The sequence below is a fragment of the Cupressus sempervirens genome, chromosome 2 (genome assembly GCF_028749045.1).
Source record: "Cupressus sempervirens isolate cs-2001-9-10 chromosome 2, ASM2874904v1, whole genome shotgun sequence".
Classification (NCBI taxonomy): domain Eukaryota; kingdom Viridiplantae; phylum Streptophyta; class Pinopsida; order Cupressales; family Cupressaceae; genus Cupressus; species Cupressus sempervirens.
In genome coordinates this window covers 70690543-70762631 of record NC_143119.1, presented here as the reverse complement: position 1 = coordinate 70762631, position 72089 = coordinate 70690543, and the positions used below count along the sequence as shown (strand labels likewise).

Sequence of the window (72089 nt, the reverse complement as noted above, 5' to 3'; positions counted from 1 at the left end):
TCTTCTAATTCCTTTCCTTTGTTCTCCTCTTATTGATTCTAGTATGTATCTCAATTCATAACTCCTTAGTCACCATAAATTCTTTGTTTGCACATGCAAACTTCTCTCCAATTCTTCTTACACACTCATAAAAAGTTTAGGGTTTGTCCTTATTAAGAAGACCTAGGTGACTTAGGGTTAGGTATGAATCAATGATTGTGATTCATCCATATTGCCACTTAATCCTTTCCTTTTTCTAATTGGATGCATGTACTGCATAGGGATTTGCAACAAAGATTCATCCTTATCATCTAAGATTGCAAAACAATCCTTAAGTTAGCTCAAAAATAGTTTACATAGAAGTTTGTGTCATTACAAACAGCTATGTCAAAACTATCTTACTCGGCACTTGAAGTCCTTGATGCTCGAATCAAGTGCAACTTCAATGTTGTAAATTGATCTCTAAATGACTCGACATCCATTGATCACTCAAAATCTAAACTTGACACATACTATCTACTCGGCACTTGAGTGACTCGGCACTTACTAGTTACTCGATACATACTAAATATTTGTCACTTGGCATATACTATCTGACAACTTATGCTTAGCATGTATTACTTGTTTGGCATGAACTAAGTAAATGACTTAAGTATACTTTCACTCGTATGTCAAAACCAATCTAAGATTAACATTAAGTAGTTCACACCAAGACTGTGGTTTGGGCTAAGCATGTAGACTGATCACCAATGGTGAGGCAATTTGCACTAGGGTTTTAGCGGAAGCGAAAAAATGCCTCTACAAAGAGAGCATGGAGGAAGAGTCATAGGTGTTACACCTGAGGGTTTTAGAGCCCTATAGAGGCAAATGCAAGAATTTCAAGAACAGTTTTTTAGAGAAATGAATCTTTCCATAGGTGGTGACAAAAGTGAGGATGGAAGATGAATTTTTGAACTCGGAGGAGGAAAAGTTTTTCAAGGCCATTTCAAAGATTGGAAAAAGACCTAAGTTTTATGTTCCCACATTTTTGGGAAATCTTAACCCAGAAGAATTGATTGATTGGATCAATGAATTGGAAGAGTAATTTGAGTATGAAGATATTGAAGATCTAGATAGGGTCAAGTTTGCAAAGGTCAAATTGAAGAGTCACGCAAAGATCTGGTGGCAAGAGATCTAGTTAGAGTGAAATCGAAGAGGGAGAAACAAAATCACCAAATGGGATCAAATGATAGCTAAAATGAAGTGACAATTCATTCCTGCAGATTATGAGCTTGATATGTTGAAGAAAATGCAAGGGTTGAAGAAAGCGGAAAGACCTATTCAAGGGTATATCGAAGAGTTCTACCAAGTTCTCATTAGAATTGACCATCCAGAAGCTAATAAGGAGAAAGATGCCCATAATCCTAATAGATTAAGGATGAGCATTTAAGAGGATTTGAGTCTGGTTTGAATGACTAGTATTGAGAGGCATATCAGTTTTCCTTGAGTTGAGGAGAAGCTAAGAAAATAATTTGATAACAAGAATAGTGGAAGAGGTCATGGTGGAATATCTGGTAGATGGTCTTACAGGGGCCAAAATTATTATCAAAAGAAAAAGGATGAGGCCGTAAGTAGTAATCAAGACTAGAGGGGAAATAATTCCAATTGTTTCTATGATCAAAATAATAGAGATCAGAGAGGAAGAGGTAGAGGACAAGTATCTGGAAGAGGAGGTTTCCATGGAAAATGTTTTCACTGTCGATTAGAAGGGCATAGAGCATTTGAATATTTCTAGCACCAAGAAAGGATAGATCGGAGAAAAAAAGGTGAGGCCAGAGTTGCACCTGTTCATGAAGATGCCATTTCATCACATTTTGAAGATGTTGAAAGAGAAGTCCTAGTTAACAAAAGAGTCCTGTTGAGTGGCGAAAATGAATCTGACCAAAGAAGGAGCTTGTTTTACACAAGGTGCAAATGTGAAGATAAGTGTTGTGATGTGATCATTGATGCTGGAAGTACTGGAAATTTCGTGTCAAAAAAGATGATCACAAAATTGAAGCTGAAGAGGCAAAAACACCTGCATCCATACCGTATTGCCTAGGTGCACAATGTCATGGTCAGTGAGCAATGCTTAGTGAAGTTCAAGGTTGGAAGCTACCAAAATCAAGTTTTGTGTGATATCATACCTATAGACATTTGTCATATGTTCCTAGGTAGATCATAGTAGTTTTAAAAATATGTTGTACATGATGGGCATGCAAATACCTACACTCTAACAAGGGATGGAGTGAAACATAAGTTGAAGTCATTGAAGGAGAAAGAAGAAAAAGTATGTGGTGTTGCTAGAATATGTTTTTTTGATGGAAAGAAGTTTCTCCAAGGCATGAAGCATGAGCATATTTGTTTTGTTGTAATCCAAAATTATGATAAAGATGAAGTAGAGGTACTAACAAAAGTAGTTGATTTTTTGGGAGAATTTCCTAGTCTTGTGTTAGATAATGTACCTAATGGATTGCCCTTAATGTACCATCATATTTGCATTAGAGAAGGAAACAACCAGAAGAATGCCTTCAAGACAAGGGAAGGATTGTACTAGTGCTTAGTCATGCCTTTTGGGTTAACAAATGCACCAAGCACTTTCACGAGGCTCATGAATGAGGGTACTGAAGGAGTTTCTAAGTAAGTTTTTCATTTTTTACCTAGATGATATATTGATCTTTAGTAAGACATTGGAGGAGCATTTGATGCATATTCAAAAGGTGTTTGATAAGTTGAGGGAAGAAAAATTGTTGATAAACTTGAAGAAGTGTAGTTTTGTGAAGAAGTTGGTGTACCTGGTATTTGTAGTTTTGGCAAAAGGTCTGAAAATTAGCCCAAAAAAAGTGAAGGTTGTCCTTGAATTACCTACTCCAGAGAGTGCTATAGATGTAAGATCTTTTCATGGACCCGCTAGTTTTTACATAAAGTTCATAAGATGTTTTAGCAATATTTGTAGACCCTTGACTGAAACAATGAGAGGGGATAGGAAAGAATTTAAGTGGACTGTAGGAGAAGATCAAAGTTTTAATCTATTGAAATAGAAAGTTACAAAGTGGCCTATTTTAGCACTTCTAGATTTTAACAAGGTGTTTCGAGTAGATTGTGATTCTAGTGTACTGCAATAGGAGTTGTTTTGAGCCAAGAAGGTAGACCTATTGCTTATTTTAATGAGAAGTTGAATGATATCAAAAGAAAATATTTTGTTTATGATCAAGAATTGTATGCTATAGTTCAAGAATTGAAGAAGTGGAGACACTATCTTCTTCCTAAGGAGTATTTTTGTATACTAACCATCAAGCTTTGCAATATTTGAATAGTCAAGGAAAACTTAACCAAAGGCATTTGAAGTGGGTTGAGTTTTTACAGAGTTGTACATTTGTTTTGAAACACGAGAGTGGGAAGTCTAATAGAGTTGCAGATGCTCATAGTAGAAGAAACATTTTGCTGACATAAATGCAAATTGAGGTGGTTGGGTTCAAGGAACTCAGTAATTTGTATCCAGAGGATCTTGATTTCGGTGAAGTGTGGAAGGCTTGTACAAAACCTCTTACTCTTGAGAGGACCAAGTGGTTGGATTTCATAATCCAAGATGGTATGTTGTTAGAAGGAAGTCAGTTGTGCATTCTCAGAAGTTTCTATGAGAGAATCACATCAAGGAGAACCATAGTGGAGGATTGGTTGGACACTTTGGGAGAGATAAGACCATTTTTTTGGTTGTTGAGAATTACTACCAGCCACAGTTACAACAAGATGTGAAGAAGTTTGTGCAAAGTTATGGACTATGTCTGATGGCAAAAGGAGTGAAGCAGAATACAGGGTTGTATCAATCATTACCTATACCAAAGCAGTTGTGGGAGGATGTCAGCATGAATTTTGTTCTTGGATTACCAAGGATTAACAAGGGCATGATTATATTTTTGTTGTGGTTGGTAGATTTTCAAAGATGGCACATTCCATTCACTGCAACAAGAGTAGTGATGTTCATGTGGTGGAGTTATTTTTCACAAATGGTGACACTACATGGTCTACCAAAGAGTATAGTTTCATATCAAGATACCAAATTTGTTGCAAATTTCTAGTGTACATTGTGGAAGAAATTGAAGACAGATTTTAAGTTTAGTTCATCACATCATCCGCAGCCAGATGGACAGACAAAAGTTGTGAATCACAGTTTGAAAAACTTGTTGAGATGTTTGGTTAGAGATAAACTAAAAGGGTGGGATCTTATTTTACCACAGGAAGAATTTACATATAATAACTATGTCAATAGAAGTACTAGTAAATCACCATTCTAAATTGTATATGGAAACAATCCCAAAAATGCTTCTGAATTGAGGCAAGTTACATAAAGGAAAATTAATTAGTGTTGGAGTAGAAGAATTTGTTGAACGTTTGAAGAATGTTCATGAAGAGGTGAGGAAGCACATTATAAAGATGAATACATAGTACAAGGCTAAAGTAGATGTGAAAAGGAGGTATAAGGAATTTTAGATTGGAGATAAAGTCATGGTTTATTTGAGAAATGGGTGTTTTCAAGTGGGTACATATAATAAGCTAAAAACAAAGAAGTTTGGACCATGGAAGATAGTGAAAAGGCATGATTCTAGAAATGGCTATGAAGTGGAGTTTCTTGCTAAAATATTTTGTTTATGATCAAGAAGCTTATGCTATAGTTCAAGCATTGAAGAAGTGGAGACATTATCTTCTTCCTAAGGAGTTTTTTTTGTATACTAATCATCAAGCTTCGTAATATTTGAATAGTCAAGGAAAATTGAACCAAAGGCATTTGAAGTGGGTTAATTTTTTGTAGATCTATACATTTATTTTGAAACATAGTATTGGGAAGTCTAACAGAGTTGCACATGCTCATAGTAGAAGAAAAATTTTGCTAACAGAAATGTAGATTGAAGTGGTTGGGTTCAAAGAACTCAGTAATTTTTATCTAGAGGATCTCGATTTTGATGAAGCGTGCAAGGCTTGTATAGAACCTATTACTCTTGAGAAGACGAAGTGGTTGGATTTCATAATCCAAGATGATATGTTGTTCAAAGGAAGTCAATTGTGCATTCCCCAAAGTTTTATGAAAGAGGATCTCATAAGGAGAACCATAGTGGAGGATTGGTTGGACACTTTGGGAGAGATAAGACCATTGCTTTGGTTGTTGAGAATTACTACTAACCACATTGCAACAAAATGTGAAGAAGTTTGTGCAGTTACAGACTATGTCAGATGGCAAAAGGAGTGAAGCAAAATACGGGGTTGTATCAGCCATTACCTATATCAAAGCAGTCATGGGAGGATGTTAGCATGGATTTCGTACTTGGATTACCAAGGACTCAATGAGGGCATGATTATATTTTTGTGGTTGGTAGGTTTTCAAAGATGGCGCATTCTATTCACTGCAAGAAGAGTAGTGATGTTGTTCATGTGGCAGAGTTGTTTTTCACATAAGTGGTGAGACTACATGGTCTGCCAAAGAGTATAGTTTCATATCAAGATACCAAATTTGTTGAGTATTTCTAGCCTACATTGTGGAAGAAATTGAAGATAGATTTTAAGTTCAGTTTATCACATCATCCACAGAGTAATGGACAGACAGAAGTTGTGGATCGCAGTATAAGAAACTTGTTGAGATGTTTGGTTATAGATAAACCAAAAGGATGGGATTTGATTTTACCACAAGCAAAATTTGCATATAATAATTTTGTCAATAGGAGTACTGGTAAATGACCATTCTAGATTATATATGGGAGCAGTCCCAGAAATACTTCTGAATTGAGGCAAGTTAGATAAAGGAAAAATAGGTAGTGTTGGAGCAGAAGAATTTGTTGAACATTTGAAGAAAGTCCATGAAGAGGTGAGGAAGCACATTATAAAGATGAATACAGAGTACAAGGCTAAGGTAGATGTGAAAAGGAGGTATAAGGAATTTTAGATTGGAGATGAAGTCATGGTTCATTTGAAAAATGGGTGTTTTCAAGTGGGTACATATAATAAGCTAAAAACAAAGAAGTTTGGACCATGGAAGATAGTGAAAAGGCATGATTCTGGAAATGCCTATGAAGTGGAGTTTCCTGCTAAAATATTTTGTTTATGATCAAGAAGCTTATGCTATAGTTCAAGCATTGAAGAAGTGGAGACATTATCTTCTTCCTAAGGAGTTTTTTGTGTATACTAATCATCAAGCTTCGTAATATTTGAATAGTCAAGGAAAATTGAACCAAAGGCATTTGAAGTGGGTTAATTTTTTGTAGATTTATACATTTATTTTGAAACATAGGAGTGGGAAGTCTAACAGAGTTGCACATGCTCATAGTAGAAGAAAAATTTTGCTAACAAAAATGTAGATTGAAGTGGTTGGGTTCAAGGAACTCAGTAATTTGTATCTAGAGGATCTTGATTTCGATGAAGCGTGCAAGGCTTGTACAAAACCTGTTACTCTTGAGAAGAAAAAGTGGTTGGATTTCATAATCCAAGATGGTATGTTGTTCAAAGGAAGTCAATTGTGCATTCCCAGAAGTTCTATGAAAGAGAATCTCATAAGGAGAACCATAGTGGAGGATTGGTTGGACACTTTGGGAGAGATAAGACCATTGTTTTGGTTGTTGGGAATTACTACTAACCACATTGCAAAAAAATGTGAAGAAGTTTGTGCAGTTACAAACCATGTCAGATGGAAAAAGGAGTGAAGCAAAATATGGGGTTGTATCAGCCATTACCTATATCAAAGCAGTCATGGGAGGATGTCAGCATGGATTTCGTACTTGGATTACTAAGGACTCAATGAGGGCATGATTATATTTTTGTGGTTGGTAGGTTTTCAAAGATGGTACATTCCATTCACTACAAGAAGAGTAGTGATGTTGTTCATATGGCAGAGTTATTTTTCACAGAAGTGGTGAGATTACATGGTCTGCCAAAGAGTATAGTTTCATATCAAGATACCAAATTTGTTAGGTATTTCTAGCCTACATTGTGGAAGAAATTGAAGATAGATTTTAAGTTCAATTCATCACATCATCCACAAACTGATGGACAAACAAAAGTTGTGAATCGTAGTTTGAGAAACTTGTTAAGATGTTTAATTAGAGATAAACCAGAAGAATGGGATTTGATTGTACCACAGGAAAAATTTGCATATAATAAGTACTATTAAATGACCATTATAGATTGTATATGGGAGCAATCCCAGAAAGGCTTTTGAATTGAGGCAAGTTAGATAAAGGAAAAATAGGTAGTGTTGGAGCAGAAGAATTTGCTGAACATTTGAAGAATGTCCATGAAGAGGTGAGGAAGCACATTATAAAGATGAATACACCCTACAAAGCTAAGGTAGATGTGAAAAGGAGGTATAAGAAATTTCAGATTGGAGATGAAGTCGTGGTTCATTTGAGATATGAGCATTTTCAAGTGGGTACATATAATAAGCTAAAAATGAACAAGTTTGGACCATGCAAGATAGTGAAAAGGCATAATTCTGGAAATGCCTGTGAAGTGGAGTTGCCTGTTAAATTGAATATTTCACCAGTATTAACACTTTAGATTTGGCAAAATAATATGGAGGTGATGGAGATGAAGTTGCAGAAGCACAGTAGAGTATTCCAACAGCTACAAAGGAGATTGAGGAGATATTGGATAGTCATGTTGGCAAAAGTACATGGGACTCATGAAGAATACTGGTCAAATGGAAAGGGAGGCTAGTAGAAGATTCATCATGGCTAGGAAGGGAGGAGGTTAATCGTCTTGGCTTTTCTTTGAATACCTAAGATGTGACAGAGTCACTTCTCAAATTACCTCTACTGTCTAATGCATGAGCATCATGGGTGTAAGAGCAATCTTGCATCAACCAAAAATATTTCATTTTAGTTGTTTGAATATTGGTTGTCTTAATGTAGAATTGTTGTCTGTTGAGGCTTGCGACTTAGTAAGTCGGTTATACAAGCTCAAAATGTCCTAATTTTAGAAGTTGATGTTCATCTTGGATATATCAACCTGCCAGTTGAGGCTCGGTGTCATATCGTGAGTATTCGTGGATTTATTGAAGCAGGCAAGAGGTCAATAACTAGGGCCAAAGGCTCACCCAGCTATCCAAACCAACCTGCAAGAGTTAACACAACGAAAACACAACACAAATAAATAGCACCAAGGAGAGAGAGAGAACAAGAATATCTTTATTGATTTATCAAATATCTAGCATACATGCCCAACTGTAAGGCCTTCTAGGTTACAGCCAACTACAAATAGATTCAAATCCAAGCAACCAACTTCAAGTTCGCATCCTCTATTTGATCTTCTAAGTTCTGACTAACTCCCCTTTTTTTTTTCTCCTGACTCCTCTAAACTCAAATCTAGACCTCTTTAAATACTTGCCAAAACGGCTTACAAAAGATTCTAGAACATAGAAAGCCACAAGTCGGCCCTTAACAGATATTATCTACCTATACAAAAATTAAATGCAAGTAGAGTCAGCCCAAACTGGAACCAGACACAGATAACTCGGCAATGAAGACTTCACAGAGACTGGCACTTGGCACCCACACAAGCTCGGCATCCAAAGGAATCACTTGTCAGCAACTATGAACTTTGCATCTTCCAATGCTCGGCAACCAAAGGAACTCGGCAGCAACTAAGAATGACTCGACATCCAAAGAGTTCACTTGACAACCAAAGGAACTCAGTAATCAAAGGAATGACTCAGCATCAACTGAATGCTCGGCATCTACTAAGAACTCAGCATCAACAGGCAAAAAGAACGAAAGTGGGGGATTACAAGGAAACCCAAGATGCTCCTGCATCAGACAACCAAAGTTGGAGAAAAAGATTCTCCTGAATCATGCAAGTGTCACAACTCGAGCTGAATCCAACTCAGATTGAGAAACCCAAGTAGCATCTTCAACTAGTTTATTCTTCCACTTCATCAATTACTCATAGTAATATTTTCCTCTTGTACTCTTGCCACCTCTCTGAACCAGAATCTATTCAACTTCTTCAAACTATTTCTTAGGATAATCATTAGGTACATCTATCTCATCATCTGATTCATGATACTTGTATAAATCAGCAACAATGAATATAGGAGATATATCCATGTCCTTAGGTAACTCAACTTCATATGCATTACCACTACCAAACTTCTTCAAGATCTTACAAGGTCCAAATTTCTTCATCTTCAACTAACTATATGTACCAACAGGAAATCTGTCTTTCTTCAAATGAACCATTACCTCATCAACTTGAAAATCATGGTGTCTTCTAGACTAATCAACATTCTCCTTAAACTTATGATTACTTTGTTCCAACCTCAACTTCACTTCCTTATGCAGAGATTTCATAAAATCAGCAAACTCTTCTCCTATAGCACTTCTCTTTTCTTCACCAGCAACATCTCTCAAATCTAATATACCTCTAGAATGCATTCCAGTAACAATCTCAAAAGGTGTTCTCCCTGTACTCCTATTCACAGAATTATTATATGCAAATTCAGCTTGTGCCAATACCATCTCCTAATTACTTGGCTTATTTCCAACCAAACATCTCAGCAAATTACCCAAGCTTATATTCAAAACCTCTGTCTGACCATCTGTTTGTGGATGGAACGTAGAACTAAACTTCAATTCAGAACCCATCTTCTTCCACAAAATCTTCCAAAAATAACCAACTTATTGTCTCTGTCCGAAATAATACTTCTTGGTAATCCATGCAATCTCACAATCTCTTTAAAGAAAAGTTCAACAACATGCTCAGCATATGATGTCTTCTTACATGGTATGAAATGAGCCATCTTAGAAAATCTATCCACTACAACAAATATGGAATCATACATTTTCACTATCTGAGGTAGTCCAAGAACAAAATCCATACTGATGTCAGTCCAAGGTTTCTCAGGAACAGTAATAGGTGTATACAAACCAGTATTTTGACTCACCCGTTTTGCAACTTGACAAACTACACAACTCTTTACAAATTTTTGAACATCCTTATACATTTATGGCCAATAATATTTCTCTTTCACCAAACTCAATGTCTTATCAATTCCAAAATGTTCAGCCAATCTACCACTATGCTTTTCCTTAATCAGATTCAACCTCATAGAACTTCTAGGAATACACAACTGAATACCTTTGAACAACATACCTTCTTGAATGAAATATTCATCATACTTACTTACGTGATATGTCAAATTTGATGCTCTGCACTCTCTGCATGCCTTAGAAAAATCAAGATCGCATCATACAACTCTTTCATTTCATCAAAACCAAGAACTTCAACCTTCATTTCAGTCAACAAGGAATGTCTTCTACTCAATGCATCAGTAACTCTGTTAGTAACTCCACTCTTATGCTTGATCACAAATGTGAAACTCTGCAAGTACTCAACCCACTTCATATGTTTCTAATTTAGTTTATGTTAACTTCCCAAGTATTGTAAAGCTTTATGATCGCTATATAGTACAAACTCCTTAGGAATCAAATAACGTCTCCACTTCTTCAATGTTTGAACAATAGCATAAAACTCTTGATCATACACAAAATATTTCCTTTTAGCATCATTCAACTTTTCACTAAAGAAAGCAACAGGCTTACCTTCTTGACTTAATACAGCTCCTATTGCACTACCACTAACATCACATTCAACTTGAAATACTTTGTTGAAATCAGGCAAAGCCAACACAAGTAATTCAGCAACCTTTTGTTTCAAAGTCTCAAAAATTTTATCAGCTCCATGTGTCCACTTGAATTCTTTTTTATCTCCTCTCATTGTTTCAGTCATAACATTACAAACAGCACTGAAATTCTTTATAAACTTCCTGTAAAAACTAGCCAAACCATGAAATGATCTTACCTCACCCACATTCTCAAGTGTAGGCAATTCCAAAATTGCTTTAACCTTCTTAGGATCCATCTTCAAACCATCAGCTAAAATCACAAATCTCAAATGCACAATCTCCTCTTGCATAAAAGAACACTTTTTCAGATTAATCAACAACTTTTCCTCTTTCAACCTCTGCAATACTTGTCTAATATGCTCAAGATGTTCTTCCTTAGTCTTACTGAATATCTGAATATCATCCAAATAAACAATCACAAACTTACCCAAAAATCTTTTCAGAACTTCATTCATCAACCTCATGAAAGTACTAGGTGCATTAGTCAAATCAAAAGGCATAACCAACAATTCATACAAACCATCTTTTGTCTTGAAAGCAGTCTTTCATTCATCACCTTCTATGATTCTGATCTAATGATAGCCACTCTTCAAATCAATCTTGGTAAAATACTTTGCTCCACTCAAACAATTCATTATGTCATCTATCATCGGCATAGGAAACCTATATTTCACTGTTATCTTGTTAATGGCTCTGGAATCAGTACACATTCTCCATTCTCCATTCTTTTTAGGTGCTAATACAAGAGGTACAGCACATGGACTCAAGCTTTCTCTAATCAAACCTTTCTGCAACAACTCATGCACTTGTTTGTTAAGTTTTGCATTCTTTGCAGGTGTTAATCTATATGGTGCTTTGTTTGGCAAACTAGCTCTAGGAATCTGATCCATACAATGACTTATGCTTCTTACTAGAGGTAAACCATCAGGAATATCATCAGCAGTAATGTCTTTATACTCATTCAGCAATTCTGTAATTTCTTCTGGTACTAGGCTGTCACTATCTGTTGTCACTTGGTCATTAATAGCTTTTGTTGCTCGGCTCTAGGAATTATAGCAAAACAAACTTGGTTCATTTTTATTTCCTTTTCAAATTGTTTCTCATTAACCATGCAAAATTTTATTGCAATACAGCTGACCTCATATGGACTTTCAATCAAAGGCAACAATATTTGTTTCTTTCCATTTACCCAAAGAGTATATTGATTCTATCTTCCATCATGTATAGCATATCTATCATATTGCCAAGGTCTACCCAACAAAATATGACAACAATCCATGGGCATAATATCACACAAAACTTCATCTTTTGAACTTCACAAGGCATTGCTCACTTACCAATATCTTATGCTCATCTTTGATCCATGAAACATGATATGGTTCGGGATGTTTCAGCCCCTACAACTGCAACTTGGTAACCAGCTCTTTTGATGCCAGATTTGTAGAACTTCCACTGTCAATGATCACTTTGCAGCATTTTCCATCCATCTTACATCTTGTCTTGAAAAGACTTCTTAAAACAGGTTCCTCTCACTTTCCTTATTACATAAGGTTCTTCTACCATCATATTTTCTCCAGCCTCAAGTCCACTTGGTGAACCCTCATCATCTCCTTGAGTTGTAGCATTTATGTTACCTTGCCTACTTTCAGAGGATCTACATTCAAAAGCTCTATGTCCCTCTTTACCACATTTGAAACAATTACCATGAAATCCACCTCTAGAATAAGAATTACCTCTTCCTCGATAAGAATTAGTGCCTTCTCGATAAAAATTACCACTTTTTCATTCGGTCTTGCCTTTGTCATCATTCTTCCATTCAGATTTGTCTTTATCCTGTATAGAACTGTTAGATCTGCCACTTTCTCCATAGGATCTACCTCTGCCTCTCTGGAATCTACCACCTCTACCTCTTTGTCTTTGTTCATGTTTCTTTGTCAAGATATCCTCAGCTTTCAAGGCATATTGATATGCTTCTTCTACACTTTCCAACTTCACAAAACTTATTTCATCTTGTATTCCAGATCTCAATCCATTTATGTATCTTGCAATTTTCTCAACATCATCATCCACATGTCCAGATCTGATGTCCAATCTATAGAATTCCTCGGTATATTCTTTCACAGTCATGTCCTTTTGTTTCAAATTTTGCATCTTTCTAAACAAGCTAACTTGCTAATCAACAGGGAGGAATTTGTTCTTTACCTTGTTCACCATCTTTGGCCAAGTTCTGATCTTCTCATTTCCTCTCCTTTGTCTATCAATTTGCGAGTGCTCCCACCATAGTGATGCATGACCTTTCAACCTAGTGACTGCAATCTTCACCTTTTTATTATGAGGAGTGTTTTCATACTCAAAGAACTTCTCCATATTAGAGATCCAATCTAACACAGCATTGGTATCCAATTTTCCATCATAAGGAACAACTTCCATAGTAGGCTTTGAATTTGCTCTAGACAATACTCGCAACAATCTTTCCTCATCTTGATCTTCTTCAGGTTCTGGATTATGGTTTGGTGTTGCTGCTTCATAATTATTTACATCATCAAGATGTGCTCCTCTCCTCTGGGTTGTCTCCACAGCATCTAATTTGGCTGCAATTTGTCTCAATTGATCCAATATAGCATTATCAACATTATTTCCTCTACCATGAACCATCTTTACAAATTGGGTTCCTACAAGATCGTAACCCGCTGCAAATTATAGGTCAAATCCGCAAATCTGCCACCCTGCAACCAAATCCAAATCAAGGTTCTACACGATCCAATCTTCACAAGGACGAACCTCAAGCTCTGATACCAACTAATGCAAGCAAGAGGTGAATAACTAGGGCCAAAGGCTCACCCAGCTATCCAAACCAACCTACAAGAGTTAACACAGCGAAAACACAACACGAAGAAATAGCACCAAGGAGAGAGAGAACGAGAATATCGTTATTGATTTATCAAATATCCAACATACATGCCTAGCTGTAAGGCCTTCTAGGTTACAGCCAACTACAAATAGATTCAAATCCAGGTAACCAACTTCAAGTTCGCATCCTCTATTCGATCTTCTAAGTTTTGACTAATTCACCTCTTTAAATACTTGCCAAAACGGCTTACGAAAGATTCTAGAACATAGAAAGCCACAAGTCAGCCCTTAACAGATATTAAATACCTATACCAAAATTAAATGCAAGCAGAGTCAGCCCAAACTGGAACCAGACGCAGATAACTCGGCAAATGAAGACTTCACAGAAATTGGCACTCGGCACCCACACGAGCTCAGCATCCAAAGAAATCACTCGGCAGCAACTACGAACTTGGCATCTTCCAATGCTCGGCAACCAAAGAAAATCACTTGGTAACAAAAGCACTCGACAACCAAAGGATTCACTCAGCATCCAAAGGAATTCACTCGGCAACCAAAGGAACTCGGCAGCAACTAAGAATGACTCGGTATCCAAAGACTTCACTTGGCAACCAAAGGAACTCGGCAATCAAAGGAATAACTCGGCATCAACTGAACGCTCTGCATCTACTACAAACTCGGCATCAACAGGCAGAAAGAACAAAAGTACAGGATTACAAGGAAACCTAGGATGTTCCTACATCATTTATTGCAGATTTTTGGTGTGCAATTTTGATACAAAACTTCAAGCTCACTGTTGAAGGCCTAAACTTGCCAGAATGAGGCCCAAAAACTCAAAGGATGGGCACTTGCACATATCTGAGCATGTAGATCAAGAGCTGAGGATTCAAAGAAGTGATTATAATAGCCAATTGGAGCAACAGTTTGAAAGTTATGGCCTTCTAAAGTTGGACAAATCAAAACTTCTAAAATAAATGTCAAAAGTATATTTGGTTGATTGTATATGTATTGTTGGGGTCCATCAGCCCTAGGTATTAAGTTTGAGTGTCTAGAACCTTCCCGAGTTGCATAAAATTACCTATTTATGAAATACCCGAACATTGTGTAGGTCAGCTCTAGGTGATAGTTTGCAATTTTGTCTTGCAAATTACTGTAATGAAAGCGCTCATGTGGGTTAGCATATTGTAACTCTAAATTTTGTAATTCTGCATTTGCAACAATAATAAGAAGCTCATATTTTGTTCTCGCAAATTATTATCAGTTCTTTGTTTCGGTTACACGTTTATGGTATTAACGGGAGCACCCTTCATCACTTCCTTTCTTCCTTAGTTTTCTTCTCTTCCTCCGTTTTTCTTTCTATCCTCTTCTTCATGTCTTTTCTTTTCATCTTCTTCTTTCTTTTTCTTCAACTCATCCTCGTCAAATTTCTTTTTATTTTCTGCTTCTAACCTTTCTTCCTCTTCCGTTCTTTTCTTATCTTCTACTTCTTTTCTCCTTTCCTCTTCTTCTTTCTTTTGCTTATTGTCTTCTTCCTTTTTCTTTTTCTTTCCTTCGTCTTCTTCATTCTCAAAGCCAGTGTAGCTCACCAAATTGCCAACATTAGTGACATAGTCTTTGAATGGATCCTATGTAGTGTCTAAAGTGATCCTTGTATTGTCCACTTGCATGGTATCAGTACCAATGGAGACTTGCGAAGTTGACTCTATCATCAATGTATATTTTTCTTTCTCTACCTCTGATGTAGTTGTTGTTGTGGACTCTGATGGTGCTTCATTTTCTCTTGTCATAGGGATTGCTCCCCCTGAAGCTTTGGTTGACTTTGAGATGCTAAATGTAGAGGTCATGAATTTCACAATTGCTAGTTCAATCTCCTTATTTACGTCTTCATAATTGTCACCCATCAACAAAATTTCTCTCTTATTTCTCAAAAAGGGTTCAATCCCCTTCATTATTTTCTCTATGTCATCTTCATTGTTGACTTCGTAGAATTTTTTGATCACATTTTCTCTGATTCTTTTATCGTCATCTACTACTCTCCTTTTGTTAATTAGTCTATTATACAAATCTTGTGGAATATCCTTTTGTGTGTCATCAAACCTTTTGTTTGTTAGAATCATATGTCTAATTGTAGCATTCTCTAATTGTAATCCATCAATATTACTATACAATTTGTAATACTTCTTCAACTGTATAAAATTATTGTTATTAATGAGTTGCACATTCATATTTTCTACTTTGGGTTCTTACCTGAAGTTTTCTTTGCTTTTGTTTCAACTTTCTCAACAGGCTTGTCCTTTGTTTCCTCTAACTATTCTTCATCAAATTCATCTGACTCAATTACTTGTAAAGTTTTTCTTCTCTTACCAGGACCAATAAACCATGCAAAGGAACTTGATTCACAAGATCACTAAGCTAGGTGAAGATAAGTTAGATGAGGTAGATGTTCTCGAGAATGAGAATTTTGATTACTCACAACTCATTTACCAATAACTAGGCCTTTGGGTGGACATTTAAACATACTTGCACCCATCTAGTGACTTGCCATCGAGTATGAGACATTTGTGAGAATAGTTAAATCATGAACCCCAACAATATGGATGGGTTTACACCCATAGATTCTTTACTCAACAGATTCAATCACTACATGGAGAGAAATTTTGGCCTAGACTAGGACTTTAATGGAGTGCTTATGAAAGAGTGGACCAAGGATGTCGATGTCCATGTTCAATGCATGGAGGAGATCGATGAAGAAACATTACAAGAATGCATTGAATAGTATAAGCATAAGGAGGACCAATCTTTGGGGTAACGATTTTTTTGTTCCTCTCCTTCATTCACTACTCGAGTTCAAGTATCACAAATTCCAAAGTCTGAAATCCTAGTGAGTGTATAGTTACAAGTATTTGTTATTCTTTAATTCTTCGATTCATTCTAGTGGTATGAATTGATGCACCCTTCTAGAGTCAATCAATCACCACCCGAATGTGGTGTTGACTATGCCATGTCAGATGCCTACCAAGTACAATTTGACATCAAAGTGAAAAATGAATTGAGCTATTTGCAAATGCCTTCCTGCATTTCTTGAGGTATCAATCTAGCATTAAGGTTGAACTACATGAGGTAGTCTTCTAGATGCAATACCAACTTGCCATTTACAAGATAAGTTGATACAAGAAGCCTTGTAAATTTGATAAATGAAAGCTTATGTGCTCAGACAGGCTCGTCCTTGAGAATTACATCAGTTGTCTACTTCCCTCTTTCCCGCTTCTTTTTGTCCCTTTCAAATTTGTATTTGTACATTATCTACACTCGTGATATGTACAAGCAATTAAATATTGTAAAATCATGTAAATGAGTTGGAAGTTTGTAAAGGCAAGTGTTGTACACTTATGTAAATCCTCTATAAGTATGCAAATTCATACCATTCTAAGGATCCACAAAATTGATGATTTTGAAGGCGATAGAGATATAGATAGATATCGTTTGTCTAGAATAGAACTCACCTTGTAGTTTAGAAGTCCATGCTTTCTTGGATACTTGTATGAAATGACCAATAAAGCTAGATTTTATATCAATGGCAATATCAAAAAATCATGATTTGTGCACTCTTTTGGTTGTTCTTCAATTATTATTAAAATAATATCATTTTTCGCATTCATGTACTCTATTCAAGAGTTATTGTTAGCTTGTGGATGGTGATCTTGCCTATGGAATGGATCTTTATTGCTCCAACATACTTGTGATTGGTGCTCATGTCTGTTTTAAGTATTGGCTAATCTCGAGTATTGTTAATGTAATGTACGCAAAGTGATTATGGTAGACCTCTCTCTCTTCATCTTATTCTATCTTCTATCTTTTATTTCAAAATGTTTCTAACCCTTGCTAACAAAGATATCTTAAGTGTCTAATCTTTCCCACAAGTAGGAAACCCCTTAGAACAAACAATCATGTGCCCAACTCAGCTCGTCCAACACTATCGTGACCCAATAGTGAGATTCTAGAGAGGGGGGAATTTGTTCCCTAATTCCCTCTTTCAAGCGGAATTGGTTGACGCTTTAGCATCCAATGACATTGTCTTTGTTTCATCCCCTTGCATAAAATACGCATCAAAAGACGCATGCACTAGGAGGTCTGAAGGCTCAACCTTACACCCACTAATTCCTCCCGAGCAATCCTCATAACCAAGAATTCGTGTTTAGGGTCCTCCTCCCCAGTGAATTTTAAATGAGTCATTAGATCAACCCCATACCCGTAAGAACTAGCACATGTTATCTAGTAGGTAAAGTTGTTTGATGAATAGATATTAATTGTACTCTTTTGAATGCATATGTGGATGTCATCTATGATTACATGATTAGAGACATGATGAGTGCATTTGAAAAGCTTGATGTTTCAAATGCATTCATAGAAACGATATAAATCCGTTGTGCTATTTTGCTGTTGTATAATTTAGTGTGCAGTACAAGAGTTCTCAAGAACTTTACCTCGTTTGTCTATTTTTTGTCTATTTGATAATTTCTTGTATGCTTGTATGCATACTTTTCTCCACGAGATTATGTGAGAAATTGATTGATCATTTTCTTCGTATTAAGAACTATTCACATAAAACAAAACAAAAATGTACAAATGTTGGAGTGAGTAAACCGCATACCAACACTTTCAGACCTTACATTATATTAATCAAAAGCATAAATACAAGGATAACATTATTATATAAAAAAAGACAACCTTGAAAGCAACACGTACTCCACAATATCACAAGAATGTAATTAATAATATGCGCTTTGACTGCAACGACTGGGTAAAGCAATTATTTACTTTTGTCCCATGTAAGTGCTCATTTCGCAGGTTGTCAAATTATGAGATTATTTCAGAATTTAACTCCATAGTTTCTGAATCAGGCTTCTACTCAATACTACATATGAATAGTACACTAAGCAGTCCCTGCATCTAGTTGATGCTGACAGATTCAAACCATTGTAATTTTCAGTAGGTCACCATTCGGAGTACTACACACGCTGATGAAAGCACACTTGGGCATAAAAGAACTTTTCTACAGCACAAGAAATTCAATGAAAAGTTCCATACAGATTACAGAAGAGCTTCTGAAAAAAGAATGAAAATTAATACATGATTATAATCAAAACCTCATACAACTTAATGTTTAGCAAAAATGAAATTGAATTTTTAACAATGTGCTTACACCTTCAAAGCAGAAAAAAAGGGCAGATCATAACCTGAATCGAGTTAATGTCCGTGATTAATTATTGTGGATAGAGAACATCTAATCAAAATAACCAACTGAACTTTGTCTGCATTAATGGCTACACAGTATAGCATTAAGTTCGACAGAAATCAGAGTGGTTTTCCTCTGCAGTTTAGTCTTCTACTTACTCTTGAATGGCAGTACTTTACCAAGCATTGTCTACAGAAATACCAGCAAGATCCCCTAATAAAGAACTAGACCATGGCTAATAGAACTTAGAACACACGCAAATAAGACCATTCTCTTTACAGTGAGTGAGGCGGCACCTATTCACCGAACAGTTGAAGTTCTGTCCAGCTTACAGCTTAGTTAATGACTCCTGACAACATTAAGAAACTTTATCCAAATAAAATGCAAAAGAAAATAAGAATTATCTCTAACTTGTTACAGACTTCGTTGAAAAAAAGATGCATGATAAGGACATGCTAAACGAGCATCGGCATCTGGTATGTGCTTCAAACCCACTGCTGCATTTCATGCTGTGAGGACGGTTCAACTTTTCACAGTTGCATTGAAATAATAAATGTAGCTCCCAGAAACTATAAGTCCTCATTTGCATAAACAATAAATCAAAATGACAAGCTCCGAATTTCTCTGAGCGATTCATTTCGAATAGCCACTTTGATTAATCCGATAACTACGATTCTGATCTTCAGGTTCACACATCTAATGTTATATAGCAAACAACATCGCAGTAGAAGATGTACCTAATTTCCCCAGTTTACTTGTCAACATGCCTGCGCTTATGTTTCTTGTTTGCATTGCTAGTGTGACTGCTTCGACCAGATTTACGAACCTTCTTACTGCTACTGCATCAACCCAAACAAGTAATATTGATCAAGTAACTTCCTTATCACCACTACTTCAACCACTATAAACTGCATTAATAAATAGGTCCCATCATTTTTTTAACTCAAAAATGATCACTTCATATATAACAAAAGAATAACTTTTGTCGTTTACCTGAAAAGGGAGGAGTAGACCATGAACAGGCCCAACACAGGAACAGCCAACAGTGCAGATGCCTGTGCAAGCCAGAACTATAAGGAATAGGAATACAGATCTCACAAAGAAACAAATCATGATGAAGCATACACATAACCACTTAATAAATGTAGACCAAATTGTAAACAAGCTTCTTGCTTGGTACCACAAAACAAAAAATCCTCACAACATTCAGCACAAAATATAGTACGCACCAAAAACCAAACTAGCTCTTTGGTGGCGAAAGCAGCTGTAATTTCATGCTTCTTTAACGATTTTCTCACATGGCCCTGTAACTGAGATGGATCATAAAAATATTGTTCAGGATGATACATGATACTGTACGAAGAATTACTTCTGTATATTTATCCATCAAGAATTTACACAAACAAAATAATTATGAAGAGTCGTTTCTAATAAAGTCATGCACAGATATGATTTTCATGGCATGGGCCAGCCGAGAAATCCTCTGGTTAGGACTAATTAAAAAGACAAAAGTTTAAATCAAAGAAGCATTGCTGCATAAGAACAGAAGACAATTCATACTTGTTATGGTTACAGCTCAAGTAGTCAGACATCCTCTGATGCTGTTACCAAAATAGGAACTTATGCAAACAAGATACCTGGTAATTATAACTTATACAAACACAATACCTGATGGTGGTAGTCTGTTGCAGTTGTGAGAAATCTCCGGTAGGCATGAATAGCCTGGTTTTGGTAAGGTTGTAAAGTGACTTTAGCTTTATCAATGTGTGGTTTTGCAAAAGAAGCAACTTGATCAACATATGGGCCACTAAGATCCTTAACAGTCTGCTTCACATAGAGGAAAAACATTATATTAACTGAAGATATGAGACATCATAGTTAAGAAAACTAATAACTAGAACACCTTTGAAGGAGAAAAACTTCAAACCACATTGACAACCAATAGCCAATACATATACTTCATTTTCTTGTACGAACAAACGCTGTGCATACCTGCACATGAGGTCTTAGAAATTCCTGAGCCTTCATGAGATGTGGATTGATCATATCCCTTGAAACCTCGTATCTGCTGATTACCTTGGCTTTAAAGACCTCTACGTGTGGTGCAACTGTAACAATAGCTTGTTGCCATTGCTCCTTCACAATCGGACTCCATTTATGTACATACTGCTTTCAAAAATGTGGATATTTAACATGAAGATGTAAATGGTGGCATAGTTACTTTGCATCATAGAAAAACACCATTACCTAAACTAACATGCATGCATGCAGAAGATGTATTCAGAAAAACATTTTAACCATTTCCTGTCTTAGGTTTAAGCATATAAGAACATCATAAAGTTCATCAATAATCGGTAACTCAAATCTAGGAGCATTAAATCAGTAATGTGTATACATAATATAAGAAAGCTTTCAATGGATCACTATTGATTTTATTGTCTCGAGTGTATGACCACACTCAATAAAACCAGGCAAGATTCAGTCTCCCTTTATTCAAGTTACATTGTTCATGATAGAAGTTGGCAGATCGATTAAGCTGCGTGCATCATTTAGATTCTATATAAAATAATCTAAATAGGAGCACCAAGCACATAGTGACAAAGCAAACAATAGCTTAATTCAGCACAAAATTCAATTTGACAAGGTTTATCATATGTTTCTCCTACATCTCACTGTTAATTTGAAGGTGAATAATTGACAATAGTTTGACTCTACGAGCAAATAGTACAGAAAAAAACTATTAAGATTTAATCCATAGACCTTCATAACATTATAGTAATGCCTAAATTCAAATATAGATCAATAGATTAATTTAGCTTCTATATAAAATATTCTAAATAGGAGCACCAAGCACATAGTGACGAAGCAAACAATATCTTAATTCAGCACAAAAATCAATTTGATAAGGTTTATCATATGCTTCTCCTATATCTCACTCTTGATTTGAAGGTGAATAATTGACTATGGTCTGAGTCTACGAGCAAAGAGTACAGAAAAAAGCAATTAAGATTTAATCCATAGACCTTATAAGATCATAGTAATGCCTAAATTCAAATATAGATCAATGGGTTAATCATAGGGTTCAACAAACCCCTAAAATATCTATTATTTGCAAAAAAAAAAGGTGCAACCCTCTAATCTATCAATATATATTATACAATGATAGATACCAATATCACATATCTTGTCCACCACTAATGATGCAATTAAATACACTCTACAAGATTTATTCATAGGAAGGTAGTCTGTTGTTGTGTAGAATCAGAAGCCATAGTATACAAGGCTCAAAGAGCCTGATTACGTGCTCTTCAAGTGTGCGACTGGTTTCCATTTCATCTAGCTGAAGTGCATGGAGAACCAGATGCCTGTAAAAACAGAGTAGATTGGAAATGGTGCCGATATTAGGTTTACAGTTTACATGGCCAAAACTCCAAATGCAACACTTGTATGTTTTGAATTTTGTTGTTTGAGTGATCAATTCAAACACAAACTGTAATGGCATATTCAATTAAATTAAGCTCCGTAGAATGAATTCATTGCAACTTCATAACTAAAGAAGAAAGTAGGTTCAATTTATACCCTAAGAATATGTTTGCATCAATTTCATAACTTTTAACCCCTGATGCTGTCCAGGGACACTCCTCTTTCCTTGGCATGACTCATAAGGATCTTCCTGCAACCTTGAAGTCGTCCACAACATCCACTCAATCAAAGCCCTGTAGCACACCGAAACCATGGTCAAGTTTCTGGTGGTAATCCTTATGACCTTCACTACAGCTTAATCAATTCCTCCATAAACTTCACATTATTGGAAATATTGTTACCAATATCTCTTAAATCAGATACGAATATCATCAAGGCCGTGTTCTTCACCAAGCACTATTCATCTACACTCATTCTTGAGTGCTTTGATATCAAAGTTCAAACAATTTTCGACCGGTTTCAAAAATGTGTTCCTCTCAAGCTACTTCAAAGACCACCTCATCCCTCAACTTGCGGAAGCTACTAACTTGCCTGAGCCACACACATACTTCATTTGGAGCACCTTAGCCTTGTAGTCCTAACAACTCTCCCTGGTCCTCTCACCTTGACAGAATTGTTTCCACAACCAAGCTAATAAGTGTAGTGTCCTTTTTTGGGATATTCCTTGTTTCTGCCTTCATTTTCAACAATAATTTTCACTCAAAATGATCATAGCATTGTAAAAGATTAAGAATTTCTTTATTTGTTACAATACTCAGATCAATGTATCATAGCTCGATCCTCAAAATCAATCATCTCATGAATTCTTTGGAAATACTTATACATCTGTTATATTAAAGGTTTTCATCCCGAACTCAACGGTAGCAATATCAAGGGCTTTCGTCCTTATCTTGCCAAGAGAATTTAAAGGATTTGTCCTTCAAAATCCTAGTCCCCCTTGGAGAATTTTCATCCTCCTCTGCCAAGATTTGGGTTTTCATCCAAACTTGCTAAGAGAAGAGTTTTTGTCCTTAATCTCTAGTGACGTGGAAGGGCTTTTGTCCTCCCCACTTGCAAGACAATTCCTCAAATGCAAAACTGATTGCTTGATGTATTTACTAAATTTATTGCTGATCACTTGATTTCTCTTTGCTGATTGATGTTTCTTGATGGATTGGTTCAAATATCTTCCAATACTGTACATGGAGTAGAAGGGCATCTGCCATCAACAGATCACAGTATTTGAAGCAGTTTGCAAAGGAAGTTTGTAATCGGATTATCAAACTCGATAGAATTTACATCAAACCCAATAACCAAGATATCTCAGCAATGAGTGAGCAACAGCCAATGTGTTGTGATATTGCTATCAGGATTTATGTAATGTCCCCTTTTTAGCATTCATAGCATGATGTTGTTGTTAGCCTATTTCCCCACGGTCCCGTAAGCTAACCAGGACATTAAAGGGATTTAGAGGCCATTTGGCCTAGATAGTTTCAATTGCAGGTCTTTCTAAGGGGTTTTGAGGCAACTTTGGGCATACTTACTATTTATAGTAAGTCATCTTGGATATGGTCGGACATCCAATGGCAGCGATATGTCAATGGTAATTGTTTAAAATCGGCAAGAAGACTTGTTTATCATTGATAAGATTTGTTATGCATTGATAAAGCTATTTTATAAAGTTAAATTTAAGTATTTAACTTTATTAATGCATAGACTATAGTTTGTGGGAAATATTTAAATTAAAAGAGTCTCCTTTATTTTATACGTAAAAGGGAGTGATGTTTTATTCCACATTGAGAAAACGAAGGATTGAGCCCTTGTGAGAACACTATAAAAGAAATGGAAGAGCTTCTTTTAGGCATGCTTGGAAATATCAAAGAAATTGGGAAATTTTTTTGGACATTATGTCTCAATAGTTTGGAGGACGAAATCCCTTCAAGCTAAAAATCTTGACGCCATTCAAAGATATGGTCTTGAAATTCAACATAGTAGCAGTCCGAAAAAGCGGAACCGAAAAAATAAGCTGAAAAAGCGGATACGAAAAAGCAGAACCGAAAAAGCAGTCCGCAAAAGCAGTCGAAAAAGCAATCCGAAAAAGCTGTCCGAAAAAAGCGGAACCGAAAAAACAGGCTGAAAAAGCGGGTACGAAAAAGCAGGCCGAAAAAGCAGTTCGTAAAAAGCAAAGCAGAAGGGGCAGCATTGAAAGAAATTATTACAGCCATCTACAACCAGGTTCTTTTGTTAGTATTGTTTTTTAGGGTGTTATAAACTTTCAGCTGTAAGTGTGCATTATACCAGCATTATCATTTTGTAATCCATGTAAATGCCAAAGTCTTGGCCATATTTCATGAGCATTGTATTTTTTCATTGCAATTATGAAGATAATAGTTGCTGGTGTCATTTAAGAAATTTAATATCATTATTTATCAGCTAGTTAGTTTGCATACCAACTGTTTGTAAAAATACCAGTTGGCTGTAGGTGTTCATTTCTCATGCTCAGATCATATATATGCACTGAATATTGTCAAAATTAGTAGCACACTCATGTTAGGTCATTGTGTAGTCCAATGTAGTCTTCTAGCACAAGATTCCCATTGATGCGAATTGAAGAAAAAGTCATTTGAAGCTAGCTGAAATACTATATCAGTCCTACGTCCCTTGCATGTGAATTGTTTGATGAAATTCCTTGAGCTTTCATCAGCATTTTTGAGGGCAGATTTGAGGAGGGTCATTACAGTGGTATCAAAGCTTGCTTGCAAAGTGTTTGACGAAATGTCAAACCACTGAAGTATAAAGTTTTTTTGGTGTTTGAAGCAGTTATAACCTGTTGGGGTTATTACAGTGGTATCAGAGCTTGCTTGCAAAGTGTTTGACGAAATGTCAAACAACTGAAGTATAAAGATTTTTGGTGTTTTAAGAAGTTATAATCTATTGGGCTTATTACAATTTAACTGTGATTTTTGAGCCAAACTCATCGACCCATGTTTCATGAGTAGTGATTCAACATGAATCCATCTCTCATGAGAATAAATGGAACACTTAGCACTCATTGGATCTAGGTGATGCTCACAGGGGTGAAGCACCGGGACTTCCCAGGAGGTCACCCATCCCAGTACTACTCCAGCCTAAGCGCGCTTAATTACGAAGTTTCCTCCATGGTTAAACCCAAAGCTTGCAACCCCATTTGCAAAACCTTCACCAAGTGTTGTGCCTTATGAACCATTCATTAGAAAGCCCCTTAAGCTCATCAATTGATAAGTAGGAGATAATTTCCACAGCAAGTCAAATTGTGATATTGCTATCAAAGATTTAACTGTGTGATTTTTGAGGCACAACACTTGGTGAAGGTTTTGCAAATGGGGTTGCAAGCTTTGGGTTTAACCATGGAGGAAACTGTAGTTAAGCGCGCTCGGGCTGGAGTAGTACTGGGATGGGTGAGCTCCCGGGAAGTCCGGGTGCTTCACCCCTGTGAGCATCACCTAGATCCAATGAGTGCTAAGTGTTCCATTTATTCTCATAAGAGATGGATTCATGTTGAATCACCACTCATGAAACATGGGTCGATGAGTTTGACTCAAAAATCACATAGTTAAATCCTAATAGCAATATCACAATTTGACTTGCTGTGGAAATTATCTCCTACTTATCAGCCAATGTGTTGTCAATATTTATGTAACAATAGAAGAAATGATCAAGATAATGAAGAATGCTCATATGCAATTGGATGATATTGTCAAGAAAATAGAATAAGGGCCATAACTGTAAATATGATGAAAGCAATGGTATATAGAATGAAAGAACTATGGTATTGAACTAATTGTAGACAAATATGATAAAGATATGAATCAGGTAAAGATATTGATAACCATTTCAAAATTTGGTAAAAGACCTCAAGTTGATATTTCTTTTGAAACTGGAAGACTTAGCAGATTGGATAAATGATCTAGAGGACCATTCGAAGTATGAGGAAATTACAGATCTTGAAGGGGCTTAAAGATAAATTCAAAGGGAAATGCTGAAATATGATCAAGAGAAGTACAACTGAAAAGAAACAAGAGAAAGGGAATCGAAAGCGAAATGGGACAGAATGATTTCAGAAAAGATAAATAAGCTCATATTGCAGATTATCAATTAAAATCTGTTGAAAAGATCGCAAAATTTAATGCAGAAGCAGAAAAATGGGATAAATTAGGCTCAAGTATTTTATAGAATGATACTAAGAGCTGGACAAGTTGAAGTTAAATCAAGAGAAGGGGCCAAAAAATACATACTGGATTGATAGGATCCATCCAAGAAGAATAGGGCATAGTAAGGTTGCAGACTAACAAAGCATATCAATTTGCACTAGAAGCAGAAGGGAAAAAATAAACAAAAAACTTAGAGATAAGATAAAATTAGACAAACAAAGAGAGAAGATGGATTTTAAAGATGTCAGCACCAAGGTGCTGATAAATACATAGGCACTAAAGCAAAAGGAGATAACAGTTTACCACAGTGAAAGATTTGATGGATGGAACGATACTGAGAGATGGTTGAAAGCAGTTTAGAGGTACTTGTTTTAACTCTGAAAGTGAAGGACTTTTAACACATTTAAGTGTCAGACAAGAATAGATTTCCACAATCAGATAAAGTATGAAGATGCGCATTCTGGATTCGATTGTGTGCCCTTTTTTTGCATCAACGTTTCGAATCACACTCTGTGATTCATCATCAGGATATGAATAGCTGGAGGAGAAAAAATGATGAATTGCAGACCACAGTAGAATATAAGAGGGAGAGCCTAGGTGGGAGGAGGAGATGGACACGGAGAACAAAGAGACAAGGTCATAACAATTTTTAATGTAAAAATTTGCTATATTAAATGTATAAGTAATGTGTTTAAAATAAATAATCTGAAGAGGAAATGAAAAAAGAAGGAGAAAAAATAATAAAAGGGAAGGCAATATCAAAAAGACTTAAATTTAAAATAAATAAATAAATAAATAAATACAAAATTTAAATTAATAAAAAAAAAAAAAAAAAAATTGTTATTAATATTATATATATATCAAGAGGAACAGAAAAGACAAAGGCCAAAAAAAAGGGAGGAATAACAAAAGAACGAAAGAATAAAAGAGGGAAGTGAAACAGAAGATAAGTGCAAGTGTGTGGGAGGGGAATGAAGAAATGGCAGTAAATGAGACGTAGGTTGCAGATAAGAAAATAAAACAAAGAGGGAAAGAAGGGGGGGGAGGGTTCACCACTAAACCCAAACAAAAGCGAAAAAGGAAACAAGCGAAAGAGCAAAAACCCCAAAGCCAAAGAGGAAAATGGAAAACACAAAAAGGAAGAGGCACCACGGTCGGGAGAAGGGGGGGAAGGCTATTGAAGTTTAGCAAGAAGAGGATGCCAAGAAGCACTGATGCGCCAACCGTCATCACGATTAAGGTTGGAAGGGTGATTGTGTATTTCTATTGCCTCCCTGAGCTTTCTTTTGAAAAAATCATCTTCTCTAGAGAGCACCTGAGTGTTCTCAAGACAAATATGATGTTTAGTTGTGAGGGAGTGCTCCGCGAGGGCAGATTTAAGGGTTCGCTCATGGTTAATGTCAGCGCTGTGCTCTTTGATTCTAGTAATAAATGAGCGACCAGTTTCCCCTATGTAGGGGGCACCGCAAGAGCAAGCGATCTTATAGACCCCCGAGTCTAGAAAGATGTCTCTCCGGTCCTTGAGAGGGGGGTAATGATTTCTCGAAATTTGACAAGGCTTGAAAGAGCAACGAATGCCTCTTTTTAGAAGAATCTTAGAGATTTTGTGGGAAATGCCCCCAATGAAAGGAAGGGACGCACTAGGGACAAAAGGACTGAGGGGAGGTTTAGATAAGGAGAGAAAGCGAGACTTGGCTAGGTTGAAAGATTTGGAGATTTGCTTGTTACTGTACCCATTCCAAATGAAGACTTGGCAAAGGTGTGCCAACTCATCATTAAGGTGATCCTCATCACATATGCGATAAGCTCGCATGGCCAGAGTTTTGAGGATACCCACTTTTTGGCTGGGGTGGTGATGGGAGAAAGCATGAAGATAACGATCTGTATGAGTCGATTTGCAATAAACCTTACGAGCTAGTGACCCATCCGACCGCTTGATGAGAAGAATGTCGAGGAAAGGAAGTTGATTGTCAACTTCAATCTCTTTAGTAAAAGAGATGCAATGGACCAGGTTATTAATATGGGCGTGGAATTCTTCTAGCTTGTCAAGGCCATGGGGCCAACAAACATTAGTGTCATCAACATAGCGCTTCCACCACTTAGGTTTAAGAGGGAAGGAGGAAAGGGCAACCTCTTCAAAGTATTCCATATAGAGGTTGGCAATGACGGGGGAAAGAGGTGAGCCCATTGCCACACCATCCACTTGTTCGTAGATAACATCTGAAAAAAGAAATAGCAGAAGACTTGAACAAATAATCAGAGTTGAACGTGTAAATAAAGAATGAAATGGTTCACACAAACAAGTTAATCTTTGAATGTTTCTGGATTCAATTGTCACTTATTTTGTTCTCTATCATTCATCTTGATGATGGATCAGAAAGTGATCCGAAACGTTAATATAAAAAACAGTAACAAATGAATCCAGAAACATTCAAAGATTGTCTATGGATTGTGGAAATTTGCTTTTCTCATTAAACCGCTTTGTAAGAATTTGTCTTAGGGCAAAATTCACCCTAGAAATAAGAACTCAAACACAAGCACAACTGTAGACCAGAAAGAGTATGATCAAAATATCAATATGTATTCGATTCAATATGCATAAAAGTACATTAGGAGAGCTTGTATATAAAGGCCTCTGAGATGCATCTAGAATGCCTAAGAATCAACATCATGATAAGTCATAAAACCAGGTACATGTCCACCAGTTAAGAGTTATCCTCCATTAAGCACGGAAGTAAGTGTGATGATGAGAGGATAAGCCTACAATGGTGTATCACGCAAATTAATGTTGTAGACAACATGTGCTAAAAAGGGAGTGCGAATAACTGTGTTGTCAACATGACAACTCAGTGAATGATGCAAACTCCAATGTTGTAGACACCATGTGCTGAAATAGAATTGTGTACTTTTGTGGTGTCAACATGACAACTCATAAAGGTGTGCAAACTCTTAAGTGTCTCACAAAATAAATAATAAAATAATGCATTAACCTAAGTAAACTTAAGTGGAAATAGTAAATACGTATTTACACCAACACCCCCCCTTAAGTGCAACTTAAGGGAATGCCCTTAAGCTTACGAAAACTAGGATGAAATGCAAGATGGGTCCGGGTTACTAAGACATGTTAGGTGCCCATGTACATAATGAAATGTAATCTCTCATAAAGCGGAGAAAAAGGGAAAACCTCATGGAAAAAACCCTTCCCCAAAAAGAGAGATGAAAAGACAAGATGCATGGATGGATGGAGTAATCAAGACCCCCCCATTACGACATACATCAAGTATATATAATAGTGAAGAATGAAAAGAACAAGACTTCATAAAAGGAAAAAGTCCCCCCCATAAGAAAGATGAGGAAGAGAGACAAGGTAGTCCCCTCCCCCTAATGAAGAATGCCGACCAGTGATTGTTGCTCCAAGGAAGAAGCTGGTCCATGAGTGCAGATGATGTTCCTCCCCTTTGGAAGAAACAAAGGCAAAGGTAAAGGTACAATCTTGAAGATGTAGAGTGGCCCTGAAACTTGCTCAAGTGTCCCTGTGTTGATGCTGATGGTCGCCCCTTCTAACAGTGCTGAAAAGAACGAATGCAGATCTGGCAAGGATGTCTGATGAACCTATTCCAATGAAGCATCTGTCTCCTCAACTGATAAAGAGACCTCCGACAACTGCTGTTCATAAGGATCCACAATCATGCCAACCTGTGAAGATTGATCATGTAGAGAGTGGACATGAGGGTCAAAGTGAGCCCTTGCAACAACTATAGAAGGATCATCTTCATCAAAGAAAAGATGTAAATCATCAAGGCTGTCTCCCAAATCTGCAGTGTGTGACTCCACGAACAAACCTGTAATGTCTGCCATGTAGTCATCTTCTGTTGCTAAAGCTGGAAGACAATGTGTACCCTATTGTGTTGGATCTTTTGCTATGGCAATGTATGCATGTGGACTATACTGATGATGTGACCTCTCGTTGCAACTATCGATGGAACCCCAGTGTCTGAATCTGTTGAAGCACTATCGCCGGTGTCACTATCAATTTCCATAATATATGAAGTGCGGAGAGGAGTAGAGGATACGCTTGGTGAACTTTCTTCAAAGTGTACATCCTTCTCCACAAAGATCTCATGTGTCTCTGGATCCATAAGTCTATAAGCCTTCACATTGTCTTCATATCCGATGAAAGTACAAGGCCTAGGTGCTGGTGCCTTGCATCCCCTGGAAGATAGGTTTGCCCATGCTGGACAACCGAAGACTTTGAAACGACTCAACTAGTTTTTTGCCGCACCATACCTCAAAAGGAGTCTTCCCATCTAAGGCATTATGAGGAGACCTGTTAAGTATGTGAGTGGCACTGCTAATCGCTTCAACTTCTAGTGTAGGATCAAGAGACTTGGCTTTAATCATGCAACTTGCCATGGTCTTAAGTGTTCTAATCCTCAGTGTTGCAACATCTGTCTTGTGCAGACTGAATGCTGGTGGATTCTGAAGATCAATTCCCTTCTATTGTCCATCCATAGAACCTTGATGGGTTTCCTTGATTTCTATTCAACATGAACCTTGAAGCCTTGAAGCTTGTCCAACACTTCATTCTTGTGATGAAGGAAGTAGACCCATGTGAATCGTGAAAAATCATCAACAAAAGTAAGGATGTAGCGACCTTGGCTAACTGATGTCATTGCAAAAGGACTTGCTAAAACAATGTGAACCAACTAGAGAACAACTGGTGCTCTTGAAGACTTCCCTTTATCATACTAGTGCTCTTGAAGACTTCCCTTTATCATACTTCTCGAGATGCATATCCACTAAACATGATGAACACTCTCCCTTAGAAAAGTTGATGTTAGGTAGACCTTTGACCATGTGTTTTGAGCAAAGTCGCTGAAGATAGCGGAAGGCAAGATGACCAAACCGCTCATGCCATAGTTTGACTCGTGAATTAGATTGAGTTAACAAGGCTTGAGAAGGAGACTTAGGCACAAAGTGGGAGAAGGAGTAAAGCCTCTTGTCATGATTGACTTTCCCCACTGCAACCAATGAACCATCTCTAAGACTGTGCACCATCACTAAATCTGGAAGAACTCAACTTTGTGACCATCTCGAAGGTGAGTGATTTGGTAAACTGAGAGGAGATTGGAGCTAAGGTTTGGAATGTAGAGAACATCTTTGAATTCCCCATTTTCCATTTCCACATGTCCTTTCCCTTCAACTTCCATTTTAGTATCATCTCCCACGAAGATGTGTGGAACTTGTGACTGCTTCAATGAAGAAAAGTCTCCCTTTGAAGAACCCATATGATAGGAGGCACCTAAGTCAAGTATCCATTCCGAAGAACTTGTATTGGCCATAAGTGCTTGCCCTTTTCCCTTTGAAGAGGTTGAAGTTGAATCCTTCGAAGTACCTGGCACTTGAATTTTGTTCTTTTTGAGTAGGTTTTCCAACTCATCAATTCTTTTAGTCTTGCAATGATTCTCATCATGATTTGACTTTTTGCAATATGCACAAAAAAGTTTGTCTTTCTTTTCATTACTTCCCTTCTTGTTGGAAGAAGAATTGCCTTGCTGTGAGGAGAATTGTTGCATCTCAAATTGTGGTTTTTGCTTCCATGGCTTCTTCTTGTTGCTACAATTTCTTCCTCCTTGACTTGATTGGTTCTCATCACTAGCCACCAATGCTTTGGTCTTTGATGTCGTGAGAAGTCCCAAATCTATCAAGTGAGTTGTGCAAATGCATCAAATGTAAGCTTATGGTAAGCACTTCCCATGGTCAACCTGTGAGTATTATAACTCGAAACAAAGGAAGCATACTCTGAAGGTAGCCTCTTCAGGATGTGATGAATCAACTTGTCATCCTTCATGAGATTTCCACAATCTTTAAGTAGTGCTCTATACTCATTGGCTTTGTTGACGTAATCCTAAATTGTGTCAAAGTTCTTTGGATCCAAGAGAAGTGGATTGTCCTCAATCTGAAATCTCTTTTCCTCATCCACCTTACCATACAATGATTCAAGTTTGTCCCATGCAAGTTTGGATTCCGTGAAACTGGCAATGTGGAAGAAGAGATCTCTATGTACACAACTCCTGATAATTCCTAAAGCCCGATTGTCTATAATTTTCCAATCAATGAGTTCTTTAGCATCAGTGGGTTTGGGTATTGTACCATCAACATAAAGATTTAGACCTTTCGCCATTAATCTACTCCATACAATATCTTTCCATGTAGAATAATTGCGTAAGTTAGAAGTGAACATTTAGGTGAACTCGTGATGCAGAAAAGAAAGGAGCACACAAAGAGACATGAAGATAGTACACACCCCCCCTTTTCACTCAATTAAAAGACCCCCCCAAAAAAGATGCTTTTGGCACTTTATATGTAGTGCATGTACAATGGGCCACTTCTCAAAATGAACAAAGTGGACTTCTAATTTTGCTTTTAACAACTGCCTTTTGAGGCCCAAATCTGTCACTAAGCACTGTAGCTCAAATGTACAACAATTATGAAAAAAAATGAAAGTAGTACAATGTAGAAAAAGCCCTAATCTGAAAGTGAGATTTTTGTCCATACAACCGTAGAATTTGAATGCAGATCTAGAAAGTAGACGAAAAATAACACACTTTCAAAAAAACAGAACCTGTTTTAGTGTCTAGATGAGCCCATACGAAGCGTTTGAAGTTGCAAAATGCAAGATTGAACAGGTACAGTCGCCAAAAAATGCAATTTCTGAAAAATCCTTGCACCAAAACTAGAAAAGAACACTACCACTGAAAAGTTCAGGAAATTCTGCCCAAATCACAAAAATCGCACCTAATTTGGAGTTCAGATGACCGAGTTATGGGCTCCCAAAGTCAGGCTGCCAAATCAAAAATCAATCTAGAGAAGGGTTGCATCGGCAAAAGACGGGGATAAATTTGACAGTCATACGGTTGTCGCAGCAATTCAAATTTTCCCTGGGATGACAGTCAAACAGCCATCAAATTTAGGGTCGTAAAATTGATGACGTCAGCATGGTACGACATCATATATCGGGATGACGTGTCCAAGTACGATGTACAGATTCGCTGACTCGGATGTTGACGTGTCAATGATTGTATGTGCAAACATGTCTTGCTAGTGACTGTGCAGTTAATGATGTGGGAAGATGTCCATGTAGGCACGTTGGGGTGTGCAAATCGTGGACATGTGGGTGGCTGTGATACGTCCATAAAATTTTATTCGCCGCGTGGTGGCTTGCAAATTGTGCCGCATGGTCAAATATGAGTGGTCCACTTGTCACTGACTTGTGCAGGGAGCCAGGAGAAAGCCGCGAGCCAAAAAGCGAAAGATGGCGCCGAATGTAGATTCTGCGATGGCCGAATTCTATACCCCTACGGGGAAATAGCAAGGTCGGGGTTTTTTTTTCGATCATCAGTTTTGAAGTTCTAATCCCACATTCGTGGGTTTTTATGACTTCGATGACTTTACAAGTACTATGCCACAAAAGCCAAGGTAAATGGCTTGGTCATGCGTTGGTGAGCTCAATCGTGAGAGAGGGGCACTCGCCGGTGAATTTGGTGACCGTCGAGTATATCTGATGCAGCCCAAAAATTTGTGTGCCCACTTTCAATTGCCTCCAGTGGTATAGATGCCGGATTTGATTGCAGATGCCCACCGATTAGAATATTCTCCAAAATTGCAGGCCAAGGTGTGACTGCCCAATTCTACAAAAAAAAATTTGAAAATACCCAAATCGAAAAATAATGCAAAGAAATCATTAATTTCAGATCTGAACATAGATTTAACAGATCGAATAGATCATACCTAGAATTGCAAATAGGTGCCTTCAATTGCTGATTTGTAAAAAAAAATTTGCCTCACGATCGACTTTGGCCTAGGGTAACCGAATTTATAGCTGATCTTCACTGAATCGACGTTCCAGACGCACTGGCAAGGTCCATTTAGGCTCTAGACACTCCCAATTTCTACGGTACTCCAGATCTGGGCCGAGGTGCTGAAGCAACAATTGTCTCGAACAACTATGTGAACAGAAATTTTCCAAGCTCTGATACCATGTAAGAATTTTCCTTAGAGCAAAATTCACCCAAAAACTAAGAACTCAAACACAAGCACAGCTGTAGACCAGAAAGAGTATGATCAGAATATCGATATCTATTCGATTCAATATGCATGAAAGTACACTAGAAGTGCCTATTTATAAAGGCCTCTGAGATACATCTAGAATGCCTAAGAATCAGCATCATGATAAGCCATACAACCAGGCACATGTCCACCAGATATAGGTCATCCTCCATTAAGCACGGAAGTAAATGCGATAATGAGAGGATAAGCCTACAATGGTGTATCACGCAAATTAATGTTGTAGACAACATGTGCTAAAAAAAGAGTGCGAATAACTATATTGTCAACATGACAACTCAATGAATAATGCAAATTCCAGTGTTCTAGACACCATGTGCTAAAATAGAGTTGCGTACTTCTATGTTGTCAACATGACAACTCATAAAGGTGCGCAAACTTCTAAGTGTCTCTCAAAATAAATAATAAAATAATGCATTAACCTAAGCAAACTTAAGTAAAGTGTAAATAGTGAATACGTATTTATACCAACAATCCTGATGATGGATCAAAGAGTGATCCGAAACGTTAATATAAAAAACAGTGACACAAATGACTCCAGAAACATTCAAAGATTGTCTATGGATTGTGGAAATTTGCTTTTCTTATTAAAATCAAGTTAATCAGAGGCAAGTCATTGATAATGAAAGAGTTTTGCTAAAGTTTGAATATATGGACAGAGCTAAACCAGCACAAGAAGAGATCTGTCCCAAACAGTGCAGATATTTTAATGTCAAATGAAATATTTTAGAAGTAAACTGAGAAGATCCTTATAGCATAAGTGATCAATGTCAATTTAAGTTCAAAATAGGATCACATCACAATGACGTATTATGTGATGTTATGCCAATGAACGTATGCCATTGCCATTAGGAAGACTTGGGTGGTATAATAGGAAAGTTATACAAAATGTTAGAGAAAAATGCTTACAATGTGATAAAGGATGATGAAGTACATATTTTTATTTCATTGGGAAGAGAATGAAAGACGGGAAAAAATTCTTTAATGGTCTAAAGCATGAGAAATTGTATTTTGCATTGGTGCAACAGCATATGAGGGTAAGGAGCCACACACACAAATTTCAAAATGGTTGACAAGATACAGAAACAATATGCCAAAGGGATTAACACTGATAAAGAGAGTATCAATCATCATATATAGATTTGATTCCATAAGACAATTTGTCAAAAACCCAACAGAAAATGAGAAGTCAAACAAAAAAAGTGTAGGACATGCTGAAAAGAGTTTAAACAAAGTTATTGTCCCTGTGCAGCACCAACAGTACAAGTGCCAAAGAAAGGAGGTGAGTGGAGAATGTGCATAGATTCAATAATTATAAATGAAATAATAATTAAGTATATCAGTTATCACAGATTTGAAGGGCAGTTATCACCAGATAGAAATGATAGGAAATGAAACTAAGACAACATTCAAGTCAAAAGGACTATAAGTGGTTGGTTGTGTCTTTTGAATTGACTGACACAACAAATTTTGAGATTGATGAATGAGGTATTGAAGCCATATTTGGGTATGTTTGTGTGTTAATTTGAATGGCATTCTAATTTTGAATGAAGCTAAAGAGGAACACCTAGTACAAACTAGACTAAAATTGCAAGGATTGAGAGAGGGAAGTTGTTAATCGAAGTGAAATATTGTAGTTTCAATGAGATAGGCCTAGCGTACGTAGGATTTGTGCTCTAAAAAGATGGTTTGCAAATGGAATCATAAAAGGTAAAGCTCTCGTCGGTTGGCCTGCACTAGAGACTATTGCAAAGATAGAAGTTTTCATGGGTTGGCTAGCTTCTATAGAAATTCCGTTACAAATTTCAACAGAATGTGTGCCAATAATTGAGACCATGAAATGAGACAAAAGGTAATTAAATGACAATAGGAGCAAAGTTGTGAACCAAAGCTTTGAATTTTTGAGAAGGTTGTTGAGCAACGAGTGTTAGCGTTGTCAATCTTCAATAAGCTACTCCAAGTTGATGATGATACTGCAACTTCACAAAGTGTTCAAAAAATGTTTATAATGTAGACTTAGCACATGCATCAATAATACAATAGAATTCTCGGCAAGGTTAGGAAGTACTTACATGAAAATTTTAAGACACTGCCACTTTTACGTACCATTTTATCCAAAGCAACAATTGGAATGGTACTGCTCTCCTAAAATTCCACTTACATCAAACTACAAGGATTAGAAGTTGCCACATTTGCACTACCATTGCACATCTCTTTAAATTTTTTGTGCAAGTTCACCCAACTTGAGCTCAACAGATGGGGACTTTGCTGGTGCAAGCAAACAAGCATTGATACACTTTACAATAAGAATGGAGGCTTTTACATTGGAGCATAGTTGTGCTCTTGAAGTGATGACCTAAGTGATGACCTAAATTTTGCAATTTTGTTTGGGGACCTAGCCATGCAAGAGGCATAACCCAACAAAATTCTAAAATAAAAGAATTAAACATGTCAAGGGATTGTATTTGCCCATGATTTTGAAGAGATAAGAGGACAACATCAAACAACCAATAGTCTATTTTGACTAATCTAATAATGCAAAAGAAAACATATTAAGAAAGATTTACAAAAATTAGGAATACCAAAAAAAAAAAGCCCAACAAAAATAAGGAATACCACTCCTACCTTGGTACATTCTTATTAAATGAACACTATTCCCACTACGGAGACCATTATCAATGACACCTATAAACATATAAATCATGCCCAAAGCAAGAGCTGAGAATACTTAGAAGAAGGAAAGACTTTGACAATTACAAAGAGAAGCCCATGCAAATAGCAAGAGCCTCGTATAAGAGACCCAAAAATAAGGGCCACCTTGTTGTTGTATTATTGACAAAGTAAATTTATCCTTGCCACTCACAAGGAAATTATTCGAGTGACAAAAACTTATAAGCTACAACCAAGGGCTAGTGGAACATCAAACACTAGTTAGCCATGATGAATTTGTCAAAATTAACGAGCTTAGGAATATCATTCAGGTCTATGTACTGATAACTTGCACAAGAATAAAATGATAATATAAATATGCTACAAATAGTTGATAAAAATATGCCATTTCGAGGGGCCCAGCCTCCTAATCCCTTCAAGGGGGATAACTCAACATGACAATAATAGTTAACCTACACCTCCTGTTGGTTCCCAAAACCGCAAATTGGAATCATACGAGCCTTGCCTGCTCGATGCTGGGATATCCAACCGGTTAAGGGCAACTTGATGCCGCAAGGTATTTTTTAGTGGCTAATATTCGCAAATTGGTTAATTTTAAAATTTTTGGCTAGTAATTTGGCTAATAATTTAAGATTTGATACAACCTAAATCACCATAGTTTTATAAAAACTTAGCTATAGAATATTTAAAATCGCTCAATAATTTATTTTATTAAAAAAATTTAAACTCAACTATTCGCCACAATATTTGATACATGATTAGACTTGAGTCACCTAAATATTATATATTATTGGAGAAATTAAATTGAACTGGCCAATAATTATCATAATTAATAGTTACTTAAGGATATATCACCAATATTTAGTTTTCACTATTGGTTTAAAGTATACGTAACGATCCTCATAATATTCCACAAGGTTTAAAAAAAAAAGTTTGATTTTGATTTGTAATATTCCATGGTGATTAATGAACTTCTTATTATTATTGAGATTTATCAATATTTTATATAGAAAAATTATGATTCGAAAATAATCGCTAGTATTTATCATATTTAGAATGAAAATTTGAGAGATTCGCCAATAGAGATTTTTTTTTTTTTTAAATAATGAAAGATTTGCCAATATTTTATATCTTTTTTTGGAGGTGGCTTTCTTAAAGTTTACCCTGCTTGACAAGATTGATCGATACAATCCAAATCCCCTGCACTTTTGGCTCTGCAGGGCCAAGGCGGGTGCACCTAATCTTGGACAAAACACTTAAATCCAAGATCCTTATAGCAAATCAATTAGAATGCAAATGTAGTGAAAGTTTTCCTAACGGCAAGAATTATAGAAAAACTTTAAACTTGAAAATTATGAATTAATAAATAAATGTGATAATGTTTTAAATAAATATGAACACAACAAATGAATATATTAATTAGTTGTCAGCATATGGATTATGAATCAAGAGCAATATAAAGACTAGTGCTTAATTAAATGGGCAATCAGAGTCAATATTATAAGTTGACACGTACAACTTTATAAAGCTCAATGTATTTAAACTATAAACAAATCAATAATCCAGACTAGACAAATCAATTATATAAATGGAATTTTAAACTAGTCTAGGATGCACTTTAACTCCTGAAATATGAAGACAAACTAGACATAAATACAAAAACAATTAAATATTTCACAATATCTATGTTTATCAAATTTAAAATGCAATAATGACCCAATCCACTTATCCAAATTTTAAAATGTTTATAGAAAATAAATAAAAATATTTATAAAGGACACAACTTAATAATAATTTAAAACTCCGAAATTTAAAATAAATAATTATGCCAGAAATAAAATCACAATAAAGACACTCCTTACAAATGATCAATCTATTGCAAATTTATCTGAATCGCACACAATTCATCCAATGATTCAATCCACGAGCTTTGATCAAGAATTCATTTCTTCACCAATTGGAGAATATAATACATCATAAGTGCATCAGAATATATAAAATTTTAAAATATGAATATGAATTATCTTTTCGTTTTTCCAATGGCCTATATTTATACACTTTGAAGGGTGTCCATAAAACATTGCACCCCTTTATAACAAATAACCACCAATATGAAACTTTAATATAATCGTGATTAAAACAATTGGTGGTTTAATAATTTTTAGGCCTTGTATATCTTAGCGATGACAAAGTTGATTTGAAAAGTTCAAATATTGGAAATTCTTCAACTTTGGACAATACTCCTCTTCCCACACGCTTTACACCAACACATGACTCCATCAGATTCATCATTGGTGCTATATTTTGTATTGTCCTACTCAAGCTGAGATTGCGGGAGTGAATCAAACGCGATCATCCACTCACTTCTCTTGCTAGAACATCCAAGATGGGATTTGCCTTCCACAAAATCTTGAATGTAAGAAGGAAATTTGTCCTGTTGCAAATCCACCAATCCTTAGTTCGAATCCTCCACTTCCATGATGATTTATCTTCCTACAAATAAACACGGAACAACATTAGAGGCCAATTACTGATGACAAATAATGTTTCTCATGCTCGGAAGGCCTTGGGAGGTATCGAGACTTTTGACGGCATTCATATCTATGACTTTGTGATTTTATCAGGCTCTTCAACTATACTTGTCTCCTGGTATGTTTGATGCTATGTATGATATCCCTTTGCATATAAGACGATATTTATAAAACAATTTGTGGAAATGTTTTCTGAGTTCGACCAAACTCCAGAACACGCCGCTTGTGCAAACACCATAGTCTCTTTGTATCCATCATGAACCTCAAAGTCTTCAACTGCATCCCGGTAAATATCATGGAATAACTTTGCATCACCTTCAAATTTCTCATTTTCTTACATGCGTGTCAAGCTTATCCCAGTTCGTCTGAGAATTTAAGTTTGAAGATGGGTACAAGGGTCTCTGGTTTTCAAGATTATCAGGCGCTTCTCAAATTTCATCGCCTTCAAATTTCTCATTTTCTTACTTGCATGTCAAGCTTATCCCATTCCGTGTGAGAATTCAAGTTTAAGATGGGTAAAAGGTTCTCTAGTTTTCAAGATTATCAGGCACATCTCAAATTTCATCGCCCATGGATATCACAAGTGCATCGTAAATTTACTTTGATTTTGGATGCCATGGGATTCTTATTTGATCTTCATCGTTGTGATTTTAATCTTTATGTATTGACATTTGGAGCTTGGTATTTTTCAGCTTCAAAATCTGATTATTGTTTTGAAGCATATGATGAGTTCTGTAAATATTGTAAGCCATTGAACAGCCACAACCTGACCAAAACAATCCTCACTTAAGCATTCTGAAGTTACCACAGCCCACTCACGAAGTGAAAATGTATGAGCTGTAATATATCTCTTTACATCATGATACCACATTCCAATATGTTTTCTCACCTTTGTAATCTCAGATAAAAAAATGTTCCCATCCTTTGGTCACTATTCAAGACATGATGTATTCATATATATAGTATTATTGTTTGTATTATTTCCCTACTAACTGAAAACATTTCTTCACATCTGATTAAATGGATTGCTGTTGGCTTTGAGGCTTGGGTACTTAGTAAAATCAAATAAATATGCTTCTGCTATAATCCTCTTCTCAAATGAATCTCTATACTTCTTGCTAGTTTTTCAACAAGAACCTAATTTATTTATATACAACAGTGTTGATCTGAAAATGCCGTTGCCATAGTATGCTGATAGGTATGTTTAAATAGACCACCCTTTGGAAAACTTGAAAAACATGAATCCTCCGTTGTAATACAAGAACTGCATCTTTTCTAGTCCTCCTTTTGACATTAATGCTGACACTTGTGTGATCTGGCTCATTAATTGCAATATGTAATCATGAGTTTCCAACAATTGTTTGAACACAATAGTGCGTAAAATCAGAAAATTCTCTCTTTGGTATGATATTTGGGACTCTAAAATTTGCCAAATTTTAGAGTTCCATCAATGGCTCTTTTTGGGGACGTATGATCCTTGTGAGCATAGCGAGATCTCAGCTATCTCTCGAAGAGAAGACAGAGCATCCATGCTTAACACAATGCATGATAAAACTCGGTGACCCCAGACCCCAAAAAGTGAACATTGCTTATTTCCTCTATCGAACACCCGATTTTGATTGTGTAACACTTTGAACCTGCCGAATATGGTATTATATTGTTCCTTAATAAAATCTGATCCGTTAGAAAATAAAAAACAATCATCACATGACATGTACATCGCTTGTTCAAGATTAGAATTTACATTTGCCTTACCAATAGGATCGTTTGAGAAAAAATAAATTTCATCATCATTTAATCCATATATCTGATCTCTTACTTCATTGATTTGATTAGTATACATAAAAGAAAAATCCTCAAAAGAAGGATGATGAAAACTTGAAAGTAATTCCTTAAGCATATTATTAACAAATGTTATCGTAGAGTCTTCAGGGATACTTATCTCAATATGCTGCATATATTTCATACCATATAAAAAATCCCTTCAGTCACGCCCTTGATCAGTCATACGAGCATCCAGATTACTTTTTTTCTGCACAACTTGCTTGATCTCCATAAGCTAGATGTTGTTCCTCAAAATAAAGAGGCTTTGAAGACTGCACACATTCAAAAACTATTACTCCTCTTTGATCAAAAATCTGATCATACATGACGGAGAATTTTCAGAATCACTCTCATGTGTTTGTACTTGCTGATCATAAGATAATCCTATACATATTTCATCTTCTACTTGCATATCATGAGTTTTATCCACTTCAAAACTGTCATCAGGCATGCTATCTTCATTATAATGCTGATAAACTTGATTGCGTGAAAGATCTTCTTCAAACAATAGACTCGAGAATATAAAGTGCTCAGGAATATTTCCATGAGATCCTTCATCCAACATTTTCTCATGCTGTTCTACTTTACTTTCACAAAATATTATGTCTAGATTCTCTATTGTTTCATTGCATAAAAGATCTGAAATGATTTGGAAGTCCTCCTTAGATGCATTTTCTTCTTCTTCATGTACGTTCATATTGTCTTCAAAATCTAGAAATGTATAAGGGCTATATTATTCATTTTCTTCTACTAGTCCATCGTATATGGGATCTGAAGACTCTTTGAAATTGTATCCAAATAGATCTCTTTTTATACTTAGACCCATAGTTTGCAAACTCTCAGAGTTGTCGAGTACTCTCAAGTTTTTTTGTTGGGCGAGTACTCTCAAGTTTAACTCTCGCATATTTATAGATGTTAAAAAATGTAGGAAAACATGTTGATGCAAGGAAAACATTGGATTAGATGCATTTTTCACATCATTTTAGTGCTATAAAACTATTAATTTTCTCTATTGAAATGTCAATTACTCATTTAATACATTTTATAATTGTATTCTACAAAAAAAAAATTGTTTCTTTAAGAGATTTTAAATTTTAGTACTTTTTGAGTTGCTGAGTTTTCCCTGAGTTTTCATTAAGAATATGCCGAGTTCTCTCCGAGTTGAAAATTTTGGGCTTGCCGAGTACTCTTTGACTCCAAATCTGCAAACTATGCTTAGACCACAATGCATTCCTTCAACAAATATATCCTCCTTTTGAGAAGTGTATGATCCTTCTGGTTCATTGTTTTCCTCCTCATAAAAGTAAAATGGATTTGATAGGATGAATGAATTTTCTTTTCACTGAATCTTTCATAGGACACATCAATTTGTTTCTCCTTGATCTAAGTTTTTTTGTGTACGGGAAGAAAAATTTGACCACCCTTTTCAACATACTTTCGATATTCCATGTCTAAAAAGGTCGAAATCTCATCCACACTAAGAGAATCCTCTTCATCATTTCCATTTTCTTCACAATCTAATTCCTTGCCAGTCTCATCATGATCGGACTCTTCTTCGATTTCGTCCACATTTGGATCTGAAACATCATTATGTTTTTGTATTACTTTAGTATCCTTTTCTTCATCTTTAATAGCTTCATCCCATATCTGAAGAACAAGCTTTACATCAGGATCGTTTGGCGAGATTCTCAACTTAACAATTTTGTTTAGAAATTCCATGTAAGGAGATTTGAAATGCGACGGAATCTCATGATAAGTGTTCATCACCCTCAAAAATAAATGTGCCAAAGTCTCGCCTTCATATCTTTCTATATTGAAAAAGGCATCAAGTGGGGACATGTTGAGATCTTCATCTATGTTGCAGCTTTGATTTTCATCCTACTCATAGCACATATCTTCTTCATGGCCCGCATCATCAAATTCAAATAGGAACCATCCTTCAAATGTTTTCCAAGATGAGATACACTGTGTGGGTAATGATTTGTATGCTTGTCTCGCATCGTTCTTTAATGATCTGGCAAACAACTTCATCTCTTAACCTTCCGCACAAATCTCATAATCTTCTATGAACGTATAAAATGTATCTAAATGTCAAATTGCCGATTCATCCCATTCTCCATGGAACCTTGGTACCAGTTGTGAAAGCATTGGAGATAACTTGCTAGGTTCATAATCAAACTTGCTGAAATCCAATGGCCTGACGCCCTCTGGAACAAAAGGCTTTCTTTCATATGATCGGTGCATTTGAAAGACCATCTACCATTTCCTTCTAAGTATACTCCGTCAACAGAGTCAATGATGATCCGAGCACTACTTTTGTTAAAGTACCAATCAAAATACAATAGAATCACCACCTCCAAATAGAGGAAATGAATAATCTTTAAGAATCTTAGTTCTTCCTTCTAGCAGAGTATACCTCACCAAAGATCGAATCTGTAGAAAAAGCTCTTACTGATCTTGAAATCAAAAATTCTTTAGGGTTTGTGTTGCATCTTTCCCCAGTAGAGTTGCCAATTTATTGGTTCCCGAAACCGCATATTGGAATCCTACAAGCTAGAAGCACAGGGGATTGGATCGTATCGATCAATCCCGTCAAGTTGGCCTTAACCAGTTGGATATCCCAACATCGAGCAGGCAAGGCTCGTAAGATTCCAATCTGCGGTTTTGGGAACCAACACCTCCTACATATACCATATCGTGCCTTGGACACCACCTAGGTTGACTTAGATACTTAAACATGACTCGATATATATATATATATATATATGTCAAGGGGGCCAGCCTCCTAATCCCTTCAAGGGGGGATACCTCAACATGACAATAATAGTTAACCTACACCTCCTACATATACCATATCATGCCTTGGACACCACCTAGGTTGACTTAGATACTTAAACATGACTCATGTATATATATATATATATATAAAGTGTTAAGGTAGCCACAAGTCAACTGCCCTCCTCTCTACGAAGCATGGTCCTCAATGGTAACTTTTTAATTTTCTTCTTCATCTTACTTTCTTGTTTTTTCTTCTTCTACTCATTTTGGTTACTTCTTCTTCTTCTTCTTTTTGTTTCTCTTTCTCTTGCTATAGCTTCTTCTCGTGTTCTTGATCTTGATATTTTTCTTCTATTTTTTCCTTTTTTCTTGCCCTTCCTCTCTTACTTGTTCTTCTTCCTTTTTATTGTTATTTTGCTACAAAGACCAGATATCACTTTCCCAAAAAAAACTCCAAGGCATTAGCTAATTTGCAGCCTTGAAAGTGAAATTCTTGGGAAGACTAACTTTTAACAAGTCACTTATTCTTGCACCAATGTATCTAAAAATTTTACTTTGGACTCCTCAATAACCTCATAAAAACCCTTTGAAAATAGAAATAAACTATCTCAGATCTGAGAATTATGTGCTTTACAAAAATTTAGGGCACAAATCCTAATTATACAAAACTAGCTCGATTCTGTTTCAGTTTCTCTAAAAATTGGACTGAATGTGCTTCGATGTGTCATTCAAAAAAAAAATTAAGATCAGAAAAAAATATTGCTTAAATTTAAAGGATATGCAATTTCCAAATGACCTCCAAATCTGAAGGAAAATGTCTTGCCTTCATGGTGCCAAGATCATGCTCTGATACCACTTATAATGAAATAACTTGCAAAAGAATAATATAGCAAGATGTAGCTGCAAATACTTGATAAGTATGTGCCACTTTGAGGGGGCAACCTCCTAGTCCATTTGAGGGGGATACCACCAATTGTCCTCAATAACAACTCAACATGAAAATAATTAGCCTCTAACTCCTATATGTATATACACACACACACACACACACTATCAGATATATGTGTTTTACAAAAATTTAGGGCAGAAATCCTAATTATACAAAACTCGCTCAATTCTGTTTCAGTTTCTCTAAAAATTGGACTGAATGTGCTTTGATGTGTCATTCAAAAAAAAATTAAAAATCAGAAAAAATATTGCTAATGTTTGATGGATATGCAATTTCCAAATGACCTCCAAATCTGAAGGAAAATGTCTTGCCTTCACGGTGCCAAGATCAAGCTCTGATACCACTTACAATGAAATAACTTGCAAAAGAATAATATCGCAAGATATAGCTGCATATACTTGATTAGTATGTGCCACTTTGAGGGGGCAACCTCCTAGTCCGTTTGAGGGGGATACCCACCAAATGTCCTCAATAACAACTCAATATGAAGATAATTAGCCTATAACTCCTATATGTGTGTGTGTGTGTGTGTGTGTGTGTGTGTACACCAACCTCCTAGTCCATTTGAGGGGGATACCACCAATTGTCCTCAATAACAACTCAACACGAAAATAATTACCCTATAACTCCTATATGTGTGTGTGTACACACGCACACACACCATATTATGTCTTGGACACAACCTAGGCCAACTTAAGTACTTGAATATATATATAAAATAGTTACTATGTATTCTATTTAAGAGTTAAGGTAGCCACAAGACAACTGCTCGTAACACTATAAACACCATAAGGTTAGGGGCATAACAGTCAAATTATTAAAAGGTTAGGGTGAAAGTGACCAATGAGGCAAGTGAAAAGGGAATCTCTTGAAGCCCATTCTAAAAAACATCAGATCTGCCCATTCTAAAAAGAAAATCTTAGATTTCCTTGAGCCAAGGGTGGCATAACTTGAAAAACGTGTAAATTCTTTCTACATTTTGCCGGAAGCCAAAATGATCTCCAAGTAGGAAAAGAATGCCAAATTGGCCAATATTGAGGGCATATGGTCTCCCAATTTTGAGTTATTCAAAAACATAGAAAATGAAGAAGTAAAGAAATGGATGAAAATATAAAAGAAATGTGACTCTTCAAGGCAGCACCTAACAGTGTCCTTGCAAGCTGTTGAGAACAGTAGTAGAGAACTAAACAAGGGAGAGGCACATATTTCAAACACATAAAACAAAACGGAGTTCTTGAATGGTCTGCTCGGCACAAAAATGTAACCCCCCTTTGGAAAGAATGGAGTGTTAAGAAGCAAGGCTGAATGGCTAAAGACATCAAATAAATGATCCATGTTTTTTACCCAGAGAACAAATGAAAGTAAGCTCGTAGCATCTCTCTAAAACTCCATGTCAAGATGGCCGTGTCTCAATTACAAATGCTCCATGGAAGGTACCACTGAGTGAATTCATTAAGGCATTGTTGAGTACTTTCCGATAGTGTCAAACTTTTCCCAAGTGGACCTACATCAGATATTTTGCTAACATTCATCTGTGTTACATGGGGACACATCCCCACCCCTCAAACCCTTGATCCCATCCCCTGAAGCGTTTTGGAGATGAGGAGAGGTTAGGCAATGTCCCCTAGCTGTCCACTCATCACCACCCTACTATAAGGAAACCTGGAAATGACCCAGAACGCATTTCCAAAATCAGGGTCAGTACAAAACATTGATTATGCTGATTGGTTTTAGCAAAAGAATATTGTTTTGTCAGGTGCTGACTTGCATAATGGAGTCTTCAAATGATTATGGCATGTGTAAGGTCTTTTCCTAGCAGCACTTTTTAGCAGAATGTGAAAACATTAGTTCTATTTGTCAGTTTTAGCAAATAAACTTCATCTATTCATTGGCCACATGCTGGCATGCATATTGTTTTGTCTATATTTCAAAACCATATCAAAGATGTAGGTAAAAAATGGAAAATTAGTTATGGTGGTCAGCTTTAGCCACCAACCAATCATGATCTTGACATGCAGACACAAGACTTGATTTTTTAAGTTACATACACCATTTACCAATAAAACATTAGTAACCACCGTGATTATGCGCAACTGGAATAAACATAAAACTGAATCTACATACATTCTGTGTCGTCTCAAGATGTGGCTTCACCCAGTCATGAGCAACAGCAGCCTTTTCTGATACCTGATATTCAACAGATAGTCAATTGAATATAAACATGAAACAAGAACAAATCAAAAGCAAGTATTTCCAAAGTTGTCAACTACCTTATCCAGCACAATCTCCATTCCAGGCTTCACATGGCTTGTCCAATATGATGTAAGGAATGCCTACACAAAGATAGATGTAATTAAAAATTGAGAACAAGCACCAGATGCAAATTCAATTTTACATAGCTATAACAGTCTATAATATGAATTCATTTAGATACACTTACCTGAAATTTACCAAAATGAACTGCAAGCCAAGGCGGTAACCATGCTCCATGTACCTGATAATCAGCAGTGGTATGTATCAGGTCCACGTGTCAAGTACATTGACCTATCAGAGCAGTTTTTCTTCAGCGGGGATATTATTCAGCCAAGAAATATATTACTGTTCTGATGGTGATGAGAAGAGACTCAAATTATGTGTCATTTGATAACCACATAAATCCCCTAAAGGATTAAAGAGTATTTTATATCCAGACATGAGTGGTCTCATTGTGGTGTGTTTAACTGTTGTACCTAATAGGTCATTCTGAACATGCATATTACTTTACTAAGTTAACTTAGGGACCAGACAGGAATAACCCCACTTTAGGTGGCATACATTATCATTTTTCCACCTTAAGTGAGACTTCTACCTTTGGTGAGCTTATCATTTTATCGCTTTTGCACATTTGGAGGCTGATCTACCTCTGGTGGATGTGTTACACAAACTTCTGACCCCATTGGAGGGTAATCCACCTTTGGTGGACATGTGACACTTCCACTTTTTCACCATATGTGGGTAATAAATTGTCTTTTTATGAATCATGTCATAAGACTACAAGTCTTATGACACTTGCCATATTGTATGCACTCCTATGTTCTTACCTTGGTCCATTTAACCAAGAGTTGTCCTTTGTAATCTCATTATAGTTAATTCAATGAAGTGAATTCCATCAATTCAATCAGATCCAATCGATTCTATTGCATTATTGGTAAAAAGACAGTTTATTCTTGTCGTATTGATTCTCTCTTGTTATTGTGTTTTCCATTAGGTCTTAAGATCTTGGGTAGCTATATCCATAGCAAAATCTTAGACTTGTAATAGCTAAGAACAACATTTCATGTGAATTTGGAACGAAGAAGCAAATAATTCACTTAAATGATATTTGTCCCAAACAAGCTAACATGATAAGGTGGCAACCACGGTACAATCAATGATCTCCCTATTGACTTGAGAGGAGCAGCTCCTTTATGTGATCGGGGTTTTTAGGGTTTTTATCTGCTTTCAACCTAAAGCACAAAGGACAAAATAGAAAGGAGAATAAAAGGAAACGGAAACCATGCAGACTTATGCAATCCAATTCTCAGGATGTATCAAAGACTAGATTACATGTACAGAAAGAACTGAGCACATAGTAAAGGGCGAAAAAATAGTCTTCTCTGATTTAGGCTGCATATTCAACAACCTGAGATTTTACATACAACTAATTTTTTGGAAATATAGACAACAATATAAGTAAAACCAACCTTCCAACTTCCAAGTATTTAATGAATTGTTCTTGTCCACACTTTGCTTTAGAATTGTGGGCAGATTATTGGGATATTCTTTGAGTAAATAGTGATTATTGGGATATTCTTTGAGTAAAGAAGTGATAGTGATTATTGAGATATTCTTTGAGTAAAGAAGTGATAGTGTTTAGCTTCTACATTACTTCAAGCTTAAAAATCTGTGTTAAACAATCCTTCTGAAATGATTTTATGAAACCTCTTCTTAGCTTCAATACATCTAATTGTTTGGTTTCACCTTCTTTCAGGAATTTTGAGCTAATAACCTAATAGTCTGCTCAAACTTTTGACTTTATTTCTCCGGAGAGCTTGTCAAATTTCTTGTATTCTTCAAAAGCTCCTTGGGAGGATAATTTTATGAAACATCTTCTTAGCTTCAATACATCTAATGTTTAGTGTCACCTTCTTTCAGGAGTTTTGAGCTAATAGCCAAAAAGTCTGCTCCAACTTCTGATTTTATTTCTCCATAGAGCCTGTCAAACTTCTTGCATTCTTCAAAAGCTCCTTGGAGGATTGACTACTTCTATTTGAAACATTTAAACCAGACGTTAAATAGTTTCTTCTATATTATAAAAACTTGCTCAACTACAACTTCCCATCTGTGGCCATCATCTCCTTCATACTTGTTATCATGCCCTGCAATAATGATTCTTCTCTTTTGATTGCATAGTGATTATTGAGATATTCTTTTGAGTAAAGAAGTGATAGTGTTTAGCTTCTACATACTTCAAGGTTAAAAACCTGTGTTAAACAATCCTTCTGAAATGATTTTATGAAACCTCTTCTTAGCTTCAATGCATCTAATTGTTTGGTTTCACCTTCTTTCAGGAATTTTGAGCTAATAACCTAAAAGTCTGCTCAAAATTTTGACTCTATTTCTCCAGAGAACTTGTCAAATTTCTTGTATTCTTCAAAAGCTCCTTGGAGGATAATTTTATGGAACTTCTTCTTAGCTTCAATACACCTAATAGTTTGGTGTCACCTTTCAGGAGTTTTGAGCTAATAGCCAAAAAGTCTGCTCCAACTTCTGATTTTTTTTTCTCCATAGAGCCGGACAAACTTCTTGCATTCTTCAAAAGCTCCTTGGAGGAATGACTATTTCTATTTGAAACATTTAAACCAGACGTTAAATATTTTCTTCTATATTATTAAAACTTGCTCAACTACAACTTCCCATCTGTGGCCATCATCTCCTTCAAATTTCTTACCATGCCCTGCAATAATGATTCTTCTCTTTTCATTGCATGTGTTTCTTTATTGATTTTCTTTTCCTCGGCCTCAATTGTGATATAAACCTTCCTTGCTTCTTCGAGGAATTTAAGGCCATCTAAACTGAACTCTTCTGCCCAGCTTTCAATTACCTTGCCACAAATTTTATATCTATTTATTAAGGCAATAGTATCTTCAATTATTTTTGCTGGGTGAAGTTAGTACAATACAGACTATGGGAGTTACATTTGCAGGTTGCTCTTTGTATCCACAATGGATCTGATATGCAGTATTAAAGTTCTTACCTATTATTTCAAATGCCTTTCTAGATTGCCTCTCCTCATCAGTCCTCAAGGGATGGAATATCAACAAAATGAAACAAATTCAAGAAGATGAAATAGATTGATTCATAGACAACTTGTTTCAAAGAAGATGCAAAAGGTTAATACCTTAATCATCTCTTCTGCCTTCAGCTTAGCTTCTGCTTGAGCTTTAAGCATTTTTGTCTGGTAAACACAACATATTCAGAAAGGGAAAAAAATAAGAAATAAAAACTTCACGTTCATTATTTTATGTAAAAGTCGTGCAAGGAAAGGACCTCAGCAAGCTTGAATGCCTTCTCAGCCTTTTGCACCCGGGTCTTTTGCTCAGCAACATCCTTTTGCAGCTGCACATTTATGAATTGGTAATCAAGTTACACCCAATGTTGAAAGTTCAAAACATTCATAAAAGGTGGGAGGTTTGGTTGTTTCTCCTGTACTGTGATTCTATTTAAAATTATAACCAATTTTTATTTTTAAAAAATGAAAAAATCTAGCCATTATTCAATATCAAGCAGTACCATTGGCATTAGTTCCAGTTGTTACAGGAAAAAGGAAATTATGCTAAAATAACCCAGACAAAAAACCCAAAGATAATAAAGTTATACTCAATCTTGAAAGTTCAAAAATATTCATAAAAGGTGAAGCTATTGGCTGTTTCTGCTGTACTATGATTCCATTTACAATTAATAACTCAATTTTTAAAATATTATCTAGCCACTATTCAATATCAAGCACTACCACTGGCATTGGTTCCAGCTGTTACAGGAAAAAGGAACCTATGCCAAAACAGCTCTTACACAAAAACCAAAAATACTAAACCAATAAATGGAAGCTATTCCGATGTATGTCCAAAATTGAAGTGAACTACACCAAAAATTGTAATGAGTTTACTTCCATGCTAGCAAGTAGACTATCTTAGCCTACCACGGTGAATGGCACATGATTCATATGTAAAAAATTGAAGTGAACCACACCAAAAATTGTAGTGAGTTTGTTTCCATGCTAGCAAGCAGACTATCTTAGCCTACAATGGTGAATGGCACATGACTTATACTTCCATATATAGAAAAATTATAAACTAAATCCCAGACAGACCTGCATTAGGATGATGGAATCAGCTGGGACAAGTTATGACAGCGAGCATTTTTTACTTTGCACAAAATAATGGAGAATTTAATTACTTTGGTTTTGGCACCAGTCTTGATTTTTTTCGCTTTCCACTCAAAAGGGATGAGAACAAATAAATAGAAGGCATCTGAGCCAAACAATAATATGTTATATTAATGTACCACTTATGTCCTTGAAACAAAAGAATATTACAGATACGTAAAACACCAGTGCAATCATATTTTATAGAAGAGATTTAATTCATATTGAAATAACCATAGAATTTCTTCAAAAAAACGTATAACAATATGAGGGTGTCGAATCAGTATCCAATGACTCCATCAAATATTCTTACTGAATTAAAAAGACATATATAATGATAACTTTAAAAAATCCAAAAACAAAAGAAAATACCATCAAAAATATTGAAAATTTATTTCAGTGGGTCATATTTGTATTTGCTAACACTACAAATGAGCCAGCATTTTTAAGACAATAGTCCATATCTTGAAACAAGAAGAAGCAAATAAATCAGTAAGAAATGGGGGGGAGAGAGAGAGAGAGAGAGAGAGCAAGCATTAACAGTTTATCTCCTAATGCAAAGAAACAAAACAAAGGCTTCTTATTCTCCCCAATTTTGTTGTGTAAAAAAAAGTTTATGCATGCACTTAGTAATTTCAACAGTATAAAACAGTGTATGACACTACTTATCATAAAGTAGCCCAATCACCTGGTGATGTATGTCCTCACCTTTTCATATTTTACAGAAAGTTCTCTTGCTCTGCTCTCAGCTTCTCTCAACTTCAACTCTAAGGATTCTCGCTTCTGCTTTTGCTGACTTAACGATTGTTTGAGTTCATCAACCTGAAATTTTTCAAAGAAAAAAACTTGCAAAATTGCAATCAACATAGAATCTATTGTTTTTGCCATAAAAACAAGCTACAAAACTTGCACATATAACTTATAGAATTCAACAGGGAGGTCATAATAATCTCTCTATATCTTCTATTATCTCACCTGTCTCTCCAGTTCACCGATCCTTGCATTGGCCTTTGTTGCCTCTGCTTCATAATCACCTGCTCCTTTTTTCTACAGTCCAGTAAGACAGCTAGCTGTTAAATCCTTTATTTGCATCGACACAAAATTTAGCTGAACGATACTAAAAAAGAAAACAAAATTTTATGCCAGAGCAAAAATTTCCATCAATAAATCAAGTAAGAAACCAAAAAGTTTATATATATATAATAGAAGATTTGCTAAAGATTAAAGAATGTGAAGTATATGAATAATAAATATTAACTAGATCAAACAATGGTGAGCACAAGTTCAAGAGAGAAAATTTATCAAATACGAGTGTTAGAGCACCCAATTCAAATTGTCCCTGATCTCGCAAGCCTATTAGGATGAGGTTCCCCAAATTCGGACGGGTATGTGAGCCCTTTGGATTCTACGAAGCAAAACATAATTTTCCTTGGAAGTAACCTGTGCAAGCATCCACTATTGCAAGGATTAGAGGAAATAATAATAGAAAGCAAAAATCTCGCAGATCCTCACGAGAAGTGGAATCCTCCCCTAAGGATCTAGTCTAACTAAAATGGAAGTGCAAAGGAAAATAAACCTATTGCATGTGGTGGGTTTATGAAATGAGAGTGCATTTCAAAATAACAGTCAAGACATTGCCAACCAAGATGTACCAAGTTGTATATATGCAAATGGGTTAGCTTTCAATGTTGACCGCCTCCCATATTAGAAAAAGATGTTGAGAAGTGTTAATAAAGCTCGAGGAGGATATATGAGAACGTGCATGGCACATTCTTGGAAAGACTGGTCAAGGGCATTGAAGATGCATTGATAATTTAGAAAAATCATTTGATGATTTAGAATTAAAACTAAAGTTCCAAATGTTGAAACAATGATACTTGAGCCTGATTATTTTATTATTTTGATATTGAACTTGAAGTAAATGATGGTATGGGCATGATGCTATGATTACAATTTTTATGGTGTTTTTGTTGTTTATATGATACTATGTAACATTCTAATCTTCATTCATTCTTCTAGGCTCCATATATATATATATATATGGACACATTGTTTTTGTTATGAAACTTCACTATTTGATAATTAAGTGATTACAAATGGAGATGTAGTCCCCTTATAAAGAGAAACAATTAAGAGCGAAATAGAAACTTTTTAAAAAACTAACAAGAAAGAATTACAATAGAATTACAATAACCTAAATGACTATTAATATAACATTAAATACTCCTTTACCCTCCCTTAATGGTCATTTACTATACCTAGACATAAAACAAAAACATTCAAGTCATTTGACCATGGACCCATAGAAGGTTGACTCCTCCTCAAACTGCTCTACTACATGAGCTTGCTAATGAGACACTACCTTGTTGAACTTCTGATCAGCCAATTATTATCTGCAGAACCTCTAGATATGACCAAGCTTCCCACAATAGTGACAAGTGATCTTCTTCCTGGAACCCTCATTAGATGCACACTGTCCTTTCTACTGAGTGGGTATATGGCTTCCCTTTATCAAGGGCAATAAATGCTTGTTCTGCATTGACCATGTCACTCGAGCTACCAAATTGCTGCCTCCACCTAGCACGATGCAATAGCTTATTGCACAATTCATCAGGAGATAATGTTGAGCATCTCAATAAAATGTGTGTAGGACCACGGTATACTCTTCAGCATAATCATTACCATGTCATACTTTTCCACCTTGCGACCAAAGACTGCCAGTTGATCATGTATTTCCTTGCTCTTCATAAAATGCTCCAGCAAAGACAATTTCTCATCCATCATAAGGGGGAAAAACTTATTAAGATAACATCTTATACTTTCTATAATAGTCAACTACTTGTCTGTAGTCCGTCTTTCAGTCTAGATAGGGATGTTTCCTATCTTGTCTCTTTTGTCTTCAGTCTAGATAGGAATGTTTCCTATCCTATCTCTAGTTTTGTTTCTAATTCCGTCTTCAGTCTACGTTGTTTCTTTTAGAAACAACGTCCTTGTAATTCTTTATAAGGAACACATATGTTCCTCTGTTAATCAATCATCCGAAAAGCCGTTAATCTGCCAACTCTTCTTGAATCTTTTAACATGGTATCAGAGCTAGTACATTATTTCGAAAACTTATAATTTCTTTTGAAATTATCAGTGCATAATTTTTCGAAATTTTTTTTTGTGCATTTCCTGGTGCTCGTTCTTAGAAACCCGCCTAGGGTTTTCGGTCTACAAAAAAAAATCCCGAATTCGGGTTTGTCTACAAATCTGCTCTCAAAATCGCGTCCGTTTGGGGGCCCTTGTGAGGTAAGAAAACCAATTTCAGAGCACCTGTTCTGCGTCACTGGAACGGTAGCCCTAGCTGCGACCTCCATTTCCAATTTTGTTCCTCTGCGAATCTGGCCAAAGATCTTTTTTTTCTAACTCGAGACTAATAAAAAAAAAAGAAATCGCGTCTTTAACCCTGCACCTGCGCGGTTTGCGTCTAACAAAATCTGCCAATCGTTTGGCGGTCAAACATGACTTTTTTAGTCCCATCTCAGTCTGTCATCGTGCTCTGGGAAGCAGATTTGACCATTTTTTATCAAGAAATCTGAAGTTTTTTCAAGCTTTTTTCAGCTAGGGCCGTTTTTTTTCGAAACCCTAATTTTTGGGGTCGAAAAAATATTTTGTTTGCAAATTCTTGGTGGGTTTTTCAAGAGCTCATTTGGGTTGTCGTCCGTTTTTTCTGGGTGCCTCGATTTTTGAGCCAGCGGATCCAAAAAATGACAAAAGATTCCTTCTGAGTTTTTTGAGCTCTCTTCTGGGTCATTCTCTGATTCTTCTAGGTCTTTCGTATTTTTGCCTCGAAGAACGTGCCTTCATAGATTTTCACAATTTTTCATTGAAAAATGTGCCATGGCATCTCTAACAAATATTTTGCTCGAACATAATTCCAAATTCAATGGTTGCAATTATGGAACTTGGAAGCAGCACATCATCGCAATCTTCGAATATTGAAACACCGATCAACTTGTTCTGGGTGTTACGCAGCGTCCGACTTCTCCAGGTCCTGATCAAGATACATGGGATCTGAATAATCGAGAGGCAGTAATGCTTCTCAAACTATCCGTAGCTGATGACCAGCTTTCTCAGATTCCATCCGGCAAGACAGCTGCCGAAATCTGGACACATCTAAAAGGTCTTCATGAGACTTTCGACAAGAGCCGAGCCTTCTGAATTTGTTTCTGTTTTCCTGGGTTTGTTGATTTTCTCCTCAAAAATCATTTTCAAGTTGTCTGTAATACGCAAGGTTGCGTGAGATTCTGGGTTTTACCGTTTTTTCCACAAAAACGAAGTTTTGTAATTGCAACTTATTTTGAGTCATAGCACTCTTCTGGCAAAGCTTCTTGGTTTCAGCATTCTGTAGATCTAGGGAGGGTCTCAGTTATCACAGAATGTTTCGACATTCGTACGTTGACCATTAAGGGAGGGTATTAAGATAACATCTTATACTTTCTATAATAGTCAACTACTTGTCTGTAGTCCGTCTTTTAGTCTAGATAGGAATGTTTCCTATCCTATCTCTAGTTTTGTTTCTAATTCCGTCTTCAGTCTACGTTGTTTCTTTTAGAAACAACGTCCTTGTAATTCTTTATAAGGAACACATATGTTCCTCTGTTAATCAATCATCCGAAAAGCTGTTAATTTGCCAACTCTTCTTGAATCTTTTAACAAAACTTATTCTTCAAAAAGAAAGCTGAAATCTAATCCACCATTTCATGGAGGCTTTTCAGGGGCGCCCATATCTCTACTACAGACTTGTCAAATGGCACTTCTGTAAGCATCTCATTGTTGATGGATAATTTCAATAAACATAACCGCTTCTCAGTTACATTCATCAAACTTGTGTGCTAATCTTTGCATTTGTTGTAGGACGAATATAGTTGCTCAAAACAAGCTGGTCCAAGCACCAATACTCAAAAATCGAGAGTATTCCCTACTTCCAGGTCTTTTGGTTCTTGCCGTTGAACCGTTGATTGCCCTCCAACATGATGTTGGTCAACAAATCATCTCTCTCATTTTCCCATGCACAAAGAACTAGGCAAGATCAAGATTCAAAAAAAATCGATTATCATGTCAAAAACCTTCAATGTAGTACTAGCACGAACTTCAAAAAAATGGTTTCAGGTCAAAATCAGTAAAACCATGGCACAAATCCCAAGAAAAGGTTGGGCAAAATACAAAATGTCATTTTTGAGAAAAATCGATTGGCGAATTACACACAAATCCTAGATAAACCCTTAGTTTTGATGAATAGCCCTATCCACGAGTTTCACGAACACACATATAAAACTAGTTGTTCTGCTCAAAGCACAAAAAACAGCCCAAGAAAATGTCATTTTGGGTAAGACGTATGCCCACAAAAACCACAAATGCAATAGCAATAAATTGAAGGCTACCGAAGATTCGCAAAAATTGCGAAAAATATCAAGTCAAAACACACAGGCTGCAGACGGAAATATAACAGTCAAGCTTCCAACAGAAGAAAATGCAAGGAACCGGAAACAAAAAACACAAAGTTCACACTTGTGCCAAAACTAGACAAGACATAAAAAAGAACTCCACAATTATTTTTCATAAAAACTCAATAAAAAATAGAATGTTTCAAAGAAGCTACCAATTTTATAAAAGAAATCACCAAAAACAACCTAAGCTCTAACACTAAGTTATTAAATTTCATGATTTGATAACTAGGCAATTGAAAATGGAGATATAGTCTCCTTATAAAGAGGAACAATTAAACGCAAAATAGAAAATTTCTAAAAGACTAACAAGATATGATTCTCTATGTCATGAACCCAAAATGATGTGTGAACAATATAAAAGCGTATAATTTGTTTAGATATCACTCCCTTAATAAATACCAAAATCCCTTATATCAATTATATCATACTAATCAATGAATCCTAATGAGTGCTAAGAGTTCTACTCATTGTCATGAGAGATGGGTTTGTGTAAAACAGTACTCATGAAACATGGGTCAATGAGTTTGAATCAAAAACAACACATTTGAATCCTGATAGCAATATCACAGTTTGACTTGTTGTGGAAGTATCTCCTACTTATCAATATTGATATTAATATTAATCTATATTAATCTATAATAGCAATCAATATTGATAATATGATAACCAAAGTAATACTCATATCAAGTTATTAATATTATCATATAATGGCGTAGGCCAAAAGAAACTGATATGTCCAAGAATGTTATTGGTAAGTATAACACCCTTAGTCTACGAAATACGTCACCTTAGAAATGGAGGATAGTCAATGGTTAATACAAGCAACATGTCATGCGTGGGCTTTGAGATGATGACCAAGGAGATTACAAAGACATTAAGTATTGACAAGAAGTATCAATGAGAGGAGATATGATCAAAATGCAGAATTACTGCAGACCGTAAGAGGAAGAGAATATGACAACTATCGTCATGGTTAAAGTTAAGAACGTAAAAGGCTTAATATTGTTAATATTGATGAAACGAGAAAAGTATCACACGTATCTTGGGGTAAGGTAATCACTGACATGTACAAAATGCCAATTGGGGCTCTTAAGAAAGCCTAACCTTATCTAAGGGAGACCGTCCAGAACAACATCTATGGTATAATACAGACCGATGTTACTAAGATATTCCACTACAGGCGGATACAAACTGATGCCAAAACCAAACATATTATCAATGCACAATAACGATAATTAATAATGACAAAATGAGATGTAAATATGTACTATCGATCTCTTAAGGAATAACTGCAACTATCAACGTCAGTTTATGAGCAGGATTGACTAAGCGATGGATAGTCATTATTCTCGCTAGTGATAGTAAATTATTAAAAGGTCAATAATAATTAATATAAATAATAAACTGTATCTCCTATAAATGTATCAAGATAATCGATACTATGAAGACAATTATTAGGAGAGGGAACAATATCAAGGAATTGTTACAAACACAGTATGGACACATCTTTCAAATACAACTATTCGGTTAGATATAAAATCAAAGTTAACCTCATTCGACCAAAGTAACGAGAATCGGAATCGGATCGGAATCAGCAAGGCCGAATCAAATCGCAAATCGGCCACGAATTGGCAAATTTTAAAAACCTGTGAAATTTAGTAACTTATTTCATAAACCCTTTATTGCTGATTCAATTCACTGATTCACATAAAATAGTTTGGCTTGAATGGAATCGCAGAATCACATGAATCGCCGCAATTCTCATTACTACGCATTCGACAGAGGGGCAGGGAGTTATATCATGGAATAGAAAGAATAAGAAATAAATATAATTTAAAAGGAAGATAATCAGATATCTTCAGACCGTCAAATGGAGAGTTTATAATATATTGGAGGAAGAGCTCAGAAAGTAATATACAGATATATGTACTGAATTATATTTATCGTTAGCAAATATCTGGTGACAGCAAATTAGCATGTAAATTATTTATGAGTTAATACTGATCTATAGCTACAGCCCATATTATATCCGAATTCTATTGAGAATGCATGGCCAGTATATATATGGATAAAGAGCCATCATAGGCCTCATAAGTATGTATATAGAGATAATAGATATTAATAGTTATAAATATAAAATACTAATCCTTCATACATATAATATAGTAAGAGATTATATATGTTAATACAGTAATATATATATATATATATATATATATGGATGTATGTATGTATGTATGTATGTATATGTTTGTTATGTTTTACATATGAATATACATATGTTTAGAAATAATTACTATCTTGTTTCCAAGGAGGAGCTTGTATAAGTCCAAGCAATGGATCTTTGTCCCAAGATAGGGTGGGGGTCAGCATTCCGTAAGCCTTTACGATACAGACTTGGACCTGTAAACTTTGAGGGAATCGATTGATAGTGCTGTCTAGGCAACTTGGATAACGTCAACTCCTTCCGTCTTTAAGCTAGATTTGTAATAAGGTTGGACATGAGTGTTAAAGATAACTTAAATCTAATAAGGTGAATGGCTAATTGTATTAGGGAACATTAATATCCCAACCCCAATCAAGAAATATAAGATAAATTAAGATCCCAATAGGGGACATTAGTCTATGTTATCTAACTAATAAAATAGAAATTATCTAATAACCTAAATGACTAATCATTACATACTTTAATAGTTTTTGTACTAACCAACCCACACAAACCCAAAACCGCATTTTAAAATGTTGTCATACAGGTGAGCCGGGATCTTGAACCCCAAGCGAAACCTAAACACAAACCGGCAACTTAGCATGATATCCCTACAAGCATTTCCCGATCCCTAATCCTAGATGCCTCAAGGCTCTTTTAATTCATCAGGCTTATCCATTCGACCTTCCCTCACCCAAGATGACTACCTCATTTTGAATTCTTGACAACTTAACCAAGAGCACAAGGTACCATCTTCTCCTAACCCCAAAAATTAAAAAGCGTGTGCTTGTTTTCCATCGGCTTCTCACCAACTCACCAAAACCACCCAGAAAGTCCACACAATTTCCAAAAATTATCCAAGTACAACAAAAAGGTACTAGTGGCTATTACTAACATCTTTACATTGTTCAAGGATAATTATTGCACAATTTTGGCATGCGATCTAGGCTACTTCCATGAGAATTTTTTGAATGTGTTTAAGGTTTTATTTGTAGTTGATTCTGTCCCTGCCTGTCCATGGACGCTAAAATTATTGTTTTCACCACCTTTTCATAGATTTGATCCATTCATATGCCATAACCATGGCGAAACCATCGTGTTGGACTTGCCAACCAATGTCCTCATAAAGATGAAAATGATCTAGAAATGCCATAAATGATCTAACAAGCCAATGCTAACACCAAATTTTATTCACGAGTATCCATAACAAATGTTCAATCAAAAATAAGCAAATTCAAAGGTAATGTGACTAGTCAATGCCATATCCTAATTTCATAGGTGGCAAAAAGTGCAAAGAATGATCTTCACACCATCTCCAAGATAAATATCCAATGGATTTCACAAACAGTCTATGGCTCTTCACATGCATATTTGAATTTCTTATGTTCAAAATAGCAAATAGAAAGTAGTTTGTTTTCTTGTACTTCCAATTAAATTTGCAGATCCTAAAGTGGTGATTTCTACATAAAGTGTTTATCACAAAGGCAGCTAGGATATGGCGAATACCTACCACACCACATGACCATGTTCCTTCTCTAGGATTGGCTTTTCTAGCTGCAATCTATATATGTGATTTCTTAATTTATTGTAAATGTTTCTTTTCGTGGTTTTTACTGATTAGAGTGCAGTCATCTAGGGTTTCAATTCTCAGTAGCGTATCTGGCATTAAAGCTTCTCTCTAAGTTGAAAAGAGATAACTATGGTAGCATATGTTTGCAAACATTTGTCTCCTTGTCTGGTCGTTAATATTTTAGAGGGTGTTTAAGGTTTTGAGGTGCAACAAAGCCCTTTCCCTCTAAAATCTCTTCAAACACATTTGTTGGTGCAATTGTAAACTGGTATTTGAAGATGTTGCAACACTTAATCAATAATATATTTGTTATATGTTATTGTCTTTTACCTGCTATAAATGGATATTGAAAATCAAAAAGGGGTTGTTAAGTATAATATTATAATTGTTTATTTGCATCATATCTCTATTAATCTTTGTTATCTTTGCTTGAACTAACTGGATATGGTTCTGTTACCACATTAGGCCATCATTGAAAACCTTGATATTTCACATTCATTCAATTTATTAAAATTATTCACTACTGGTTCCACGAATATGACATAGGTTTACACATGTTGTTCACGATTCAAAGCTACAAACCAGGGAACAATTGTATATGGAAATAACTATGTTTATATGAATCATTTTCAACAATTATGCCAATATGTCCATGATCTATTCAAATAAACAATTTTAAGGGATTATATTATGGTCATTGTTTGTAGACGGATATGTAGACTATTAAATCTACTTTAAAAGAGGTCCACTGCCAGCCATACTTTACTTAGTGACAGAATTAGAAATTGAGTGTGCAAATTTGGGTATAGCCACTCACTATTACTTTTATTGTCCATTTGTTTGAACTAAATACTTGCCAACATATGCCTCAGGAATGCCCTCCTGGGTTTAAGTTAAAGCCCAAAGAGTAGCAGAGTTTACTCACTCTCGTACTTAGCCTTTAACCTTCCTAAAATTGTATATACGCCAATCTTTAACTTCATGACAACAAAATCCTGCTTTATAGATGAAGGAAAGCTCTAGGATTTTGGACCTGCTATTATAGAACCTTACATTTTGGCAGCATCAGGGACTAAAGTTAATCTTGGTTCAAATTTGAATATTCTGCCATGTTGCAGGTGGCAAAAGTTGATATGAGTTATCCGTTTAAATCAAAGTCTCCTCTGCAGAGAGGAGTGACAAATCTGTGGCAATTATAATTTATATAACTCAACAAAGAGCAAGGGTGCATAGAGAAATATGACAGAGAAAGGCAATCTAAACAGCAACAAAGACACGATGGAACTCCAAGAATAGCAGAGGGGCAAAGTTCTACACAGAAAGCCAATGAAACAGGTAATGTCTCATAATGCTATATCTTATAGCACAAAACTGGTTGGCACTTCCAAGTAGATATAATATTTTAAATCAATTAAGAGATCGTAACATATTGAGAATCGCACAAAGGCCTACGTCAGAAATTAGAAGAAATGATGCACTATATAGTTAGACAAAGAAGAACTGATGTAACAGAGATATGGCTATGATTGTTCACTTATGAACAAATTCTAGTGCATCACAATGGGATGAAATGGATCAGAATGTCCCTTTTTCTATAGCTGATACAATCATGCAATCAAAACATGAAAGACGAGAAAGAGAAGTCAATGACAGATCAAACATAGTAGACCAGTTTGAGGAAAGACAAAGGAGATTAAGGCTCAAAAAGCTCTGCGGCAAGCCCAGATTGCACACAATGATCAGAGATTAAACCCGAACCAACTCATCCAGAGTGCGCTGCAGCCTAATAGCATGTAAACCCACAAAATACTACTACTATGCAATATCAGAATGCTCAAAATCAACATGCACGTGGGGAAGGGAATACTTATGTGAATTTGGGGGAGAATATGTAATAAAACCCTAGCCGAATAGCCCAAACGTTTCCTCCAAACAAGCCACTTATTGGATCTAACAGATAAGGTGAGTTGGATTTCTTCTGGATTCCTGGTTATCCGAATCCCATTCCAACTAAGACCAGAGGAAATATATCAAGGTTCCACAGAAATAACACAGTCACAGGTGAGGAGCATCTTAGATACATCATGAATATGGAAATGATGATGAGGACATCATAATGAAGTTGTTTATGCAATTCTTGGAGAGGTCCAAGGGGTTGAGCTTTTTTGGTTAAACATTGGGCTTTCATAGTGAAGACTCAGGTTCAATTTCCCATAGGAACATCTACATGGAATCCTAAGTTGTGGCTCTAGCCTTCCGCAGTAGGAATCTATAATGAAGGAGGTTTCCAAGTATTAGTGGATTTCTAACCAGTGACTCTTGGTCTTTCAAACATGAATTCTAGTGGGTTTGCTTGTAAAGAACTTGTATTGGTTTCATGTTGACGCTTGAATGAGCAAGATATTTGTAATCGGTGTGCAATTTGAAAAAAATCCTTGAAAGGCAAATGTAGAATGTTGGACTCTCCTGATAGAAGTATTGACAGATGAAAGAAATTGTGAGGATTTTCCAATCAACAGTAAGGTGAGAGGGTCGACCCTCAATTTGCCATTCATGAGCTCACCACCATAAAAAGTGGAATAAATGGAAAAGTGGTCAACTTCAACAGCTGATTCATCGTTACAATGAGTAAAATGACCCCAGCACTCAAACCTGATTACTCCATCTGCCTAATGTTGAGCTGCAGTGCACTCAATGCAAAATTGTGTTTTGTATTACAGAAAAGAGTTCACAAACTCTCATAGAAGGTTATGCCATTGTCATCAACATTTAGTGAAACATGGGAGCTTCAGGTAATCAATACAGAGAGCTAATGTTAACCTGGCTTAACCTGAGAAAAGAATGTCTGCTAAACCTTTAACTGCTCATGAGAAATTAGACAAACTAATGGGTGTTGTAAGAGAATTGTCCTACAAAGTTGAGAAATGAGAAGGGACTGCCGCACCCTGCTGCTGAAACTAATCATAACGGACAAAGTTTACACAAAAATGACTTACAGCAAAGAGATAATCTGCATTATCAGTACTCTTTTCTGTCGTTTGGAACCTGCAACCTTCCCCATGACCCAACAAAGCAATTGATTGTTCCAACTGAACATGAAGATGAAAAAAAATCTTATGAAGACCAAAGTCCACAGTACTATGATAAAGATATTGATCACTTAGATGTTTTCAATATCGATTGAGTGAGGAAAGCAGTGAGTATTTTGATATTTTGGTGCTGATAAAATAATCCAGAATGTTAGTGTCATTAGTCCAAAAGAATATGAGTTGGCAATTGATGAATATGAGCATCTATGAACAATGATAAAGTTGAAGCATCAATCCAATGGAAGAGGACAAAAGTATCATCACTAAAACTGCACCACACATACTAAGAATAACTGCCAATTGATGGTTTCAAGCATCTAAGGAAAATGATAAGGCTGAAGTATCAAGCCATTAGAAGATGGCAAAATGATTCTCACTAAAGCTGCACCTGGACATACTCAGAATAGCTACCAATTGAGAGGTGGACAAGTTACCCCAAGAGACAACAATAATGTTGTAGAACAAAGATGGACCAACCTATGCAGCCAAAAAAAGGTATGCTGCAAGGGATAATACTAAGAATGATAGCCCCAAAGACAAAACAATGAGAAAATCTGAAAATAAGATGATCCAATAAAATAGCAATCAAGAAAACGGAGATTCAACCCTAAACACAACAAAAATGAAAAATGCAATGCTTGCAGCTGTGAATGACACTACAAATCTCAGATCTACAGAGTACTTGGGGAATTCCTTGTCAGAAAAATGGTTGATTAGTCTAGAAATGCATGCTAGACTCTTGTGCCTCAAGTAATATAATGTCTCTCACTATCATGAAATATTTAGGGTTGTAGGTGTTTGAGTCCTATGGCAAATATTTTGCCATGGATTCAATTAAGTTATTGTTGTAGTCATTGTCAACAATGAAGTAGTGCACTTGGCCTCATATCCTAAGAGGTCATTCTTAATGGAAATAGTTGTTCGTGACTGCCCACATAAGTAAGGCGTACTGTTATGACGAAAGCGGACCGCTATAAAGGGTGGTAACATCCAAATGGAGTTATCCGACACTACTTTTCAGTTGCAAGATAGGACTATTAAACTATAAAGAGAAAAGAAGGTGCATAATATGGCATAAGACCAATACAGGACAGCTTCTGATATGCACTACATAGATACAAAAACCTGACCACTTCATTGGATATTGTGATGAAGAAAGTGGGTAAGTTTGCATTGTCTCTCTTTGTTTCTAGCCCTAGGCAATGTAATGACAATCTGTGGGCAATATCTTTTGATGGAAACCTGTGCACAAATACTGGGCCAAAAATGGTCTACATTGGCAAAAGGTCAAAACCATTGAAGACAATTGAAGATGTTTCACTAGGCCATATCACAACTACAACCTGAAAGCCTATAGCCAAAACCTATTCCTTTTCAGCAAGATGCCAAGTCCTTTCATCAAAAACAAAGGCCCGTTAATCCTACTCTCACCCTTCAGATAAAACAACAACTGAAGTTAAAATGAAGGGGATCATTCAACCCATTAGGCATTCAAAATGGGCATCAAGCCTTTTCCCAATCAGGAAAAAGAACAGGGAGAATCTACATTAAATTCAGAATTTTGAATGTCGAGCCTTATAAAAAAAATTATTCTCTCCCCAATATCAATCATTTGTTGCATAAGCGACTGGTTCCAAGTTGATTTTCATGATGGACAGTTTCTTAAGGTACAGCCAGGTTGTGGTCAAGGAGTCTGATCAATGTAAATACAAGACAAGTTTTGCAATTCCTGTGTCATATATTTGTATGTGAGAATGGCAATTGGACTCAAGAATGCAGGGTCAGCATTTCAGCATAACCATTTCGAGTTGATCTTACAAGAATGCCTTCAATTCAGGATCTATTTGAATCCCAAAAAGGGTGTATTTGGTGTGAAGAGGGCAAATTGCTGGGTCATATTATATGCAGATACAGAATTAAAATTTATCTCATTCTCATACCCAAAACTGTTATTTTTCTAGGATCGTTTCTGCAAATGTAGTACCATTGCCAATGTTATTGATGCTTTCCAAATGCAGATTTGGATCTCGTATAAATACGAGAAGTGGAAACATGTCTCTTCAAGAGACATGTTCCTCTAGTTAATCATCTTTAGTTAACTATATGTATAACTCACCTTTAAACATATATGTAATATTAATTTATTAACCATATATGTAATATATATATATATATATATATATAATTCTTATCAATAATATAAGACATAAAACAATGTTCATATAAATCATGAATACAAATACTCAATGAAATGAGTATATCACTTCGACTGATGCTATACTTCAACAAAAACAATAAGAAAAGTCCAGTCCTTTTCTCAGCAGATCTATTTCTTGAATCATTTTATGCCGAATTAAAATAAATAACAGCCAAGCACCACTATCAGATACTCTTTAATATGTCTCTAGATAATATAGATAAAAGATTCCAAATTTTGTGGGCCATGTAATGATTGCCTGCTTTCAGCTTCCACACCTATTGTTCTCAGTATTGATATTATTCCGACACTGCAGATAGTTACAAGGTTCTAGCAACAACTTAATCTTAAAATTCCTATGTATATTTCTAAAAGTTGAAACTAGACAAAACCGTGATTATTATTGACCATAATAATTAGACTGACGGATCATCCAATTGACAACATTTTTTTTCATTATATAGACTCGTCTTTTGCCTCACCCCCACAAAAAAGATTTCAAAACAAACAAAAACTGCTTGCAATATTTACAGATGTTCATCTTGAAATGATAATGAACATGAATTTTGATAAACATTTTTCAGAGACTTCACTTAGGCAACAATTTCTTTGATAGGGATTCTGCTTAAACAGGGACAGTAAAATTTTGTGAAGTGGTGGATGACTCACTCTTCAGCCTGCAAGGCCATTCCTGAGTGTGAGAGAATAAGTTGATAACCAAGCTCATGTTGCAGCAGTATATTGTGCATGAATATGCTCAAGTTTCTTTCTATTTTCCTTAGAAGCAAAGTCTTAATAAATGCCTAGACTCAAATCCCTATAAAATTGAACTATAAAATATTTTTTAACAATCCTGAATATACAAGGAATAGCACACATTAAAGCAATAAAAGCACATGAATAATTCCAATTCAAAAAGTTGAAACATGCACATGGAAAAAAAAACAGTTTCATTAATTAATGAGTAGGGTACAACCTGAATTGCTTCAATGTCATTTTGCAGTGACCTGATAGTTTTTGAATTTTCTTCGATAAATTTCTGTTTTTCGGCAATGGTGGTCTCCTTCTTCCTTAACTCGTGATTCTTCTCATCAATTGTCAATTCTGCATCATTACAAATATGACAATAAAGGTAAGACACATAAACAAGAGCAATCTAAGAAGCCCAAGCCCTTCAACAATGAACAAATATAATGTACCGATGGACCAACTGATCTCTGAGACTTTCTAGACACTACAAAAATTCATTTTAATAGACAATACCCACATTGAAAAGTTTATGCAATAAGAGACTTTCTAAACTCAATGATACCACTACTAAAATGAACCTTTCTTTACAATGTTCACGTGTGTGTGGCATCTCAATGTTGTGGTTTGGTTATTCTCTGCTGCACCGAACCAAACAAGTAGTAAATTCCCATTGGAAAGCGTGTTCATATACTGGTAGAGATCTACTTTCCCTTCGAAGCATCTGCGGAGCCATGGCTTACCAATAAGCAAGGGAACTCATTGCGAAAATAGCTAAAGTTGAAGCCCTGCTAGTGTGTCACTATGTTCAATGTTCTACGCAATGAAATCAAATCATGGATGTATGTGAATACTTGTCTCATAATAAATCCTTGATACAAGGGCAGTGTGATGAGTGCGGCAGTATTTGCAAGTTATCTGAACACAACAATCACCTATAACACTGCACTCAGATGATGATTGCAAAATGTCATGAGAAGGAAACCCACTTCAAAAATGCTCGCATTCAGATATTGAGAAATGGAGACCGAATATTCTAACACACAACCATCCTAATCCAGCCTATTTCATGCTCAGTTGCTTGATAAAATGACCATTAGGAGATAGCAACCCTGCGATTGCACCTAATCAAAAGCACGAATACCACACTACAACCAAAAGGGCAGGACAACTCAACTTAACTGGAATCCACTCATCCTAGCACATACTGTTTTCTATAGTTTCATAGTTTAACTCCTAATATCCTGTCACATTTTTCTTTATACTGTTTCTTCACTTATGAGGATTATGATCCCACCCTATCCATGTCATAATAAGAAACCATTAATCGGAATCCAAGTATAAAAATAAACTCCAAATTCAAAAAGAGTTTTTTTATTCTGGATTGAACCTTTCAAAGTTTTGAAATGACTCAAAAGAACAATATAAAAAAGCTATTGGAATTCCATAACCACCACTATCAATTTCTATCAGGTGAAAGAAACCAGCTTGCATAATCATAATTCAGTAAACTTCACACACTACCTATGCCTTGACCTTCTCTAGTGAACTGAACTTCATACGATCTAAAATATATTCTTTCCTGGAAAGATGCAGATGACTGAAATCCAAATTAAGACTTTTCGCAATACGTAAAGCGGTGTAATCTCTGATGCAATGTATATCTTCATCCTGATGATGGACAAAAAGTCAACACATATCTTCATCCTGATGATGGACGAAAAGTCAATAGTTTTAAATTTTAATCAGAGCTCCCTAACAAAGGCCTTTTTCTATTCACATTTAATGCTACGCTTCAATAAATTTAAACTTATACCAGGTTACAGCCCAATTGAGTAAACACAAGATCATGCGATTTGAACGGATTCGCCGTCAAATTGAAACTAAAATGATTAGCCTCTAAAGCAACACACAGAAGGAAAATAATTACTACTAGGATCACAAAAGAACAATCCCTGAATACTTTTGAATTCGACAAAGAAAAGCCAAAAATCAAAATTACCTAAAGAATGTGCCTTGGATTCAAGTTTCTTTGCTTCGTGCTTGAGACTGTCCAATTCCTCCAACAGCGCAGAATTAGGTTTTTCTGCTGCAATTGTTTGAGGCTCTTGAGATTCGAACCCTGCGTCTCCCCTAGCAAGGAGGCCAACATATCCCACGAACACTAACAATAAGAACAACAGATACTTCCCCGTTGCCATTGATCCGTTTCGAGCAATACAACACAGGGAGACGGCGAAAAGAGGACGTGTATACGCCCCCCGATGGATATGTGTATTGATTTTCGAGGGTTTTTGACCTCCGGTGTGTAGGGTTTCCTGATGACCACGTGGAGCTGCGTGCTCATAAGTCGGTCAAATATGAGTTTTTCTGATGAAACTGAAGAAATCTTGTATTTTTGTTTTTTTTTCTTAAACAGATAAATGTTTAATTTGGGAGTGAAGATTTTAAGAGTATTGCCTATAAAGAGGATTTTTGAACGTTGTAAATTGTAATTATCGCTTTTTAAAAAGTCTCTGTTTTGGGGTGTTTTTTAATTCTTTGAGTATGAAGTTGGACGAGTGGGAGATGGAAGGTTAGGGTAGGTGAGAAAATTTCCTCGCTGAATTTATTATTATCATATATACCCAATTCGTGCTTTTAATGTTAATTTCGAATCTGATTTATTAGGTCTTTATTAAAAAATTCATAAATGTTGTAATCTTAGGTGATAAGAGTTATTATTCTTTCATTTATATTTCCTTTTTGTTTTAGAATTCGTATAAATTGAATATTAAATAATTATTTTGAAGTTAGGAATACTTTTAATTAAGTATTGTATGTGTTATATTTTCTTTTTTCTTAGTCAATAAATTATAATCTAAAGTAGTTATGATTACTATTATTTTATTTTGTTTTGGTAATATGTTCCAGGTTAGGTTAATTATTATTAGTTGTGATATTAATTATCATTATTAGTTAAGTTTGAGTAGATTCACATGAGTAGCTCTTGCCTCCTACTACTACGCCTAGCACCACCACAACCACCATTTCTACTACATATCAAAATAAAAATAGTAACTTGTATATTATTTATTAATAGAAAATGACTATTCATCAAAAATAAAAAATAGTGTGATTTTATTTTTATTTTTTTTAGATCTAGGCCATGTAGAGTTTTTAATTTCCTATCAAGGATAACTTTAGTGGCTAATATTTGCCAATTGGTTAATCTCACTCATCAGAACCCCAAATTTGGCTTCTTCTTTTTTGCACTTTTAGGGTGACCATGTCGCCCGCACTTTACAAAAATTGTGTCCCATGCTTAGACCAATCGCCAATAATAATACAGGAGTATTTGTATCATAGTAACGTGAATCGGAATCGTATCGGAATCGGCACGGCTGAATCGAATTGTGAATCGGGGGTGAATCACCGGTGAATCGGCGATGAATCGGCAAATTTGAAAAAACCCTTTAAATGTAAAGATTTTAACAATTTAAGACTTATTTCATGCACCCTTTATTGAATATAACTTAAAAACACTATAACATCATCAAATAGAATCTAACATACATAAACATGAAACATAAAATCCATCACATATGTAACTATGTTATCATTATGTACTAAAATGTAAATTGTATGCTAGCTGAAGTAAATAAAAAGCAAATGATCATAATGATTCAAATCATAGAATCAGTAAGATGAAATCATGAAGATCTATAAGACATCAAATCATAAATGTATGTATAAATCGAAGATGAAGATCCATGAAAGTTTGAAACATATGTCTATAAGTGATTCAGTATCACTATCAATATCTATACAGTGTAAACTAAATATAAAAACAAGGCTCCAGCTCAAGCCTCATCATCCTCATCATCATCCTCTAGCTCTGTTGCAGCCTCAACCTCAGCCTCTGAGTATCCAGTTTGCCTATGAGAAAGGCATGTAAGGTAGGTCCTAGAGGACCGCCGAGCCATGTCCCCTACATGGGCAATGGGCTCATGAATAACGTCGCTAGGGCCTGCGTCTATGCGTGTGCGTGTGCGTCTACCAATGCCTGAACGTGCTCTAGCTGCCTCCTCTACCCTGGCCACAGCCTCAGCCTCTACATCCACCTGGTCAACCCACGCGGGGTCTTTCTCAGTGAAGACTGGGTCCACGGTCTCTGTGATCCACTCTAATTCTGGATCAATCTCCTCTAGAATGATCGGAGAGGAGTCAGCGCCCAAAATCTGTTTGATCCTAAGACGAAGGTTGTAATGAACAAAGACAAGATCATTCAACCTCTGCACTGTCAACCTGTTTCTCCTCTTTGAGTGGATGTGCTCGAACATGGACCAACTGTGCTCACATCCAGAAGCGCTGCTCGACTGACTCAGAATGCAGATGGCAATTTTTTGAAGGTTTGGGGTTGTGGCCCCAAACATTTGCCACCATCTATCTGAAATAAGGAAAAAACAAAAACAATTAGTCTCATTTACATATTACAACTCTAAAATTAATGCATTATATAATCAACTTTAAGTTTAGAATCTAGATTCATGAACATTGAATATATTATTTAATTTTTACCTGGCTGTAGTGTTGTCTAAGCATTTATGGCCATCCTGCCAGAGAAAAGCGGCCCCTCCTTATTGTTGAACTGGTCTAGCTCAACAATCGCAGCAGCGCTATTTTCATCGCTACTCAATCTCTGAATCACTGTGTATAAGCTAGTGAGAACCTCCGCATCCGCCTTGAACTCAGGACGGAAATGAAATGCCGAATTCAGATAGTAAGCTGCTGCGTGGATGGGTTGATGGAGCTGATTCTGCCATCTCCTATCGATCATGTCCCAAATAGGGCCATACCTCTCCTGCACTCCTGCATATTGGGCTCTAATAGCCTCCTTGGCCCTATCCATGCCCTCATAAATGTAGCCCATAGAGGGCTTCTATGGGCTATATTCACGATTCAAAAAAAATCGTGCAAGATGAATCGGGTCACAGAATTGCCGATTCAGGCGATTCTCTTTACTATGATTTGTATTTTAGTGATGACTTCGCCAGTGCAATCTATTTTTTCCATGCAGTAAATTA

General features: G+C 36.0%; 1 protein-coding gene across 3 annotated transcripts; it reads right to left on the bottom strand.

Annotated features, from left to right (window-relative positions):
- Positions 1-18798: 18798 nt before the first annotated feature.
- Positions 18799-69293, bottom strand: LOC149571093 (myosin heavy chain-like protein). 3 transcript variants are annotated; one of them, XM_089812645.1, is made up of 14 exons: positions 69026-69293; positions 67253-67380; positions 52698-52769; positions 52431-52544; positions 50849-50917; positions 50700-50756; positions 47721-47774; positions 47551-47613; positions 47405-47467; positions 20742-20915; positions 20418-20573; positions 19979-20059; positions 19743-19804; positions 18799-19588 (listed from the first exon to the last, which is right to left on the bottom strand). In XM_089812645.1, exons 1-14 carry the CDS (start codon positions 69222-69224, stop codon positions 19501-19503), a joined length of 1380 nt encoding a protein of 459 aa, XP_089668771.1. In that variant the 5' UTR covers positions 69225-69293; the 3' UTR covers positions 18799-19500. The 3 variants fall into 3 exon arrangements, with proteins under 3 accessions (XP_089668771.1, XP_089668772.1, XP_089668773.1); XM_089812646.1 differs by having other exon boundaries at positions 18799-19585; XM_089812647.1 differs by having other exon boundaries at positions 18995-19657.
- Positions 69294-72089: the final 2796 nt, after the last annotated feature.

Excerpts from the sequence above, each read along its gene's own strand:
- LOC149571093 (XM_089812645.1), bottom strand. The coding sequence starts at position 69,224 with ATGGCAACGGGGAAGTATCTGTTGTTCTTATTGTTAGTGTTCGTGGGA. Across the intron at positions 67,381-69,025 it reads ATCCAAGGCACATTCTTTAG|AATTGACAATTGATGAGAAG; the intron begins GTAATTTTGATT and ends GTAATGATGCAG. Across the intron at positions 19,589-19,742 it reads GTCTACTCCTCCCTTTTCAG|TAGCAGTAAGAAGGTTCGTA; the intron begins GTAAACGACAAA and ends GGGTTGATGCAG.